Source organism: Anomaloglossus baeobatrachus, chromosome 6 (genome assembly GCF_048569485.1).
Source record: "Anomaloglossus baeobatrachus isolate aAnoBae1 chromosome 6, aAnoBae1.hap1, whole genome shotgun sequence".
NCBI classification, from domain to species: Eukaryota; Metazoa; Chordata; class Amphibia; order Anura; family Aromobatidae; genus Anomaloglossus; species Anomaloglossus baeobatrachus.
Genome location: NC_134358.1, coordinates 200565268 through 200637356, shown reverse-complemented (window position 1 = coordinate 200637356; position 72089 = coordinate 200565268). Strand labels below are relative to the sequence as shown.

General features: G+C 47.2%; 1 protein-coding gene across 1 annotated transcript; it reads right to left on the bottom strand.

The window, feature by feature from the left end:
• Positions 1 to 24808: 24808 nt before the first annotated feature.
• LOC142244215 (cytosolic non-specific dipeptidase-like) lies at positions 24809 to 65169 on the bottom strand. Its single transcript, XM_075316421.1, has 12 exons — positions 65140 to 65169; positions 61704 to 61814; positions 60141 to 60284; positions 59892 to 60054; positions 58457 to 58539; positions 56267 to 56464; positions 48142 to 48226; positions 45744 to 45904; positions 45373 to 45537; positions 41881 to 42022; positions 33637 to 33784; positions 24809 to 25418 (listed from the first exon to the last, which is right to left on the bottom strand). The coding sequence occupies exons 1-12, from the start codon at positions 65140 to 65142 to the stop codon at positions 25355 to 25357; spliced, it is 1467 nt and encodes a 488-aa protein (XP_075172536.1). The 5' UTR covers positions 65143 to 65169; the 3' UTR covers positions 24809 to 25354.
• Positions 65170 to 72089: the final 6920 nt, after the last annotated feature.

Sequence of the window (72089 nt, the reverse complement as noted above, 5' to 3'; positions counted from 1 at the left end):
CCAAAACCTGATCTTGTGGCAGGATGTCTCCTGGGAGTCATCTGCGGTTTCTGTGGCGTTTTTTGTGGCGTTTTTACAGCGGGTTTTTTTCTGTGATGTCAAGACCAGCAAGGGTTCAAGTGTACCCGAGTGCTGGGCTGGTCCGAGATTGACCTGGATCCAGCACTTGGGTAGTAGAAAAAAAAAAGTAAAGCAAGCGTGCTATACTTCTCAGTCTCCGGTAGATGCTAGACTGTATGGGCTTCTTCCAGGTATGACATCATTCAACTGGCCCCTATCACATGGGGGGGCAGGGGGGCGAAGCAGGATTGTAGTGGAAGGAGAAAACATTTCCAAGTTCACTAACCAAGCCATTCACGCCCACTAACCCAGTTGGTCACGCCCACTAACCTTGAAGGAGCCCATACATTCTAGGCTCAACTGTACCTGCTCCTGCGGCCCCTCCTAGTTCCGGCGCCGATCATTAGCCTCTTGCATATTCACTGCTTCCCCCCACTGGGGTCTGCGGGTCTATCGCACAGTAAAAAATAAAAAAAAATGACATAGGGTCCCCCCATATTATGATACTCAGCACAGATAAACCCTACAGCTACAGACTGCAGCCCCCAGCTGTGTGTTTATCTTGGTATCAAAATAGGAGGGACCACATGCTGTTTTTTTAATTATTTAAATAAATAATTTAAAAAATAAAACAGCATGCAGTCCCCCCAATTTTGATACCCAGCCAAGATAAAGCCCACAGCTGGGGGCTAGTATTCTCAGGCCAGAGAGACCCAGCCTAAAAATATCAGCCTGTAGCCACCTAGGATTGTCACATCCATTAGGTTTACCCGGCTCTTCCCGAATCGCCCTGGTGCAGTGGCGATCGAGGTAATATCAGAGGTTAATCACAGCTCACAGCTGTAACTAAGCCTTAGACTGGTAATGGGAGGCATCTATAAGACACCCCCCCCCATGATAAATCTGTAATAAGTGAAAAGAAACACAAACACCGAAGTAATCCTTTATTTGAAATAAAATACAAAAAACATCCTCTTTCACCACTTTATTAACCCCATAATCACACCCTTGCAGGTCCGATGTAATCCACATGTGGGCCCACGACGATTTGGCTCTGCTACATCTGAAGATTACAGCGAGCGCCATAGAACAGGACTGCATGCAAGGCTCCAGAGAATGAATGAGCCGCACGATCAGCGGTCACTTCACTCAGGTGATTTCCGGTCACAGCTGGCGATACCTGGGACTGTAAATAGCCTGAGTGAGGTCACCGCTGAATGAGCGGTTCATTCATTCTCTCTACCCTAGAACCGCAGACCAGGTCTGTGATTGGTTGCAGTCAGATGCTGAGGGCGTGTCTTACTGCAACCAATCACAGATAAAAGCAGTGAATATGTAATGACGTGGAGGAGCTGTTGGAGCGTACAGCCGCGTCGGTGATTCAGTAAATATAGCGCGCCTGCTCCAATCCCCCTATCCCCACCACCATTTAAGTGTCGGCCAGATACTCTGGATCAATTCCGGGCCTAACTGGGTTTTTTATTAACCTGGTTAGCTCTGCCAATCCAGGGTATCTGCGAGTCCACCTGTCACTAGGGTAAAAACTGTAGCAAAGGCGCTGAAAAGAATTGACATGGTTATTCTTTTCATAACGCAGCAAAACCAGAGGAGTTTCACAAAACCGTCACAAAAGAATCCTATCGTGTTTGTGTGTGTGTGTGCGCATAAGATGTCAGAAATCTCATAGACTTTACTTTGACTGTAAAAAGGTGCGTCTTATTAGCATGGATTTGCATAAAACCAAGGCAAATCCTTAGCTAAAAAATGCTGCAAAGATGCCCAGTGTGAACATAGCCTTAGAATGCTGTATATAAGAGCCCAATGCTGGTGGCCGCAGCTTATAGTCGCCAAATCTGGTGACAGGCTCCCTTTAACTTTTCCAAAGATTTTGTTACAATACCATGTAAGCCCTTTATATTTCCGCTAACAGATGACAGATTGGAGTGGGGAATTTGTCTTTTTTTTTTTTTTGTAGATTTGAATTAAAACTTTTATTGGGATCATTTTGCATAAAACCCCCAACTAATCCATTGACTATGAGGCAGCAGAGTTACTCTGGATTCTGTTAGTTCTTTGTTCAGCAGTGTCCTTCTTTTCAGAAGTGCACAAAAAATGTGGTCGACCACACTTTTATGCACCACTGATAAGTCGGACACCACCAGATCATAGGACAAGCTGAGTCCAAAGTGGCTCCCTCTGCTTCATTGTAGGGAATCTTCTTGGGTCCCGTCTGAATTGTGTATTTCAGAGATTTACACATAAATCCTGTTGTACGAGCTCAGCGAACAGCGCAGGATAAATGTGAGCTCAGCCTTACTGCGATCTTTGGGAGGAAGATTGAACAACACAACAGCAGGTCAAGAATTGCTTTTATTTATTTAACTTTTATTTATTTTCTATGCCGTTCCTTGTGCGGTATAAGTGATAAGACTTCTTTATTCTTCGGATCGCTACAATTACAGCAATACCAGATTCTTACGTGTTTTTTTTTTATGTTTGGCTACTATCACATCATATCGCCATATTTTGAGAGCTATAATTCTTCTATATTTCCACTGAAAGTTATGTGAGGGCTTATTTTTTGCGAGATGAGTTTACGTTTTTATTGGTACCATTTTTGGGCACATTACATTTTTTTTTTTTATCACTTTTCTATTTTAATTTTTGGGAGGCTGAATGAATAAAAGCCAGCAATTCAGGAATAGTGTTTTGGTGTGTTGGTTAGTTCTTTTTTATGTTTTTGCCACTTTTACTCAATAAAAACATTTTTAAACAAATAATTTTCTGCATCACTTTATTCTGAAAATTGTAGTTTCTCTAATCCTCTACACCACCAGGTTACCTCACCATGCTATTATGGACATAAAACACAGGTTATATATCCCCTCCCCACTGTCTGTCCTTAGTGTTTTTAATGTCCTAGGTGCATGAAGAGGTTGCCTGGGGTGCTATGACCAGCGGGCAGTCACTCCATCAGAATTTACCTCTCTTAAATAGCTGGGCAGCAGGTGGTCGATCGCTCTTTCTTTCTCCTCTGCTGCTTTCACTTCTTTGGGGAGCAGAACTGCACCATTCGCTTTCTCCTTGGGCAACGCTAAATAGTGGTGAGCTAGGGTCCTCCCTTAGCTCCCTGGCCTTGCATTCTCTTTCTTTGTCTCTGGTTTGTTACCCATGCACAGGAAGTGACATGAGCCGCCTGAGACCTGGGGTGCGACGGCACTTAAGGGTTACGTTCCATGGTGGAAGACATAGCATTCTAACCAGGGAATTTCTGTTCCTAAAGTTGGTATTTCTCCTATTAGAACAATACCTGTATGCAGGATTCTTGGGACGCAAGAGAGGAGGAGTCTCATCCAATTGGATGCGGTTCTACTGATTCACGGTCGCTAGATGTAAGTGACCCTGAAGTAGGACTGGTGTTTCTAGCTTGGAGGGGTGTGACTTTCCATAGATCTGCATCTGCAGAGCCCAACGTGATGCCAGGTCCTGGGTTGGCCCCATTTTTTAGCAGGACCCAAACTTATGGAGTCTTTCCTCTCTTTTAGTGTGACAAGGATCCTGTGCCAAAACTTAAAGACAAGACTACAAATCGTAAATGCGCCATTTGTAGTAAGAAGCTCCCATCTTCCCATAAGAAGCGATTATGTTAGGTGTGCTCAGAAAAGATTGTTAAAGAGGAGCAGCCCTTCCTTATAGAAGCAGTTAGGGGACTGGTCAGGAGATTCAATCCTCCCTAACTTCTTAATCTCTATCAATTGCTAAGACACCAGTGGGAGCAACAGAAAAATGAGAAAGTACGACCCAAAGGATAGTTTAGACTTCGAAGCAGATACAGTGGTGTGAAGAAACTATTTGCCCCCTGCAGGATTTCATATTCTTTTGCGTGTTTGTCACACTTAAATGTTTGAGATCACTAAACAAAGCTAAATATTAGACAAATAAAACACAAACTCTTTAATTTGCCGGTTTTGGTTGATGGTCTCGTGATTTGGGGGACCGCTGGCAATGGAGGGTCGGGTCCCGTGTTTTGTATTTATCCCTTCTCCCCCTTTTTCTATTGGTGCTCCTGAGTTGGTGGTTACGGCTGGGAATAAGTGTGGTTCAGGGGAAGTTTAAGTTTAATAAGGTTATTATTATTTAGTAATGAAAAACAGAAATGATGCCTATGACTAAGAACTTTGTTTAAAACGCGTCAGACGTTTAGGGGCTGAGTTCCCACATGATTTTTTTTATTCTTGACATGCAAATAAAATATTGAAGATTTTAATGAAGTGCTGGAATTTCCTCCTGTTTTTCATTGCTGCTTATGACTGGTATCCAGCCACTGGTTCCAGGCAATGTGTTCTGTTGGAATCCGGTGATGCACCACTTTTCCCCTTCCTTACTCCTGATCAGTTGGGTTATTATTATTATTTAATCATCAGATTTATGAGCTTCGAGGACCCCACCCAATTTGAGTTATTTTCTGATGTTTATATGTTAAATAAAAGGCTGCTGTGGCCATTTCATTCAAGCTTCTTGTTTGTGTGTTTATTTTATAGCCATTGGGGGAAAGGCCCCTTTCACACGTCAGTGATTCTGGGACGTTTGTGCTTTTTTTTAAATGTACCAGAATCACTGACATACGCAGACCCATTATAATGAATGGGTCTGCTCACACATCAGTGATTTTTCACTGCACGTGTCTCCGTGCGGCGTACCCGCGTGTCCGTGATTGCCGCACGGAGACATGTCCATTTTTTTCTGGCATCACTGATGTCCCACGGACCACGCAGTGGTGTGGTCCGTGAAACACGTGCCAGAAAAAAACGTGCTTTTAAAATAAAAATGATTTTTACTCACCCGGCTCCAGCGATGTCCTCTGCAGCCCGTGCAGCTTGCTGCTTCTGAGCTGGCTCATTACTGTCGCGCATATTCATGATGCACGACACAGCCGACCCGGAAGCAGCTGCTGCGGGGGTCCGCGCCGGCCGGATGCTGCACCGTGGGAGCGATCAGCACCATGGAGAGCGGGAGCGTGCACAGGTGAGTTAATCTCTAAGTGCAATCACGGGCCACGGAGAACGGAGCCCGGATTGCACTTAGACAACCCACGTGTGCCGTAATTCACGGCACATGGAGGGACATGTGCGTGTTTTACACGCCAGTGAAAAACGTCAGTGAAACGGGCCTAAGGGACACAAAAAAAAGGTGAAATGGTTGAGTCACCAGAACTCAACTATACTAAAGTCAAGTGTTTACGATAACTGACAATTACTCTTTTCAAATGCTCTTAAGGAATTTTGTCCCAGTCATCTCAGCAAAATTGTTGTACTTCAGCTATATTGGAAGGTTTCTGAGCATGAATCACCTTTTTATGGGCATGCTACAGCATCTCAATTGGATTAAGTTCAGGACTAGGCCACTCCAGAGGGTATGAAAAATAGGACAAGTCCAGGTATAGGGGCTCCCTCCACGTAGTGATCATATCACCATGCCGCTCTAGGTTTTCTCCTGGTGCTCTCACCTTTATCCTAGTGCTCTTAGCACCACTGATGTCATCCTGACAATTCATTTGTCATACTACATATGATTAATAATTGTAGTACAAATATGACAGTGTCCCATTGCATTCATCCTGTACCCTAATCCACCGTGTGAGCCCCTTCACATTGTATGCTAGCCCCTTATTGGCGCTTCCTTTGTTTGCTTCACATGTAGCAATAATCTCCTCTTGCCGGAATATCCCTTTAGCTGACTCTAATAAGTCCTGATGTACCTACATGATCTTTTACCATAACCATTTACCTCGGTACTCTTGGCCCCTGGTGAAGGCTCCTGCGTGAGCCGCAACGTTGGGCGGGCAGTACAGTATTTTGGTGAAAAATAAAGAAATCTTGTTCAAGCATATTATACCTGGACTTGTCCTATTTTTTCATACACTGTGTGCCGGGACTACCCCTCTTGATTGACTATTTTTTCTCCCGAGCACCAGGATTATAGCAGCTGAGCACAACCTATCCTCCCCTAGGCCACTCCAGAGGCTTAATTTTGTTTTTCTTAAGCCAGTCAGAGGTGGATTTGCTGGTGTGTTTTGAATATTTGTTTTGCTGCATAACCAAAACTGCACTTCAACTTGAGGTCACGAACAAAAGGCCTGACCTTCTTCAGTATTATTTGGTAGACAGCAGAATTCATGGTTTCATTTACAACAGCTAATATGCCAGGTTCTGAAACAGCAAAACAGCCCCAGACCATCACACTACCATCACTATATTTTACTGTTGGTATGATGTTCCTTTTCTGAAATGCTGTGTTACTTCTACGCCAGATGTAATAGAACATACAGCTTCCAAAAAGTTCAAATTTTGTCTCATCAGTCTATGGAGTATTCCCCTGAAAGTCTTGGGGATCATCAAGATGTTTTCTGGCAAAATTGAGACGAGCTTTTGTTCTTTTTGCTCAGCAGTGGTTTTAGTCTTGAAATTTTGCCATGGTGGCCATTTTTGTCCCGTCACTTTCTTGATGATGGAGTCATGAACACTGTCCTTAACTGAGGCAAATGAGGCCTGCAGTTCTTTGGATGTAGTTGTGAGATCTTTTGTGAGCTCTGTGAGGAGTCGTCACTGCACTCTTAGGGTAATTTTGGTCAGCCGACCACTCCTGGGAAGGTTCGCCACTGCTCCATGTTTTTGCCATTTGTGGATAATGGCTCTCGCTGTGGTTTGCTGGAGTCCCAAAGCTTTAGAAATTTGCTTTATGTTTCATCTTTTTTTTATTGAGAATTTTTGCCAACAAACAAAATTCAAAACAAAGTCAAGTGAATAAAGACATTGAGGGTGGATACAGTGAAATATGGCAATAACAGAAAAGTGATGCTCAGACAAGAACAAAACAACTCTTACCTTGAAAGGCTAGGCAAGGCATAACCAAACAAATCTTGCATAATGCACCCCAAGACCTTTAATCGGCCAACAGGCGAAATGCAGAGAATGGAGGGGGCATAATAGAACAAGAAAAGGGACAACAGAGAACAAGTAAGAAGAAAGAGACAAGGAAAGGGAGCGATGGTAATGAGGGAAAGAGAGGAGAAAGAGAGAAGAAAAAAAAAGGGAAGAGGGGGGCAGGGAGGGAAGTAAATATGGTGGAAAGAAACCCGAACATTTTGGCTAGTTTTCCCTGAACAGAAAGCAAGCTAGACTCAAAAAGAGGACAGGAGGTATAGTGTGAAACAGATTGCAGACGCCCAGATCAGGTAGAGGGGACAGGCACCTCATCCCCACTAAATAAGCTCCTAAAAGATGGAGAGTCCTAGGATAGAATCCAAAGACTCCAAATTTTCAGGAATTTCTCAGTGGAGTCATTTACCTCAGCGGAGAGCTAGAAATTTGCTCTATAATCTTCCAGACTAATAGATATCAATTACTTTGTTTCTCATTTGTTCCTGAATTTCTTTGGATCGTGGCATGATGTCTAGCTTTTCAGGATCCTTTGGTTAACTTCAGTTTTTGTCCGGCAGGTCCTATTGAATTGATACAAGGTATGGCAGTAATCAGGCCTGGATGTGGCTGGGGAAATTGAACTCAGCTTTCCAAACATGATAAACCACAGTTTATGTTTTAAGGGTGAGAGGCAATCAGTATTTCACACAGGGCCCTGTAGGTTTGTATTTTTTTCCCCCCTTTAATAAAGACCTTCATTTATAAGTTGCATTTTGTGTTTACTTGCGCTATATTTGTCTAATATTTCAATTTGGTAATCTGAAACATATAAGTGTGACAAACATGCAAAATAATCAGGAAGGTGGCAAACACTTTTCCTCACCACTGTATATCTTTCCCTGGGGAATGGCTTGAAGAAGGGGAGCTAATCCAGAGTCGCTCTTTAAGACAAGAAATTTTATTTTTCACCCAAAGACATGGAGGAGCTACAATGGAAGTAGGAGTAAAGACGACTTAAACAGTCTAGGATGACGTGTTCGGCCATTTGAGATAAAAAAAAGGAAGATTAATATTTTTTTATTGATGATAACTAGGGATGAGCGAATGTATTCGCCACTATTCGGTATCCGACGGATAATGGGGTATTCGAAGTATTCGCTATCCGGCGGCTAATATGGTATTCGCTTCAATACTTTCATTTTCATTTCTGACTTCCCGGCACCTTTTTCCAGCCAATGAACACATCTGATGTTGCTTGCCCTCACAGTAACTCTGCAGCCATCTTTGTTGTGGTGTTACTGTGATTGGCTTGGCCGCACAGCGTCATAGGGGCTATATAAGGCTGCTGCCATTTTGTGCACGCATTCATTCCTGAGCTGGCAGTGTAGATAGACTGTACTGTGTGCGGGAGAGCATTTCTACAGCCAACTAATAATAGTCCTTCTAAGGGCTGAAGATATTTTGCATTAGCTGTTAGCGGCTGTGTAAATCGTAGAACCAGGTATAGGGACAGTGCAGTGTGTTGTTTGATATAGTGTTCCTGATGCTCAATCCAAAATAGTCCTTGTAAGGGCTGAATATAGTGTGCATTAGGTGCTAGTAGGTGAAGAAATCACAGAAATAGCTATAGGGTCAGTGGTAGTGCATTGCTTTTTTCGGTGAGATCCGTTCCTGTTTTAAACCGCAAAAAAAAAAATCCTCTTATTAGTGCTGCATATGGTCTGTTACTGCAGTGTGTGTTATAGGGAGAGCTTTTTCACAGGTAGGGAGAGATTTAAAGCTGTCCTGACATCTGCTACTAATAATCAACAATCCCAGCACTCCTACATCCCTTGTGTGTGTTCTACTAGGATTGGTATTACAACTTCCTAAAAAAGGTCCCAAAATTGACAAAACAACGGGTTCAGGTGTAGTGTAGTGCCTGTCAGCCACCATCTCAATTCAAACCAGCACAGTTGCGTCCTTGTTGTGCTTCATAGCATAGATAAACTCCATAGTACCCTACTGCTAAAAAAAATAGTGTAAGTTTAAAAAAAACAAAAAAAAAAAACTGCTGTCACAGCCTGTAGTTCTGCCTGGAGCCAAATACCATAATATATAGCATTCTGGTGGTGGCTTCAAATCTTACAGAACTTAGATAGTGGCCTGCTGCAACTAACACACAGTGTCAGTGTTCCAAAATTTTAATTAATACTCGGTGTTAGTGGCTCTACTTCTGCCTGAAGGCCAATTCCTTACTAGCAGCAATCTAGCATACTGGTGGTGGCTTCATATCTTACAGAACCTACATAGTGTCCTGCTCTTACTAAATCACAGTGTCAGTGTTACCAAATTTTAATTACGGGACCCTTTGACCTTTCTTGCCTTTCACCGCGCAACACCACCAATGCAGGTGAGGCCATGGTGCGCAGTCGTGCACAGATCTTTGAGCACCCAAGGCCAGAAGAAAGCCATGTTTTTGGCCATAACATGCTGGGCAATCAGGTGGAAGTGTTGGAGGATGATGAGACACAGTTGCCCTCAGGTCAGCCTGAAACCTCCATTACCGAAGATATTGACCTTCAGGAATTTGAAGACGACCTGGTCGATGATGAGGTGACTGATCCAGTATGGACGGGTGGCATTGATTGCGAGAGCAGCAGTGAAGAAGAGCATGTGCCCATAGTCCGCAAAAATTCTGTAAGAAATAGGGTTTCGACCACTGCCAGAGGTCAATCAACTATGCACATAACACCACCACCTGTGGCATCTCAGAGTCCAAGGGTCCGTGCACCACCTGTACCATTTCAGAGTCCAAGGGTCCGTGCTGCGATTGAGTGGGAGTTTTTTCCAAGAGTCCTTTGGACCAAACAGTTGCCATTTGTCAAATCTGTCAGACCAAGCTTAGCAGAGGCAGAAATACTTCCAACTTGGGCACCTCCACCATGAAAAACCATATGTTAGCCAAGCACACCACTAGGTGGTTGAAAGCTGTAGGTGACAATCACGATTTCCAGACTCAAAACTCTGCCACTTCACCTGGGCTGCCTGCTTCCCAAACTGATGTACAAGATGGTGGCACTGATGCCTCCATCTCCCAACCTGATGTTGGCCAAACTCAATCATCAATGCCCACATCTGCTTCGGTGTCCCAGCGTTCCGTTCAGTTGTCCATAACACAGACCTTCGAAAAGAAGTGAAAATACCCCGTTACGCACCCAAGGGCAGAAACCATAACTGCACACATTGCACTATTGATAGCCCTTGAGATGTTGCCGTATGGGAACAGAGGCTTTCCGCGACCTTTTGGTGGTGTTAGAACATCGGTACTCTGTGCCTAGCTGCCACTATTTTTCACGTTGTGCCGTCCCCGCGCTCCACAATCACGTGTCCGTAAACATCAAACGGGCTCTCACCAACGCCATAAGAGGGAAGGTCCACTTAACCACAGACACGTGGACAGGGACGCTACATCTTACTGACGGCACACTGGGTGAACCTGGTAGAGGCTGGTACAGAGTCTGAGCCGGCAACATCTCATATAATTCCCACACCCGGAGTAGCGAGCCCCACTTCAATCACAGTTTCGGTAGCCTCCTACACAGCAACAACTCCCTCCTCCTCTTACTCTTCATCTGGCTCCTGTGCATCCTCCTCAACATCCGCCGATGTCCAACCGTCGACATCATTCCCCACCTGGGATCTCTGCAGCACTGCCTCGGCTAAGTGGCAACACGCTCTACTGAAGCTCATCTGTATCGGTAACAAATCGCAAACGGCACCTGAGCTTTTGAAAGCAATAACTGAGCAGACAGATGAATGGCTTGCGCCGTTGGGCCTCTGTCCAGGGATGGTAGTGTGCAATAATGGTCGTAATCTGGTGGCGGCTTGAAAGCTTGGAAAGCTTTTACACGTTCCTTGTATGGCCCATGTTGGAAATTTTGTAGTTCAGCACTTTCTCAAAAAATACCCTGAGATACCAGACCTACTTACCAAGGTACGACGTATTATTCCGCAAGTCATCTCCCTATTTTGCTAGCCTGGCAGTGCTGCAGCAGCGCTTACACTTGCCTTGTCTCAGACTAATATGTGACCTCCCTACGAGATTGAATTCAACCTATCATATGTTAGCCAGGATCCATGAGCAGCAGAGGGCAGTATCCCAATTCCAGCTGGAACATGCCCATCAGACGACAGCTGCCAGACATAAGTACTGCAGAGTGGATGTGGATGGCAGACATTTGTCAGGTCCTAGAGAATTTTGATTACTGTACCAACATTGTAAGCAGTGATCAGGTTCTTGTCAGCATTACCATTCCACTGATTTTTTTTATTGAAACGCTCTCTGGATGGTCTGACTGACCAAAGTGTTGATGCACCCGAGTTGTCTGTGGATCCAGACTTCACAATGGTTGCAAGTAATCCGCACAACCTCGGCCAACAGGCTCAGACCACCTTTGGTCAGCATCATCAGAATGAGGATGAGGAGGATGATGAAGAACAGGAATGATTTGAAGTTGGTAACCGAGGGATTAACAACCCAAGATTCAGGGCTGTCCAGCATGGATGGCCTGAGGAGGAGCAGGAGGAGGAGAGAGAGACTGAGGAGGAGAGGAGGTTTAGGGAGACAGAATGTATTCTTAGCAGTGACACACCAAGGTTTCCAGGTCGGAATCTGGGGCACATGGCACAGTTCATGTCAGACTGCCTTTCTCATGACTGTCGGCTAGTCCACATTTTGGCAGACAACAAATACTGGTTATGTACCTTCCTTGACCCACGCTACAAAGACAAATTTGTTTCGCTACTTGTCGATTTAAATAAGGATTGTACTACGGAAACATTATAGAGGGCTGTAGTGGAGCAGTTGATGAAACAAATACCCTCAGATCATGGTGGCGTCAGAGGTAGCGTGTCATCTTACGCAACAGGATTACACGAGAGGGCTATGCATAGTAGGAGCAACACAGGCGGGGGACTAATGTGCCAAAACTGGTCCATTTTCCACAAACCGTGAAATCAGAACTGGATACCAGTTGGGGGAACTATGACAAGGAGGGAACACTTAAGTAAGATGGTGGGGACTATGTAGTGACTGTATCAGCGTGCTTTCAGAGTCTACTTTTCCCTTTAACTATTGGGTTTCCAAGCTCAACAGTTGGCCAGACCTCGCCTTATACACTTTGGAAGTGCTAGCTTGCCCTGCTTCGAGTGTGTTGTCTGAGCGTGTTTTCAGCTCAGCGGGGTCAATAATAACAGATACTCGCACACGACTATCCACGGAAAGTGCAGACAGTTTGACGATGATCAAAATGAACAATAGATGGATTGCCCCAGAGTATCTCAGTACGCCTGTTAACAAGACCCAATAATAAGTGTAGCCCCAAAATTTGTATTTCTTAAGTTCAAATAAGTTCCATTGTTTCTCATTCAAGACTATTTTGTCTTTTATCATTTAATGAGACCGCATGACTAATCTAACTTGTTATGCTGCTGCGATGTAATTGTTTGGTCCAATCACCCAGGGCAATATTTTTCAAGCCTTTGTACATTATGCACTGGCACAACCATTGTCGAGGCTACACTGTCTATAACAATTGGTCAGAGAGTCTCTATTTGTGTTCTTTATCGATGCTGTGCTCCACGGTGTGTTACACATGGCCCCCTGCGGAATCAGAATCGACATCAGCTTCGATGTCCCAGCGTGGCATTCATTTGTCCATAAAACATACATTACTGAATCATTTGAATAGAATTTCAATAGAGGGCCACTTTAGCCGGTGGTGTTGGAGGAGGAGGAGGAGGGCAACGCAAACACCCAAATTGGCAATAGCACTGTAAAGTGTTATGGAGTATGTATTCCAACTTTCACACTAATGATATAGGGGACGCAGAAAACTACAAATGACTGCCATTCCTCCCCAATGTATGTTACAGGGCCCACCTGAGAACCCTAAGAAGTCTGAGATTTGATGACAGCCAGTGGCCCTTTCTACATTTGAATAGAGGGCCGCTGGAGCCGGTGGTGTTGATGGAGGAGCAGGAGGGCAAGGCCAACACCCAAATGGCCACATTGGCAATATCACTGTAAAGTGTATATGGAGTACATATTCCAACTTTCACACTAATGATATAGGGGACGCAGAAAACTACAAATGACTGCCATCCCTCCCCAATGTTTGTTACAGGGCCCACCTGAGAGCCCCAAGAAGTCTGAGATTTGAGGACAGCCAGTGGCCCTTCCTAGATTTGAGTAGAGTGCCACTGGAGCCAGTGGTGCTGATGGAGGAGGAGGAGGGCAAGGTCAACATCCCAATGAATACATTGTAGCTGACCTTTTAAAGTGCTGTCAAATATGTCCCAAAAAAGGAGGTGTGAGACAAACACCAATATAATGTATACGTTACAGCCCTTTCTAATTGAAAAAGAAGGAAAAATATAAAAAATGAAACGTGTGAACATATGCTAAAGTGCTTTTTTTTTAGGTCGGGGCTTGATTTGACATTTTATTACAGTGATTAGGCACTAGAAACTGTTTCTTATCAATTTCCCCTTTTTTACCTTGGTTTGAGAGCTGTTCTGGCTATTACGTAAACGCCTGAGCACGTTATTCCAAGACACCAGAAATGCAGTCAGGCACCTTCTACAGGCTGTGACCATACTGTTTCAGCCTTTTCCCATCGATTTCAGCCTCTTCCTCAGTCACCACAGGTCACCGTTTGGTGCAACGTAAAATTATTCTGGTTTCCCATAGACTTACAATGGGGGTCGAATATTCACGAATAGTCGAATAGCGGCGACGTATTCACCGGATATTCGGCGAAGCGAATATTAGGGTATTCGATCATCCCTACTGATAACATAAAGAGTTTGATTCTAGATGAGTGGGAGTTTCCAGAGAAATGTGTAAGCTTGCCAAGGGAATTGAAAGACAAATTTCCACTTGAAGACACAGCCAATGTTGGTCTGAGATTCCTAAAGTAGACATCCAGGTGGCTAAAGTGGCAAGGAAAACAACTTTACTGTTTGAAGACTTGTCTCAGCTCAAAGACCCAATGAATTGAAATATGGATAGTCTGTTGAGGAAGCCTTACGAGACATTGGTGGCTTCACTGACAACAAATATTGTTTCCACATGTAAAGCAAGGTGCATGTTACAGTGGTTACAGCAACTTGATGATCATCTCAATAGTAATACTCCTACAGAAGACCTGATGGCCTCATTACCTCTCCTTCAGAAGGAGACAGGTTTTCTAGCAGATTCCTTGGCAGAATAGCAGGATAGCAGCAAGATCTTCAGATTTATCAAATTCCACAAGAACAGCACTCTGGTTGAAGAAGTGGAGCAGAAATATTTCGTCTAAATCTTTAGTTTGATTTATTACTTTCAGAATAGAGTATAGGCCCCGTTACACGCAACGACATCGCTAACGAGATGTCGTTGGGGTCACGGAATTCATGACGCACATCCGGCCTCGTTATCGATGTTGTTGCGTGTGACATGTACGAGCGACCTCTAATGATCAAAAATACTCACCTTATCGTTGATTGTTGACATGTCGTTAATTTCCCAAATGTCGTTGCTGGTGCTGGACGCAGGTTGTTCGTCGTTCCTGAGGCAGCACACATCGCTACGTGTGACACCCCAGGAACAACGAACAACACCGTACCTGCATCCTCCGGCAACGAGGTGGGCATGACTTTCATGCGGCTGCTCTTCGCCCCTCCGCTTCTATTGGACGCCTGCCGTGTAACGTCGCTGTGACGCCGCATGAACCGCCCCCTTAGAAAAGAGGCTGTTTGCCGCCCACAGCTACATCGCTAGGAAGGTAAGTATGTGTGATGGGTACTAGCGATTTTGTCTACCACGGGCAGCGATTTGCCCGTGACGCACAAACGACAGGGGCGGGTGCTTTCACAAGCGACATCGCTAGTGATGTCGCAGCGTGTAAAGCCCCATTAAGTGTTTAGTCCAGACAATCTGTTAGAGATGGCTCTTTTCATAAGTTACTACCCGAAACAAAAATCTTCAGAGGATCCTTTCATTCATCATAGGCCTAGACCCAGTAATATAGAGGGAACAGTAAATCAGGATGCTGTGGTGACTCCCAAAAGGGGGAAGAGGAAGGACACTTATTGCAGCTAAGAGGGTTATTAGAAAATAGAATAGATTTGAATTAGCCCTGAAAAAGACTTTTTGGTTAACGTAGCAGCATTAAGGTCTGTAAGGCTAGATTCCCTGCATATATGCCTCTAATACACTATCCTTTCTCCAGCAGCTAGCACTACACTAATTGCCACTAAGAGCAATATTACTGGAAAATAGAATAGATTTTTTACGTAGTAGCAGCAGGAATGTCTGTAGTGCTAGAATTACTCTAATACACTAACCATTCTCCAGCAGAATCTTTCCCTACACTATTTCTAGGTACAGTGCACCAAGCATAGTGTCAGCAGATCTTATATAGACTTGAGGACGCTATCTGGAAAGCCAATCACAATAGTGCCAGTAGCCAACATGGCTACAGGATTACCAGAATTGGTAGGCAATCACCGCATGTTTATTGGCTGAAAATCAGTTGCGAAATGTAGAAATCTGCTGACTTTTGAGGTGCCAGTTAATCATAATTAACAAGAGCTACTTGAACTTTAAAAGGGGATTTATTACAAGTAGGGTATTTACAATGATATACATAAGGGAAACCTAACTAAGGGAAAGGGTACAATGAATTTAAAAAGGGTAATAGGAGAGAGTGGTGGAACATAGGAAGTGAAAAGACTGATCAACTAGGTTGGTATGCTACCTAATATATCAGCCACACAGTCAAACATGGCCCATACAGTGAACATCTCTGTAATACCTCCACATAATAGTACCATCAGATCACAGTATTTTGAGTCCTCCAGGAACATGCACATGGCTGCTGATGTCAATACTCTCCTGAAGGTGGCTCTCTTAGGTCCAGAATGGGTTAGAGGGTCAAGAATTTCTTCAGCGCTCTATTGGGAGACCCAGACGATTGGGGTATAGCTACTGCCCTCTGGAGGCCACACAAAGCACTACATTAAAAGTGCAAGGCCCCTCCCCCTCTGGCTATACCCCCCCCGTGGTATCACGGGTTCTCCAGTTTTAGCTTTGTGTGCGAAGGAGGTCAGACATTCCATGCATAGCTCCACAGATTTTAGTCAGCAGTAGCTGCTGACTGTTTCGGATGGAAGAAAAGAGGACACATATAGTGTCCCCAGCATGCTCCCTTCTCACCCCTGGATGGTGTTGTAAGGTTGAGGTACCTATTGCTGGTACAGGGCTGGAGCCTGACATGCTGTTTTCCTTCCACATCCCCTGGTAGGGCTCTGTGGAAGTGGGATCCTGCCGGCCTCTCAGCTCTGACGCCGGGCTCCATCCACAGACCCATTAGAACCTGATGGAGACGGAGCAGGAGTACGATCAGGGACAGGCCCTGCATCATACAGGTACTCTGTGTCCCCGGCAGGCACAGACACACTCCGGGCTGGCTGGGTGTTGTAGTGCGCCGGGGACCGCAACGTGGAGTTGGTGTCCCTACAGATTACTGGGGGACTTTTTTGTGTATGGGAACGCAGCGCCGACCCCCTCTGGACCGGGCGGCGCTGCTGTGACTTGTGGTGCGCCGGGGATCCGCCGTCCGCGCTTTTACGGCGGCGGCGGTTATAAATTTAGTCCCCGGCTTTTTGGGCCTAGGACGCCGGCAGCTCCGATTCGTTCCCGCCCCCACCCTGTCATTCAGGGTAGGGGAGAGACGCTGTTCGCTAGCAGCGACGAGGGCTGGAGCCTGATTTACATGCTCCAGCCCTCTCACTTGGCACAGAGGGAAGCAGGCTTCCCGCTCTTGGCCAGGAACGCCCAGGGCCCGCCCCCCTTCCTCTCTCGAGACGCCGGCAGCCATTACATGCATGCCTGGCTGGAGGAAGGACGCAAGGCTCTGGGAGACCTGGACTAGGGGCTATCTGGCGACCACACACCCGCTTTTTTAAGCGGGCGGTAAGCGATTTTTCTGTGCTGGTCCCTCTAGTGCCTCACGGTGTATCGGTGTACTGTGTACAGATATATAGATATTGTATTTCTTGCACTGTGAGGTCGCTTCTGGCTGCATATCCCAGATCGCTCTGTGGAAGCAGCAACATGTCATCCTCAAAACGCAAGGCGGCCAAGGCAAAAAGGGCTGTGTATACTGCGTGTGCTGCATGTGGGGCTAATCTACCAGCAGGCTCCGATGACCCCCATTGTGTGCAATGCTCCGACCCGGTGCTGCTTCACCAGCCGGAGTCAGGAGAGGTAGCGACCCAGGCTGAGACGCTTGTAAGTTCTGCCCCGGTGACAGGGACGGACTTTGCAGTTTTTGCAGATAATATGTCTGTGTCTATGGCAAAAATCCTTGAAACCTTGCAATCTATGCATGGGGCTCAGTCTCTGGGCACGGCGAGGCCTCTGTCCTCAGGTCCCCCTTACTTGGAATGTATCCAGCCCACAGGGGGGTCCCCGGCTTCACAGGCCGAGGATTATGACTCAGATGATGGCCCCAGCCACCCTAAGCGAGCTCGCTGGGAAAGACCCTCGACGTCTTCACACTGCTCAGGGTCTCAGCGCAATCAGTCTCCCTGTGATGTGTCTGATGAGAGTGATCAGGAATCCACTCCTGGAACCCCTCTCAACCTGGATACCCCGGATGGGGATGCCATGGTAAACGACCTTATCTCAGCCATCAATAGGCTGTTGGATATTTCTCCCCCAGCCCCTTCAGCAGAAGAGGCGGCTGCGGAGCAGGAGAAGTTTCGTTTCCTTTATCCCAAGCGTAAATTGAGTGCTTTGTTAGATCACTCTGACTTCAGAGAATCAATCCAGAAGCACGACGCTCACCCAGAAAGGCGTTTCTCTAAACGATCTAAAGATACGCGTTTCCCTTTCCCCCCTGAGGTGGTCAAGCGCTGGACACAGTGTCCAAAGGTAGACCCCCCGATTTCCAAACTTGCAGCTAGATCCATAGTTGCAGTGGAGGATGGCGCTTCACTTAAAGATGCCAATGACAGACAGATGGACCTTTGGTTAAAATCTGTCTATGAAGCTATCGGCGCGTCGTTTGCTCCGGCATTCGCAGCCGTATGGGCACTCCAGGCTATTTCAGCTGGCTTAGCAAAAGTGGATGCTATCATGCATCCAGCAGTGCCGCAAGTGGCGCACCTTACCACGCAGATGTCGGCGTTTGCGTCTTACGCTATCAATGCGGTCCTAGAATCTACCAGTCGCACCTCAATGGCGTCCGCCAATTCGGTAGTTTTGCGCAGAGCCTTGTGGTTAAAGGACTGGAAAGCAGATGCTGGTTCCAAAAAATGTTTAACCAGTTTGCCTTTGTCTAGAGATAGACTGTTTGGCGAGCCATTGGCTGACATCATTAAGCAGTCCAAGGGTAAAGACTCCTCTTTACCACAACCCAGAACATCCAAACCTCAGCAGAAAAAGTGGCAGCAGAGGTTTCAGTCCTTTCGAGGTTCGGGCAAGACACCATTTACCTCGTCCAAAGGGACTCAGAGGACGCAAAGAAACTCAGATTCGTGGCGGACTCACACACGCCCCAAGAAAGCAAATGGAGGTACCGCTTCCAAAGCGGCTACCTCATGACTTCCAGCCCCCCCCCTCCGCATCGCCGGTCGGGGGCAGGCTCTCCCGCTTTTCCGGCATTTGGATGTCACAGGTCAAAGACCGGTGGGTGACGGACATTTTGTCTCGCGGGTACAGAATCGAGTTCAATTCTCGTCCTCCAGCTCGGTTCTTCAGAACCTCCCCACATCCAGACCGAGCAGATGCTCTGCTGCAGGCGGTGGATTCCCTAAAAGCGGAAGGAGTGGTGATCCCAGTCCCTCCTCAGGAACAAGGGCAAGGGTTTTACTCCAATCTCTTTGTGGTTCCAAAAAAGGACGGCTCGTTCCGTCCTGTTCTGGACCTAAAACGGCTCAACAAACATGTGCACGCCAGGAGGTTCCGGATGGAAACCCTCCGCTCTGTCATTGCCTCAATGTCCAGAGGAGACTTCCTTGCCTCAATAGACATCAAAGATGCTTATCTCCACGTGCCAATTGCTACAGAACATCAACGTTTTCTACGTTTTGTGATAGGAGACGACCATTTTCAGTTCGTAGCTCTTCCATTTGGTCTGGCGACAGCCCCACGGGTCTTCACCAAGGTCATGGCGGCGGTGGTAGCAGTCTTGCACTCTCAGGGACACTCGGTGATCCCTTACCTAGACGACTTATTGGTCAAAGCTCCCTCTCAGGAGGCATGTCAGCACAGCCTGAATGCTACGCTGGAGACTCTACAGTCTTTCGGATGGATCATCAACTTTCCAAAGTCGATCCTATCACCGACTCAGTCACTAACGTATCTTGGCATGGAGTTTCATACTCTAGCAGCGATAGTGAAGCTGCCGCTGAACAAGCAGCGGTCACTACAGACAGGGGTGCAATCTCTCCTGCAGGGCCAGTTGCATCCCTTGCGGCGTCTCATGCATTTCCTAGGGAAGATGGTGGCAGCCATGGAAGCAGTTCCCTTTGCGCAGTTTCATCTGCGCCCACTTCAATGGGACATTCTCCGCCAATGGGACGGGAAGTCAACGTCCCTGGACAGGAAAGTCTCGCTTTCCCAGACGGCCAAGGACTCTCTACAATGGTGGCTCCTTCCCACCTCATTATCTCAGGGAAGATCCTTCCTGCCCCCATCCTGGGCAGTAGTTACGACAGATGCGAGTCTGTCGGGGTGGGGAGCAGTGTTTCTCCACCACAGGGCTCAGGGGACGTGGACTCCGCAGGAGTCCACCCTTCAGATCAATGTTCTGGAAATCAGAGCAGTGTATCTTGCCCTACTAGCCTTCCAGCAGTGGCTGGAAGGAAAGCAGATCCGAATCCAATCGGACAACTCCACAGCGGTGGCATACATCAACCACCAAGGAGGGACGCGCAGTCGGCAAGCCTTCCAAGAAGTCCGGCGCATTCTAATGTGGGTGGAGGACAGAGCATCCACCATATCCGCGGTTCACATCCCAGGCGTAGAAAACTGGGAAGCAGACTTCCTCAGTCGCCAGGGCATGGACGCAGGGGAATGGTCCCTTCACCCGGACGTGTTTCAGGAAATCTGTCGCCGCTGGGGAGTGCCGGACGTCGACCTAATGGCATCCCGGCACAACAACAAGGTCCCGGCATTCATGGCGAGGTCGCGCGATCAAAGAGCTCTGGCGGCAGACGCCTTGGTTCAAGATTGGTCGCAGTTTCAGCTCCCTTACGTGTTTCCGCCTCTGGCGCTCTTGCCCAGAGTGCTGCGCAAGATCAGATCCGAGTGCAGCCGCATCATACTCGTCGCTCCAAACTGGCCGAGGAGGTCGTGGTATCCGGATCTGTGGCATCTCACGATCGGTCGACCGTGGTCACTGCCAGACCGACCAGACTTACTGTCCCAAGGGCCGTTTTTCCATCAGAATTCTGCGGCCCTGAACCTGACTGTGTGGCCATTGAGTCCTGGATCCTAGCATCTGCAGGATTATCTCAAGGAGTGGTTGCCACAATGAGACAAGCTAGAAAGTCGAATTCTGCTAAGATCTACCACAGAACGTGGAAGATTTTCTTATCCTGGTGCTCGGCCCAGGGAGTGTCTCCCTGGCCATTTGCATTACCCAAGTTTCTTTCCTTCCTGCAATCGGGGTTAGAAAAGGGCTTGTCGCTCAGCTCCCTTAAAGGGCAAGTTTCGGCACTATCCGTATTTTTTCAGAAGCGTCTAGCACGTCTTCCTAAGGTGCGCACGTTCCTGCAGGGGGTCTGTCATATTGTGCCCCCGTACAAGCGACCGTTAGATCCATGGGATCTGAACAGGGTACTAGTTGCTCTCCAGAAGCCGCCCTTCGAGCCTCTGAAGGAAGTTTCCTTTTCTCGGCTGTCGCAGAAAGTGGCGTTTCTTGTTGCGATCACATCGCTTCGGCGAGTGTCTGAGCTGGCAGCTCTGTCATCCAAGGCTCCCTTCCTGGTGTTCCACCAGGACAAGGTTGTGCTGCGCCCCATTCCGGAGTTTCTTCCTAAGGTCGTATCCTCTTTTCATCTTAATCAGGATATTTCCTTGCCTTCTTTTTGCCCTCATCCGGTTCACCGGTATGAAAAGGACTTACGTTTGCTAGATCTGGTGAGAGCACTCAGAATCTACATTTCCCGCACGGCGCCCATACGCCGTGCCGATGCACTTTTCGTCCTTGTCGCTGGTCCGCGCAAGGGGTTGCAGGCTTCTAAAGCCACCCTGGCTCGATGGATCAAAGAACCAATTCTAGAGGCCTACCGTTCTGCGGGGCTTCCGGTTCCTTCAGGGCTAAAAGCCCACTCAACCAGAGCCGTGGGTGCGTCCTGGGCATTACGTCACCAGGCTTCGGCTCAACAGGTGTGCCAGGCAGCTACCTGGTCCAGTCTGCACACTTTCACCAAGCATTATCAGGTGCATACCTATGCTTCGGCGGATGCCAGCTTAGGTAGAAGAGTCCTGCAGGCGGCAGTGACACCCCCGTAGGGGAGGGCTGTTTTGCAGCTCTAACATGAGGTATTTATTTACCCACCCAGGGACAGCTTTTGGACGTCCCAATCGTCTGGGTCTCCCAATAGAGCGCTGAAGAAGAAGGGAATTTTGTTACTTACCGTAAATTCCTTTTCTTCTAGCTCTTATTGGGAGACCCAGCACCCGCCCTGTTGTCCTTCGGGATGTTTTTTTGTTGTTTGCGGGTACACATGTTGTTCATGTTGAACGGTTTTTCAGTTCTCCGATGTTATTCGGAGTTAATTTGTTTAAACCAGTTATTGGCTTCCTCCTTCTTGCTTTGGCACTAAAACTGGAGAACCCGTGATACCACGGGGGGGGTATAGCCAGAGGGGGAGGGGCCTTGCACTTTTAATGTAGTGCTTTGTGTGGCCTCCAGAGGGCAGTAGCTATACCCCAATCGTCTGGGTCTCCCAATAAGAGCTAGAAGAAAAGGAATTTACGGTAAGTAACAAAATTCCCTTCTTTGACACGTAGTTGCAGTGGTTTTCATCTTTTGGGCTGTGGAAACTTGATGTCCATCTCAAGAACAATGGCCTATATTTCCCTTTTTTTTCAAAATCAAACAAATAGAGTTGAGCGACTACCGTAATATTCGTAATTGCTACACTTGTAAGGAGTACTTTGTAATACTCGAGTATTCGTTTTGAATAGCGAGTACAATGCAAGTCAATGGGAAATGCAAGTAATTTTCTGCTGAACCAAACAAAGAGGTCTGGGGGCCTGAGGAAAAGGCTGAAATAGATGGGAAAGTGATGAAACTGAATGGGGAGAGTCTGGAGAATATGCCTGCATGCATTTCTGACTCACATATGGTTTCTGGGAATAAGTATGTCACAGTATTATGCCACTTTTACAGATGCACAAGAACATCTTCCAAACCTAACCTAAATTGCATTTTCCAGGTAAAAAAGGTTAAGAAACAGTTTTTCCTGTATAATCACTTGTATATAAGTCTAAATAAACCAAAGAAAAAAAAAATATCCCTTTTAGCGTTTGTTCACATGTAGTGTTTTGGCTTTTTTTTTTACTTTTACGATTGAGAGGGCCCTAACATACATTTTGTAGGTCCCTCTTTGATACATAATTTCTAGCTAGCTATTCCCCAGCACTTTACAAGGCCAGCTAGAACATGTTCACTGTTATGTTGATCTTTGACCTAAGGGGCCTCAAGTGGTCCTGTAACATACGTTTTGGAGGGACTGCTGTTACTTATACATTTGAAAGGTCCCTCCCTCATTGAAACGCAGATAGTGGAATACATATTCCATAGCAGTTGAAAATGCGCCCATTGTAGCATTGGGCTTTACCCTCCTCCTCCTCCATGTCATTTTGCGGCCCTAAATTCAAGTTTTCAGAGGGCCTGCATGTGTCAGGAAACCTGAGTTTGGTAAGCACCCAGAGGTGGCCCAGTAACATACGTTTGGGAGGGACTGCTCTTACTTATACATTTGGGCAGTCCTCCCCTCATTGAGACTTAGACAGGGGAATACATAGTCCATAGCAGTTTACAATGCGCCCATTGTAGTGTTGGGCTTTACCCTCCTCCTCCATGCCATTCTGCAGCACTCAATTCAAGTTTTCAGAGGGCCATTAGTTGTTCATCAACAATCATTGTAAATTGCTATCGAATATGTATCCCCTATCTTATTCACAATGTGGGACAATCCAAGGATGTTTTTTGCCAGCTATGGTAACTGACAGTAGATTTCTATTGAATATCTATCCCCTATCTCAGTCATAATGTGGGACAACCTGTGACAAGGGTCTCCAATGACAAATAGATTGGAATAGGAGTACTGTCCTGGTTTGTCCACCACTGCAAAATGTGCATAGTGTTTACAAAACTTAGCCCTATGACCTGAGTCATGGTTGACGCAGGAATGAAACAACTTTATATTGGAAGGGGTGGACATTAACAGCAGTAGTCAAAATCAACTTTTTGGGGGAATTTAGTTTGGCTTGTTCTCATCTGGAGGGATTACAAACTGTGGAGAAATCCAGTCCTTGTTGATATTAATCAGAGTAAGTCTGTGTGCATTTTTGTTGGAGAGGTGTGTGCGCCTATCAGTGATGATTGCCCCAGCAGAACTGAAAACATGCTCTGACATCACACTAGCAGCCAGACAGGCCTACACCTCCAAGGCGTATAAGCAGAGGTCGGGCCAAGTGTTTAGCTTGGACCTCCAATAATTAAAGGGAAGTGAAGCATCAGAAAGGACGTCAAACTGGTTACTAAGTGGCTTAAGGATAACAAAGTCAATGCTTTGTAGTGGCCATCACAAAGCCCTGATCTCAATCCTATTGAAAATTTATGGGCAAAGCTGAAGAGGCAGGTGCAAGCAAGGTGACCTACAAACATGGCTCAGTTATACCAATTGTCTCAGGAGGAATGGGCCCAAATTCCTACCAACTATTGTCACAAGCTTGTGGAAGGATATCCAAAACGCATGACCCAACACATACAGTTAAAGGCCAATGGTACGAACTACTAATGAAATGTATGTAAACATGCAGATGTGTCTTTTTAGATAGTGTATGTAAACTTCTGGTTTAGAATTTTTCAAAGCACAGTGGGCTTGAGCTTTCATGAAATCATATACCGTATTTTTCAGACTATAAGATGCAATTTTCCTCCCAAAAATTTGGGAAGAAAATGAGGGGTGCGTCTTATAAGCTGACTGTAGCTTATTTGGGAGATGGAGTAGAGAATGGTCACAGGAGGCAGAAGCAATGCTGCGGGCGCTGTGTTGGTGCTTGCTGCGAGAAGTGAGGCAGGGGCCATCCTGAAAATGTCGGCGGTGCAGGCTTCAAATAGGGGCGCCCGGAGTCGGCGCATGCACCGATGTAACCCTCAGCTCAAGACCTCATCTGCACACTCACCGCTGCTGGGCTCATTAATCTCCCAGCAGCGGACTTAAGGATAATGGCTCCTAGTGGTGACCCGCTGCTCTGCCCACAATATCGCCTTACTCCAGCACTACTCCTGCCTCCTGTGAACCCGCTCCACCACCGCTGCCCCCTATCCCCTGTAAGACCGTACCAGATTATAAAACAGACCCCATAAATTTGGGTGCAATTTATAATCCGGTGCGTCTTATAAAACGAAAATTACGCCATTTGTTTCTTTAACTATTAAACAGCAGATTTTATGCATAAGAGGAATGGAGCGATTATCCTCTGCGCTTACATGGCCCAGATGTTGTGGTGCCTTTCTCCTAGTCATATTACAAATAATAATTGCATGACACAGTTTAATATGCTAAAAGCAAAAAATAAGTTTATTGTTTTGTAACAAAAGGATTCACATATTAGTTCATTAAATTGAATCTAAGTCCATGTACAACCTACACCAAACATAAGAGGTTATAGAGCTGTGTCATTATCATCAGTATTAATGGTGAAAGTCCAATAAATTATTCATGATAAGGAATGCAAATAAACAATGGTGTATTCACTGATCTTTTTCGTTGGGTTTTCGTACAATATTTCCCATTAATCCATTGCCAGATTTTTACCTTGATTTGCTGAAACTTAAGTCTGTAAATATTAATGGAATTGAAGCCGGAATCTTGTATGAAACGTCTTTCTGATAATGCAGATGCTGGGGTACAATGGTATCTTAATTAGAGGCTTTTACTTGGTCTCTTGATGTGATGTTGAACACTGAGAATAACTATGTTGAATTTCTCTTTTCTTTATTAGAAATCTGTATTGTATACAATTGCTAATATAGCACATACGGACGATGTAGCAAGGCATAAGCAATATATATTGAATTTGTAATAGCTCAGTTGAATCAGAAGGATGCAAGTTCTTGAAGAAAAGATCCATACAATTTTGTTCCTTCAATGTAATTGTACCTGTAAAGAAAAATATTAGTTATACAATTTGTATAAAGAAAACCTGTCACCATGAAAATGCAGTCCTCTCTGCAGGCATCACATTATAAAGCAGGAGGAGCTGAGTAGATTGATATATAGTTTTGTGAGAGACCATTCGGTATAATTGTGATTTAATCAATATAATCAGTGTTTTATCAGCAGGAGATTATTACTTGAGGACTAGGCATCACATGCCAGGCAGGCCAGCTAATCTGGGTACTCCTGTCCTCACCCCTGATTGGCTGCTTGATGAAATTGTACTGTGTACACAGGAAGCAGCCAATCAGGGGTGTGGGTGAGGTTACACACAGCTGAGCATTGTGACCACTTCCATATCTACAACAAGGAAAACAGGGATTCTAACCAAACTACACCAAGCAATCCAGTAAGTGGTACATTGCAGGAATCATGTTCATTGCACCTACATCTTACAGCTAAAAGATTTCATAGCAAAAATCTCCTGAGTGATTTCCTTTAAATCTCAGCCCTTTCTGCGCCTTTCAGTCCAGAGGTCGGTCCTATTAGTGACTATCAGCTCTATTTGTATAAGAATGCATACAGAGATAGCTGTCACAGATAGGACCACCTGTTGGACCAAAAACAAAGACAGCAGAGATTTTAAATGCCCATGGTTATACTGAGTCCTTTCTCACAAAAGAATATATCAAACTGCTCAGGTCCTCCTGCTGTATAACTTGATGGCTGCAGACTGGACCGCATTTTCCTGGTGACAGGTTCCCTTTAAACTATGGTGTAACACAACAATCAAACCGTATGTAGCAAACTGTAATTTTCACATTCTCTTTATTCCAATGTGTTAGGGATTTGTAAGGATTTAGACTTATTTTTTTTATGCATCTTTATGAAATCAAGGCGTAGAAGAACTTTATTTTATAGGGGAGACAATATATAGTTTTAAATAACACTTCAATTTATTATATTTTATTCTAAAACTCAGGGGAAAAAATCCAAGTGGGGTGAAATTAATATTATTCTGGGGTACATACTGTACAATCTGTTGATTTCTTTTAAATTCATTTTCTTGGGTTTGTTATTATTTTCTTTAACTGCTAAATAATTTTATATTTTTAAAGATTAGTCTTACAGATGCTGCAATACTAAATATGTATATTTGTTAAATTTATTTTTTTACTTTAAGATTGAAAAAGGCATCAGTAAAATCCCACTCCACACTCCTATACCAAATGAAGTTGCTTTAAAATGTAAGGCGGGTTTTACACGTTGCAACATTGCTAGCATCGGCTAGCGATGTTGAGCGCGATAGCACCTGCCCCCATCGCACATGTGATATGTGGTGCTCGCTGCCGTAGCGAACATTATAGCATCGGCAGCTTCACACGCACTTACCTGGTCGGCGACGTCGCTGTGACTGCCGAACAATCCCTCCCTCAAGGGGGAGGAGCGTTCGGCGTCACCGCGACGTCACTAAGCGGCCGGCCAATATTAACGGAGGGGCGGAGATGAGCGGGACATAACATCCTGCCCACCTCCTTCCTTCCGCATTGCTGGTGGACGCAGGTAAGGAGATGTTTGTCATTCCTGTGGCTTCACACACAGCGATGTGTGGTGCTTCAGGACCGACAAACAACATTGTACCAACATTATGGAATGGAGCGACGTGTCACCGATCGTCACTCCTAGGGTTTACACTCTGCGATGTCGGTAACGGCGCCGGATGTGCGTAACTAACGACGTGACCCTGACAAATAGATCGTTACCGATGTCGCAACGTGTAAAGCCCGCCTAAGTCTATAGAGTGCCAAAACGATGCTCTATAGACTAAAGGCCCTGTCACACACACAGATAAATCTTTGGCAGATCTGTGGTTGCAGTGAAATCATGGACATATTGTTCCATTTGTACACAGCCACAAACCTGGCACTGATTGTCCACAATTTCACTGCAACCACAGATCAACCACAGATCAACCACAGATCAACCACAGATCAACCACAGATCTACCACAGATCTACCACAGATCAACCACAGATCAACCACAGATCAACCACAGATCAACCACAGATCAACCACAGATCTACCACAGATTTATCTGTGTGTGTGACAGGGCCTTTACATTGTAAAAATTATTTCTGACTCACACATAAATCCCAGTGTGATCTGGTGAGTCAGAATTGCAGCCACATGAGTAGGAAGAGGACTGGAGCGGTGCTGGAAAGTGTAAGTCGCCAATCACTAAGTATATTAATACACTTATTATTAAATACACATTTACACTACTTTAGAGCATACAAAGTTTCATAGGAGTGCTATTCAAAAAATTCAGAAATGGAGGCAGTCATATTCAACTGTAATTCTGGAAAAACAGTGCTGTGGAAAAGGTTTAGGTAGGTGTGGAAAAGGTGCTACAAAGTAAGAAGGCTTTCAAAAGAAGAAGTGTTAATTCTTTTAGGTACACTTATCCCAAGTTTGTGAAGGCTCTCAGCTGGGGATCCCAGAGAAACATGTTAGAGCACTAACCACAGATCTTCTGTAGCTGTAAGCGTGCACAAATATTTCTGTCTCCGCATATACGGTAATCACAGCAGACTTGATATTGAGATGCCGAGGTGTGTCCATATAACCACTTCCAGGACTCCTATATGATAGTTCTTAATGACATTGGCTGTATGTTGTCCTGCTGCAAAATAAAGTTGGAGCCAAACAGACGCATCCATGATGGCGCAGCATAATGTATAACTATCTGCCAGTATTTCTCTCAACTCTGAGAACCATAAACACAGTGATCAGCCAAGGAAACCTATGGCAGCAGATGAGACTCACCAAGCTTACTTTTCTTCTAAATTGGAAGATGTCCAACAGAACTGGCATTAAAGGGAGCCTGTCACCAGGTTTTTCCCTTATGAGCTATGGCCATCACCAGTGAGCCCTTATATACAGCATTCCAGAATGCTGTTTATAAGAGCACAGTCCGATAGGTGTCACTGCTCTTGGTCAAGCACCTCATCCATCTTGTGCGATCGCTGTCCTCCTTCTGATGCACGTGTGCATGACACATTCTACATCAGCCACACAGGCCAGCATTGCGGTCAAAGTACCATAATGCGGCAGGTGCGAGGAAAGGTCAAAGACTGCCAGCACATGCGCACTACAATACTTTAATCTACCCCCAGCAGGGCTGATCAATGTACGCCTGCGCAGGATCACCTGTGTGGACAACGTAGAATGCGTCATGCACACAGGCTTTAGAAGAAGGAGGACAGCAATCACACAAGATGGAGGAGGCGCCAGAGCAAGAGCAGCGACGCCAATTGGACCAGACTGCCCCTTAGGTGAATATTATAAAGGTGTTTTTTTACGCTATACAGAGTTGCCTGGACATATATACTGTATTCTAGAATGCTGTATATAAGAGCTCACTGGTGGTGGCCGCAGCTTATAAGGGAAAAACCTGTTAACAGGTTCCTATTAACTAGTGCGACCCAGTATCACCAATGTACTTTTCAGAGAATTGGATAGAAGTGGTGTTAATGGAAGAATTGTGTCCAGAAATTCATACTTGCAACGTGAAAGAAGGCCTTGTGAATCAACTGTGCTCAAAAACATAGGTATTGGGATACTGAAAAAATTCAGCAGGTGCTTTGAACAGATGGGTGAAAATGAGAAATATTTGGCTGTAACAGAAGGTGAGCAGAGTGTTTGCAGGCAGCAGTAAAGCATAGTGGCATACCTCCCAACTTTTAAAGAAGGAAAAGAGGGACAAAGTTTCGCGCCGCGGCAAATTTTTAGGCCACGCCCCCTAACCACACCCATTTCACAGTCACGCCCATATCCACTCCCCATCCACACCCATTCAGCACGGACACGCAGGCAGCCGGCGGGCCTCCAGCACGGACACACAGGCAGCCGGCGGGCCTCCAGCACGGACACGCAGGCAGCCGGCGGGCCTCCAGCACGGACACGCAGGCAGCCGGCGGGCCTCCAGCATGGACACGCAGGCAGCCGGCGGGCCTCCAGCACGGACACACAGGCAGCCGGCGGGCCTCCAGCACGGACACGCAGGCAGCCACAGTGAGGCGGCCGGTCGCCTGCACAGTGAGGCGGCCGGTCGCCTTCACAGACAGGCGGCCGGCCACCCGCCTTCACAGACAGGCGGCGGGCCGCCCGCACAGAGAGGCGGCCGGCCGCCCGCACAGACAGGTGGCGGGCCGCCGCACAGAGAGGCGCGGGCCGACCGCACAAAGAGGCGGCCCGAACAGAGAGGCAGCCAGTCGCCTTCACAGACAGGCGGCCGGCCGCCCGCACACACAGGCGGCGGGGGGCGCCCGCACAGACAGGCGGCGGGGGACGCCCGCACAGACAGGCGGCGGGGGGCGCCCGTACAGACAGGCGGCGGGGGACGCCCGCACAGACAGGCGGCGGGGGGCGCCCGCACAGACAGGCGGCGGGGGACGCCCGCATAGACAGGCGGCGGGGGACGCCCGCACAGACAGGCGGCGGGGGGCTCCCGCACAGACAGGCGGCAGGGGGGCGCCCGCACAGACAGGCGGCAGGGGGGCGCCCGCACAGACAGGCAGCAGGGGGGCGCCCGCACAGACAGGCGGCAGGGGGGCGCCCGCACAGACAGGCGGCAGGGGGGCGCCCGCACAGACAGGCGGCAGGGGGGCGCCCGCACAGACAGGCGGCGGGGGGCGCCCGCACAGACAGGAGGCGGGGGGCGCCCGCACAGACAGGCGGCAGGGGGGCGCCCGCACAGACAGGCGGCAGGGGGCGCCCGCACAGACAGGCGGCAGGGGGGCGCCCGCACAGACAGGCGGCGGGGGGCGCCCGCACAGACAGGCGGCGGGGGGCGCCCGCACAGACAGGCGGCAGGGGGGCGCCCGCACAGACAGGTGGCGGGCCGACCGCACAGACAGGCAGCCGGCCGACCGCACAGACAGGCTCCGGCCGGGGGTGAGGGGGGAGGGAGGGAAATCAGCGCTGGGGAGATTAGTTTACTGTACCAGCAGCAGCACATGCAGCGCTCCTTCTCTATGCCACGTCTACTAGGATGGTAGGAGGGAAAAGCAGGGAGGCGGAGAGAGAGTGGGTGGGCGGAGCCCGGGAGCCGGCCGTCCCGCCCGTGGCAACGGGACAAACAACGTAAAGCGTGAAAGTCCCGCTGTATCCGGGACGGTTGGGAGGTATGCAGCATGTTAGAATGTGTATATAAGATCCCACTGGTGGTGGCCGCAGCTTATAGGCCCCAAATCTGGTGACAGGTTCCCTTTAAAGTGAACCTGTCAGGTGCAATATGCACTCAGAGCCAGGAGCAGTTCTGGGTACATATTGCTAATCCCTGCCTAACCGTCCCTGTATACACTAGCATAGATAAAGAGATCAAGAACAAATATTTTTAAAGATCTTATATCTTATGCTAATGAGCGCGGGGACTAGTCACAAGGGCGTTACTTCACTTGGCTAGTCGGCTCGCATAGCATGTTAGCATGTTATTACGCCCCTGTGTGAGTACTAACACGCTATGTGAGCCGACTAGCCAAGTGAAGTAACGCCCTTGGGACTAGTCCCCGCGCTAATTAGCATAAGATATAAGCTCTTTAAAAATACTTTTTCTATAGATGCCTTTATCTATGCTAGTGTATACAGGGACAGTTAGGGAGGGATTAGCAATATACACCCAGAACTGCTCCTGGCTCTGAGTGCAGATTGCACCTGATAGGTTCCCTTTAAAGGGAACCTGTCACCAGAAATTTAGCAAAAAAAATAAAAGATTCCCCTCTGTAGCTCCTGGGCTGCATTCTGGAAAGGTTCCTGTTGCTATTGTGCCCCCTTTGAGACCTAAAAAAATACTTTATGAAGTCTTACCTTTTTGTATGCAAATCTGTTTTTATGGTCACGGGGGCGGGCTGCCTGGCGTCCGTTATTCCCCCTCCTGCCGCTGTACGCCGTCCCCCATTGCTCATTTCCATACATGAGGACGCCTTCCTCATGTAACTGTCCTCCTGAAGTTTTGTGCATGCCCAGTGCCACTCTCGCGGGACTGAGCACTGTGCAAAGTGTGAACGCTTTTGAAGTGATTGCGCAGGCGCGAGATTATGGGCGGCGCTGTGATTGTCATCAGCAGCGTCATCCAAGTACCCGCCCATAATCTCGTGCCCACGCTTCTCACTCTGCCTCCACCGTTATGCACAAGCACTGTCCATATGAACCATGTTACCTATTACCGTGGGCGCGAGATTATGGGCGGCGCTGTGATTGTCATCAGCAAAGTCATCCAAGTACCCGCCCATAATCTCGTGCAAGCAGGAATAGGTAACATGGTTCATATGGCCAGCACTTGCGCATAACGGTGGAGTCAGAGGGAAAAGTGCGGGCACGAGATTATGGGCGGGTACTTGGTTAACGCTGCTGATGACAATCACAGCGCCGCCCATAATCTCGTGCCTGCGCAATCACCTGAAAAAGCGTTCACATGCGCAAAACTTCGGGAGGACAGTTACATGAGGAAGGCGTCCTTGTGTATGTAAATGAGCAATGGAGGACTGCGTAAAGCGGCAGGAGGGGGAATAACGGACGCCAGACAGCCCGCCCCCGTGACCATAAAAACACATTTGCATACAAAAAGGTAAGACTTCATAAAGTATTTTTGTAGGTCTCAAAGGGGGCACAATAACAACAGGGACCTTTCTAGAAGCAGCCCAGGAGCTGCAGAGGGGAATCTTTTATTTTTATTGTGAAATTTCTGCTGACAGTTTCCCTTTAACTGGTAGGGGAGTCAGGATAAAGCAGAGCTGAAGCTGTTGGGAAGCTAGGACCCAGCAGCTTCACAGGCAGGAGACCACTGATCGGTAAGCTAATAGAAGCCTGCAGATGTCACTCTGCATAGGTTATTACTGGCCAGTGCTATCTGCAGGAGAGAGAAGAGCTGATTGCACGGTCTCCTCAGCTTCCTGATTCCCCGTGTGTCTGCAGCAGTGAGAAGCCGCACACGGGGAATCAGAGAACAGCTGCAGAGAAACGCAGGCTCCGGGACTGGGGATGTCCGCTCTGGGGGAGGGGGGGGTCGGCTCTGGTGCAGGGGGGGCGGCTCTGCTGCAGGGGGGTCGCTCTGCTGCAGGGGGGGTCGCTCTGCTGCAGGGGGGGTCGCTCTGCTGCAGGGGGTGATTCATACCTCAGCAGCAGTGCGCGCTCGACTCTGTAATGAATAGAAGGGAGAAACAGCGAGGCGGGGCTACAGTGGGTGGGTGGAGCCCGGGACAAACAACCTCACGGGCGGGACTCGGGATCAAAGGCTCAAAAGAGGGACTGTCCCACTGTATCCGGGACGGTTGGGAGGTATGTAGTGGAGATCTCATGCAAGATTGAGGAATTTCAGCATGTGGGGTTTGTCAGGATTAATGGTGTCCTCAATGCTGACAAATATAGGCAGATACTTATATATCATGCAATAAAATGTATTGCAATGCACCAGCAATGCAATACATTATACCTGTCAGTATTACACTGACATTGCTTCTTAGATCATGCTCTTGGCTTTGTCTAAGAGGCTTGCCATTGCCAGGTAATCTGGAGGGCGTTATTTGACCTTGGGTTACCATGGCAATGAGCGGGACCCCATGATCACGATGCTGGGGTCCCAATCAGGTGGGAGAGGGAATACACTTCCTCTCCCAGCCCCCTAAATGCTGCAATCGCTATAGACCACAGCATTTAGGTAGTTAAACAGCCAGGAGCAGTGCTGGCAACAACCTTGGCTGTAACAGCCAGGTTTTGGCTGTCAAGTAAGCTGAGCACCCTGCTGTGATTATGCGGGCACAGGTCCTCTGCCCACACGATCACCAGGATGTACTGGTAAGTCTATTGGCAGCATCGCAGTGCAAAATAGGACGTCCCAGTCATACTGAAGTCGGGAAGGGGTTAAAAAACTGTGTACAAGTGTACCTGGAAAAACAATGTTGTTGTGAAGGCACAGGGTGGTGACCCCAAATATTGATGGGATTTAGATTTCTCTGTTCATTCACATTGCACTTTGTTAATTGATACAAATAAACTAGTAACACTTCTATCTTTTCAAGCATTTTTACTTTGCAGCATTTTGCCACATCTCCTTAAAACATTTGGACAGTACAGTATATGTGAAGAAATTGTTTATAGTAGATTCCTTATGTTTTATAGAAACGCAACTTCACTTTAAAATATATATCATTCAAACACTTACTGGCTTATTTTCTCATTCTGGCCGTGAGGAGCATCATCTGGTCCCCCAATACCAAGTAACATGACACTTTTTCCTAAAACATCCTCAAAATGTTTTGCTATTGGAATTGTGCCTCCTGCACGGATCATGTCCGCATCAACATTGAACACTAGCGGATAGAGATATACAGCAGATTAGAAAATGAACTAAAATTTAAGCATTCAGCAATGTGTATTGTGCTTACACTAGGGAGCTGCGGCTAAAGTTGTAAACTGCATTTAATGTCAACAGGTATTTGCTATGTAAGCGGAAGATGGCATGTTGTAAGAGTTAAAAAAAAAAAATCAATTGTGCTGTATGCTTCTCTTATGTATGTGAGCTATTATTTACATAATCTAAAGGGTTTATTACCCTGTGATTAACATTACAGGACTAGAACCTCATGTGCATGACAGTCCAACACGCCCCCTGCTGTGATTGAAAAAAACTGTGGATATAAAGCCTGCTTTACACGTTACGATTAAGCATACGATATCGTATGCGATCGTATCCGCCCCCATCGTATGTGCGGCACGTTCAATTTGTTGACCGTGTCACACAAACGATTTTTTCCCGTCATACGTACTTACCCGTCCATGCGACTTCGATGTGGGCGGCGAACATCCACTTCCTGGAGTGGGAGGGACGTTCGGCATCACATTGACGTCACGCGGCAGCCGGCCAATAGAAACGGAGGGGCAGAAATGAGCGGGACGTAAACATCCCGTCACCTCCTTCCTTCCGCATAGCCAGCGGGAGCCGCAGGACGCAGGTAAGATCTGTTCATCGTTCCCGGGGTGTCACATACTGCGATGTGTGCTACCCCGGGTACGATGAACAACCTCCTGACGTTCAATTTTTAGGATTCGTGCGTGCGATGAATGTTTTACCGTTCAATCGCAATCGCACGTAGCTTTTACACGCTACAATGTACCTTACGATGCCGGATGTGCGTCACTTATGACGTGACCCCGCCGACACATCGTAAGATATATTGTAAACTGTAAAGCGGGCTTAAGGAGCGCAATAGGGTCTTACCAGTGTAAAATATGGTGACTTTTTAATAGGAAAACCGCTCACCTGGAAAGGTTGTGAGACTCACATCCAATATAGAGACATATAACAGCTGCAGCCGATCCCACGTGCCAAAGGCAGAAGCAATACAAAAAACAGGATAATTGTGGTATACTCCGCGCTGCTGTACAAAGAATCACTCCAAATAATAAAAGCAATGGTGATGGTTTATTCTATCTATCACCATTGCTTTTATTATTTGGAGTGATTCTTTGTACAGCAGTGCGAAGTGTACCACAATTGTTACATCTTGTGGCTCTCCTGAGGCAAGGACTGAGGCAGTCTCCCATTCCTTGCCTGCCATGAGCGCTCCTGCTCAGCAGCGCCAAAGGTCTGCCAGACTGCAGGAGATACCTTCTCAGAGAGGCAGCAGAAGGGTGACACCTAGTGGTTCTCCTGTTACAAGGAGTGAGGCGGTCTCCCATTCCTGGCCTGCCGCAGGCCCTCCTGCTCAGCAGCCCCGAAGATCTGCAAGGTTGCACAATGTGCAGAGGTTTACTGCTCAGGGAAGCAGTGAGACTCCCGTTATCTCTGCACATTGTGAGACCGAGGATCCCACCTCTATTTCCCAGAGGCAGAAGGGTGAGCATGTGCAATGCGTGGTGGGTTCTGATTCGCCCACTGACGTCACACGGCTTGATGACAAGGCTGGTGACGTGGTGAATCCTGACTGGCCAGGCTGGGACGTCGTGGACCCTGATTAGGTCAAGTCCGTCATCTCCGCCTCGCGCCCGCCCTTGGGTGGAACGACACCTCCTTAAAAGCTCCTCCTGCCATCATGGCGGCGCGCGACCGTCCTTCTATGTTTGGATGTCTGGCAGCGTGCTGCCACGCCACTGCTCAGGCATTACTGTATTCTGTGGGCTTGGCCATTGCTGCTTAGGCAGCACCTGGTTTGCAGGCTGCGTTCCTGCCTTGCTGCTCCGGCAGTATCCCCTTCAACAGGCCGTGTTCCTGTCCCAGGTGAGCTCCTCAAGTCTCCACCGGACTCACCTGGTTATTGAAAGCACACGTGCGTGGGCACCTCTGTGCTACCCTCTTGCCAAATTCTCGTGACTTCCACTGGCACACGTGCGTGGGCACCTCTGTGCTTCCCCGTGCAACAGGTACACCGAACCGTGAGATCTGTGCCATACAACCCTCACGGGTTAGGGCAGATCGGTGTACATAGATCATCTGTGACATTCCAGACGATCGCTAGCAGCAACCCGCTCACTCTTCACCCACCATAGCGGCGGTCCCTTACACCGCACAGTGGACCTTGACTGGCGGAAGCTGTCCATTTCCCATCTTGGCACGCTTCCCCGGGTCCCCCTCGTAACATTGCGGTCGCGCCAAAGGTCTGGCTATGGCTGAAGAGCAGCAGCAGTTGCTGCATTATGTGCAGCAGTTGGAGTCACGATTGGCAGCAGTGGAGCAGTCTTCCTCCGATAAGACTACTCTGACGACAGTCGCCACCCAGGCGGCTACCCAGGATGTGCTATTGGGCGGAAGGTCTCCTCGCCTTGCGCTTCCAGAGCGCTTTAGCGGCAACAGCTCTGAGTGCCGTGGTTTTATAAACCAGGTTACCACCTACTTAGAGCTGTCCGCGACTCTTTACGCTACCGAGAAGGCGAAGGTAGCCTTCGTCCAGTCCCTGCTCACAGGGAGAGCGCTGAAGTGGTCCACGCCGTTGTGGGAGCGTGGAGATCGGGTGGTGAATAACTTAACAGCTTATCTTGGGGCCATGAGAATGGTGTTCCTCGGGCCTCAAGTCACCCACGACTCCGCGCTGCGCCTCTTACGACTTCGGCAAGGGTCCGCTTCAGTCGGGGACTTTGCTGTACACTTTAGGACACTTGCCGCAGAGCTGGACTGGCCGGATAAGGTCCTTGTCCCTGTGTTTTGGGAGGGCCTGGCAGGGTTTGTCAAAGACGCACTGGCCACGCGTCAGGTGCCTGCCACTTTAGAGTCCTTGATTCAGGTTGCCTCTCACATAGACATCCGCCAGGTGGAGCGAAGGCTCGAGGTCTCTTCAGCACCCACGTCTTCTCGGCCTAAAAAGCGTCTGGCTCCCGTCTTCCATCAGACAGGTCTCCCAGCCAGTCCTGTAGGCGACTCCGTGGAGTCAATGGAGGTGTCCAAGGTGGTCTCCTCTGCCCCAGGTTCTCGGTCTTGTGTCATCTGCTTTTCCTGTGGGCAGAGGGGACACATAGCTACCCGATGTCCCAAACCGTCGGGAAAAGACAGCGTCTAGTTTCTATCAGAGGGGGGACTCTAGACGCTACCTCTCCCTCTAGGTTGACTATCAGCGCCCAATTGCAGTTCGGCACTACTCTCTTCTCTGCCCTGGCTTGCTTGGACTCAGGCGCTGAAGGCAATTTCATCTCTACCTCCCTGGCAACCCGATACTCAGTTCCCCTGGTTCTGTTGCCCAAGCCACTCAGGGTCCGAGTAGTCAACGGGTCCATACTACTCGATCCTATCACCCAGATCACCATCCCTCTCAGGATGAATGTACCACCGGGACACCATGAGCAGGTGTCCTTCCTGGTGCTTCCAGGGGGGACGGATGAGATCCTACTGGGCCTTCCCTGGTTGAGACAGCATGCTCCTATACTCAACTGGGCAACAGGGGAGATCTCATCCTGGGCAGGATCCTGTAGAGAGCACCTCGTGACTACCGAACCACTCGCTACCATTAGGTCGGTTGGGTCCTCAGGGAATACAGGGGGGCCGGGTTTACCAACACCTTATGAGGCCTACAGGGATGTCTTTTCCAAAAGGGCCGCAGATACTCTTCCTCCCCACCGGCCATATGATTGCCGAATAGACCTGAAGCCAGGCTCCGAGCCCCCTAGGGGCAGAGTGTATCCACTCTCTGCTCCAGAGACGGAGGCTATGTCCAAATATATTCAGGACAGCCTGGCGAAGGGGTTCATTCGCAAGTTTATTTCACCGGCTGGTGCAGGGTTCTTTTTTGTGCAGAAGAAGGAAGGGGATCTGCGCCCCTGTATCGATTACAGGGGATTAAATGCAATCATGTTCAAGAACAAATACCCTTTGCCCCTCATTACTGAGCTATTTGATCGATTCCGCGGGGCAAAGGTCTTCACAAAGCTGGATCTACGCGGGGCGTATAATCTAGTGCGAGTCCGAAAGGGCGATGAGTGGAAGACCGCCTTTAACACCAGGGACGGTCACTACGAGTATCTAGTAATGCCCTTCGGACTCTGCAATGCCCCCGCCGTATTTCAAGACTTTGTGAATGACATTTTCCGGGATTTGTATCTTTCCGTGGTTGCATACCTAGATGACATTCTTATCTTCTCCCCCGATCTTACCACCCATCGGAGGGATGTCATCCGAGCACTTAAGAGGCTCCGCACCCATTCGCTATATGCTAAGCTGGAAAAGTGCGTTTTTGAACGGGAATCCTTGCAGTTCCTGGGGTACATCGTGTCCAGTCAGGGGTTAGCAAGGGATCCGGGGAAGTTGGAGACAGTGATGAACTGGCCTGAGCCCTGCTCGCTGAAGGCGATCCAGCGATTCTTGGGGTTTATCAATTATTATCGCCAGTTCATTCCCAACTTCTCGACGGTGGCAGCACCCATCATTGCCCTTACCCACAAGGGCGCTAATCCCAAAGCATGGACACGGGAAACGGTAGAGGCATTTCACACTCTCAAAACTCACTTCTCCAGAGCTCCCATCCTTCATCGTCCAGACATCTCCAAACCCTTCCTACTGGAGGTAGACGCCTCTTCGGTCGGTGCAGGTGCAGTCCTGTACCAGAAAAACGAACGAGGAAGGAAGCATCCGTGTTTCTTTTTCTCCAAGACCTTTTCTCCGGCCGAGAGGAACTACTCCATAGGGGATAGGGAGTTACTGGCGATGAAACTAGCATTCCAGGAATGGCGGCATCTCCTGGAGGGTGCGAAGCATCCATTTGAGGTATTTTCTGACCACAAAAACCTCACATACCTCCAGAAAGCACAACGCCTGAACCCAAGGCAGGCCCGTTGGTCTTTATTCTTCTCCCGGTTCCGCTTTATTATCCGCCACCTGGCCGGTGAGAAGAACGTACGGGCCGATGCCTTGTCACGTTGTATGGTTGTGTTGGAGGAGGATAAGGAGGAGCCTCGTCTTATACTACCCCCGGACAGCTTGAGGATGGTCACTCCCACTTCTTTGGACCAGGTGCCACCTGGCAAAACCCTCGTTCCCCCTGAACTACGGAACGAGGTGCTATCGTGGGCCCATGCCTCCAAGGTCGGGGGTCACTTCGGGGTCAAAAGGACCAGAGACCTGGTGACCAGGCATTATTGGTGGCCGAGACTACCCCAGGACATACAGGAATATGTGGGAGCCTGTATGTCGTGTGCTCGGAATAAGCCGTCCCGGCAGAGACCGGCAGGTATTCTTCACCCACTGCCAGTGCCGGATCGTCCCTGGGAAGTGGTAGGGATGGACTTCCTGGGAGATCTGCCCAAGTCAGCAGGGCACAGGGTCGTATGGGTCATCACGGACCACTTCTCTAAAATGGTCCACTTGGTGCCCCTCCCACGACTCCCGACGTCACGTGCTCTCGCCACCTTGTTCATTCGGCATGTATTTAGGTTGCATGGCATGCCTGACAAGGTGGTGAGCGACCGGGGTCCCCAGTTCGCGTCTCGCTTCTAGAGAGAGCTCTGTAAGCTCCTGCAGATAGAGCTGAACATCTCCTTCGCATACCATCCCGAGACCAATAGACTAGTGGAGAGGACTAATCAGACCTTGGTAACTTACCTCCGCCATTTTATCTCCGCGCATCACGACAACTGGGCTAACCTCCTTCCTTGGGCCGAATTCGCCATTAACAATTCGGTCCGTGAATCCTCTGGCCAGACTCCGTTCCTACTCAATAACGGACAACATCCCAGAATCCCGGTTCCGATGCCCATTACGTCACCCGATACTAGAGTGGAGGATTGGGCGACCAAGGCCCGGGAGATCTGGGATGACACCCAAGAGGCTCTTAAGAGGGCTAAAGACCAGATGGTGACAACGGCTGATGTTCGCAGCCGCCCTGCACCATCCTTCGCCCCTGGTGACCTAGTATGGCTGTCCTCTAAGAATGTTAACCTACAGGTACAGGCAGCCAAATTCGCCCCTAGGTATCTGGGTCCGTTTAAAGTACTACAGCAGGTAAACCCAGTGGCATATTGACTCCAGCTCCCTCCACGCTGGGCTATAGCCAACACCTTTCACGTGTCCCTCCTGAAACGCGTACGACCTAATAAATTCTCGGGGTCCCTGCCGGCTCAAACAGACTCCCCGTCCGACGACCCTGAGGTGGCAAAACTTGTGGAGACAAAAGTCATACAGGGCAAGAGGTACTACCTCGTGGAGTGGGCCGGCCGTGGTCCGGAGCATAGATCCTGGGAGTTGGAGGATCATATCCGCGCCCCGGGTTTGATAGCGGCCTTCGAGCACGGACAGGGGGGGGGGCCTAGACGGGGGGGTAATGTTACATCTCGTGCCTCTCCTGAGGCAAGGACTGAGGCAGGCTCCCATTCCTTGCCTGCCACGAGCGCTCCTGCTCAGCAGCGCCAAAGGTCTGCCAGACTGCACAGTGTGCAGGAGATACCTTCTCAGAGAGGCAGCAGAAGGGTGACACCTAGTGGTTCTCCTGTTACAAGGAGTGAGGCGGTCTCCCATTCCTGGCCTGCCGCAGGCCCTCCTGCTCAGCAGCCCCGAAGGTCTGCAAGGTTGCACAATGTGCAGAGGTTTACTGCTCAGGGAAGCAGTGAGACTCCCGTTATCTCTGCACATTGTGAGACCGAGGATCCCGCCTCTATTTCCCAGAGGCAGGAGGGTGAGCATGTGCAATGCGTGGTGGGTTCTGATTCGCCCACTGACGTCACACGGCTTGATGACAAGGCTGGTGACGTGGTGAATCCTGACTGGCCAGGCTGGGACGTCGTGGACCCTGATTGGGTCAAGTCCGTCATCTCCGCCTCGCGCCCGCCCTTGGGTGGAACGACACCTCCTTAAAAGCTCCTCCTGCCATCATGGCGGCGCGCAACCGTCCTTCTATGTTTGGATGTCTGGCAGCGTGCTGCCACGCCACTGCTCAGGCATTACTGTATTCTGTGGGCTTGGCCCTTGCTGCTTAGGCAGCACCTGGTTTGCAGGCCGTGTTCCTACCTTGCTGCTCCGGCAGTATCCCCTTCAACAGGCCGTGTTCCTGTCCCAGGTGAGCTCCTCAAGTCTCCACCGGACTCACCTGGTTATTGAAAGCACACGTGCGTGGGCACCTCTGTGCTACCCTCGTGCCATATTCTCATGACTTCCACTGGCACACGTGCGTGGGCACCTCTGTGCTTCCCCGTGCAACAGGTACACCGAGCCGTGAGATCCGTGCCATACAACCCTCACGGGTTAGGGCAGATCGGTGTACATAGATCATCTGTGACATTCCAGACGATCGCTAGCAGCAACCCGCTCACTCTTCACCCACCATAGCAGCGGTCCCTTACACCGCACAGTGGACCTTGACCGGTGGAAGCTGTCCATTTCCCATCTTGGCACGCTTCCCCGGGTCCCCCTCGTAACACACAATTATCCTGGTTTTTGTATCACTGCTGTGATTGACACTTCACAGTAAATGCACACTCTCTATTAAGAGCCTGGTGTGAGCGGGACAGCGCCCTGGGCTCAGCTACATGCTAAAAACTCAATTATTAGATTGTGTCAGAACGGCTGCAGCCAGTAATCTATGTGATACATTGTTGGATTCAGAATCTACATTATGCTGCTGTTAGATGAGGTGGCAAAAACCTGCTGACAAATTCCATTTAAAGGGGTTGTCCCATCAATTGCTTTAATATCATCGTGTCACTTTGACTTGGTATAAATGTAAGGGAAAATGATGGTATAATGCTAGCATATGTCATCACTTTCTAACCCCTGCATGCCTGTGAATAGAGGCGGCAGCACAGGTTTAGTTTACATTATTGTCTCCAGAACAGCACATCAGATTAAACATGGAATCTGTATACTATTAGAGCATAAATCCTTCCACTGTTTCTACAGCATCTTTATCTTCTATATCAATATACTACTTAATATGACATGCTGCTTTACATTCTATAAATTCTATTACTGATGAATGGACATTTACTATATTACCTCTTTTAACCGCATTCCGAGCAGCCATATATTGCGCTTCATTCATATTTGCTAACCAGGGCTGTGCACCTATGACCATGGTTACCTTCATTTTGTTAGGGCTCTTCCGTTCTGCAAACTTGGCTTCCAAGTACTCAGATACCTAGTAAATGTGTAAGAACATTACATTGGAAATGGTAGTTTGTCAGAGATCACTTCCATTTTGTAATGGATCCTACTTGTAGGGATCTAAAGTATTGGATAATTTTTACTCAACGTTTTCTAGTTCAGAATTCTTACATTACCCATATATGTATAATTATATTTTCTAAGGAAAATAGATATAGTGGTAATCTGAAAGTAAATTTGTCTGGCAGGCTTGTTTTTTTATTTATTTTACTTGCTTATACAGTTCTATTAATTTCCACATTGCTTTACAGATATTATCATCAATGTTACCATTTGGGCTCACTGTTTAAATTCCCTATGAGTATGTATTTGGCCTTCCAGTGCAGCATCTTCAGGTAGAAAATTAAGTTATCTTTTCCCTGCAGCCGCTGGCTTCCATACCTCTGAGCAGTGCCAACAATTAAAAGTCACTGCTCACTACACAGTGAGTGCCCCGTAATCATTTCGCTGCACATTGATTGACAACCTGCTCTGCACACATTGCATGGGAGAAATTACAGTTTGTTCACTGTGTGATTAGAAGCAAGTGGCTGCAGGGAAAATATAACTTCATTTTCTCCCTGTTGTCGCTGCTCCTTTGAGCATTATTTAAATCCTATTTACTTGCAGATTACCACTATATATGCAGGTGAGTAATGTTATTTTGAGGTGACAAGTAAAGATGAACAGACCCGTTAAAGTTTGGTTCTGCGGCTGCAGCCGGACTTTAGATAAAGTTCTGTTCTGGACTCAACCTTGACCCAACCCTCATTGGAAGTCACTGATTGGGCAGTTTGGTTCTATGCCCACTTACAGCCAGCCATAAACAAAGCACTTCCGGGGTAGGAAGAGCGGAGCTTTTTCTTTTTTTTGTACACACTACTACATCTGACAATGCTGATTTTACCTCTAGTGCCAGCCATTCAGAAACTGCAAGCGGCTCACATTGGGAAGAACACTGAATGTACCCGAGCACAGTGATGCTCACTGGACTGGTGTTCATACGTAAAGCACCCGATCTCCAAACTCGAACACTGATTTTTTTTGTAAACCCTGTGTTCAGTATGAACAATAAACTTTAAAGTTCAAGTCTCTAATGACAAGTTTTTTTTTAAAAGCTATGGACAACTTTGCCATGCAAAAAAAAATTACTGCAAATAATGTTAAGGCCCCATTACACGCAACGACGTATCTAACGATATATCTCCGGGGTCACGGATTCCATGACGCACATCCGGCATCGTTAGCGACGTTGTTGCGTGTGACACCAACGAACGGCCGTTAACAATCAAAAATACTCACCTTATCGTTGATCGTTGACACGCCGTTCATTTTCAAAAAATTGTTGATTGTTGCAGGACGGAGGTTGTTCGTCGTTCCCGAGGCAGCACATATCACTACATGTGACACCTCGGGAACGACGAACTGCAGCTTACCTGCGACCACCGGAAATGAGGAAGGAAGGAGGTGGGCAGGATCTTACGCCCGCTCATCTCCGCTCCTCTGCTTCTATTGGGCGGCCGCTTAGTGATGGCGCTGTGACGCTGCACGAACCGCCCCCTTAGAAAGGAGGCGGTTCGCCGGCAACAGCGACGTCACTAGGCAGGTAAGTCCGTGTGACGGCTCCAAATGATATTGTGCGCCATGAGCAGCGATTTGCCCGTGACGCACAAACGACGGGGCGGGTACGCTCGCTAGTGATATCGCTAACGATATTGCTGCGTGTGACAGGGCCTTTAGTGAATGCTTTTGAGTAAGCAAATTGCCTAGTTTCAGTGTGCAATCTTGATGTCTTCATCATTTTCTGAGCCACTGATATGAAGCTTGTAGTGTGATCCAAGTTTATTTTTTCTAATTTTTGGGAGTATCTCCTTCAGGAATATAAGTTGGATGTCAGCTATGTATGTAGCCAGGGTGCTGCTGTCTTTACTTACTGTAATGTATCAGCTCTTATCTGTTTTATAAGTGTTTTTCTTTTTGTCTATAGCCTGTTTTCTCTTCTCTACCTGATATAGTTTCTCCCCTCTCTACTGCAGATCTGTGTATAACCGCTTCCTTTTCTCCTTCTAGTTAACAAAAGGGAGGGGGAGCAGAGAAAGCCATCAGAACCAGGAAAATTAATGATCATTTTTTCTAAATTATAGTGCTAAACTTGCATACACTTCGCAGCATCAATAAATATTTGGGATACAATTAAACAAAGTTGTAACTAGTTATTAAAGTGGTTCTCTGAAAATTTGATAAAAATTAGCTCTATGACATTCTGTATTCCAAGCTGTAAACCAATCTTAGTTATGTGATGCAGCAGAGAAGGTCCTGCACCACCGCCAGTTACCTGCGGTATCGCCTGCTTCCAGGTGGAGAGCTGGAAAAACCACGTGTCCAGAAGCGGGGTGCTGGTCAGACTAAGAAGTCCATAGGTAGTAAGGTGAGAGCAATGTAAGACCGCACTCCGTCCGCTGTGCTGGATATCTTTATTCACATACGTGCAGGGTAAAAGGCTGAAGGCGCACTGTGAGCTGGCTCCTCAAAGAGGGACGCCGAACGTTTCGCCTACTGATTAGGCTCCCACGGATCCACCCGGGTGTGGACCCGTGGAAGCCTAATCAGTAGGCAAAACGGCGGCCGTCCCTCTTTGAGGAGCCAGCTCACAGTGCGGCTTCAGCCTTTTACCCTGCACGTATTTGAATAAAGATATCCAGCACAGCGGACGGAGTGGGGTCTTACATTGCTCTCACCTTACAATCTTAGTTATGTGTTACAACAAGTTGCAGCTTAAAGAAACCCAGTTGTAGACTTGTCTCAACTGTCAGAGGAGGAGCTCTGTGATCCTGACGGTTCACTCTGTCGCAGGGCAGGGCTTTAGCAAGAGAAAAAATAACTTGTCCCGCAGAGGGCTGTTTTTCTCCATGATGAAATCTCTGTGCTTATTTGTAAAGCCATTCTTTTCTGTTAGCCTGATGGGTTTACAACAGGACGAAGAGCCTGTATAAGCACAGAGAACTGAAGTTTGAGAATAATGGGCCATTCTGCTTACTTTCCCAAGGACAAGTTTGTGTTTTTGTTTTTTCCTTATTTGCTACAGCTCTGCTTCATGACTGAGCGAGCAATTCAGATCACGATGCTGCTCCTCTGGCAGTTGAGACACTTGTCGTGTGCTGTGTTTCTTCAGGCAGTAACTCGTCCTGGAATGTGACTAGGACAGATTGCAGTTTGGACATGACACAGCAGCCATTTTTATCACATTCTCAGAGAACCTTTTTAAGTATCTATTGCATGATAACATGTATATAAATATGGTAAATAATTAAATCTAACCTGATAAATATTATATTATAAACATACCTGTTTCTCAACAAGAGATGGATTCATTTTAGGAACTTGACGAATTGAGAACTTCCCAATAACCTTTGCAGGTATAACAGTTTTAGTTCCAGATCCAGAAAAAGCTCCTTCAATGCCGTGGATTGACAGGGAAGGAAACCGCCATCTGTACATCAGTAAATCTTCCTGAAATAGAAGAGTGGGAAGTAAACTACTAAATGGCTGAAGGTTTAGTTTTGTATCCATCGGTGACTTCACAGACCCTTTCATGTAAATTTACAACATAAAAATGTAATTTTTATGCCACATTCTAACTTACATTTTACAGCTTGTTGCTTATTTGCATGTTAATATTTTTTATCTCTACAAAATAGAGAAATGTTACTAATTACCTTTGTGCTGTGTAAAAATGTATTTATTCCTGTATCTCTTTTCAGATCTTTCAAGTCAAATTCAAGATCTCTGTATAATTCTTTTTCTTTGTCAGTAACAGGCAAAACATCATCATAAATACCTGGTATCAAGATTTTGCCATTCACATCTGCAAGCACACCTAGAAAAGGACAAGAGCAAACTTGATCATGCCATACTTATGTACATTTTAAAAATAATTAGCTTTTTACAATATTTTTTTTTTAGATTTTGTTTTCTTATTTTCCTTTCCTTCCTCCAAGACCAATATGAGAGCTTATTTTATTGCTAAATTGTAGTTTCAAATGACATCATTCAAAAAATGTAACTGTAATAAAATTTTCTAAATAAACATAAAATTCCTTCATTTTTTAGGTTTTTTTTCCATTGTTTGGTAAAATTGACCTGACAATGTGATTTTTCAGGTCAATGATTTGAAATAAAAATTCAAGAAAAGTTCTGATCTATATTAAAGGTGTTGTCCACTACTAGGATGACCCTTTCTCATTTTCCATTTTTGGCCCCATTAAAAACACAAAAAGTTTATACTCACTTGCCGTGCCAGCACAATTCCAGGGTTGTTGGCGCTCCATTGCTGACACCACTTACCCGGGCTCAAGTGAGGTTGTGACGTCACGCGACCCGTACGAACAATCACCGCTGGGTTCTCTCTCTACCTTAGGCCTCCGACACACTCACGTGAAAATCACGCACGTGCCGCGAGACACGTATTTTCCCTGCGTGTTGCGTGTAGGTAAGTACGTGTCTCTGGTACGTGCGGGCCACGTGTGTTCTCCGTGTCCTATCCGTGATAACATATGGAGAACAGGTAATTTAAATACGTGGTCCATTCTGCTGTCTGTGGTGCTGATCTTCGGTCTCCAGTCCTGCCGACTCCCCGCTGCTGCTGTTTCCGGCCGCAGTGAAGTGAATATTAAATGAGAATAATGAGCGGCGGTCGGCAGAAAGTGACAGCAGCGGCAGAGACAGAAGGGCAGGAGAAGGTGAGTTATGCTTTTTTTTTTTCTCTGACACGTGAGTTTTCTCCGGCACGTGTCACACGGGACCGCATCCACACTACATCCGTGTGGTATGGGTGCGGGCCGTGTGACACCCGTGATGCCGGAGAAAAACTGACATGTCAGCGTGTAGAAAAACGCCCACACGTACAAACGGACACAGACACACGTTCCGTGTAGTTTTACGTGTGTGTGCCTCCTCCAATAGGGTAGCATTGCTGTACGTGTCTCCATGCCGCCGGTACGTGTAAAAAATGGCAAACACATACCGGCGGCACGGATGTGTGTGTCGCAGGCCTTAGGATGTACAGTATAAGTAATCAACAACAAGTGAGTGGACAGCCACAGCTTTCACTACCTGTGCAGTACTCATACATCTGAAGGCGGAGAGAGAAGCCAGCGGTGATTGGTCTCGGGACTCGCGTGATCCATGGAAACGCAAGCACCAGCATCGGAGGAACGGCTCCGACACAGCATCTAAGTATAAGCTTCTTTATTTTAATGAGGCCAAAATGGGAATGAGAAAGGATTGTCCATATAATGGACAACCCCTTTTAGTAAATAAAAATACCTTAATTGTGCATTTCTATCTTTGTAGGAGTCCCCAAAAATTCAGACCAGGCATATTTTATTGGGTCCTTGGCTTCGTAAAAGTTATATCACTAATTTTTCTTATGCTAAATCTGTATGAAGCTTTGCTTTTTTCAAATTGTAATTTAGGTGCCATTTTCTAGTACTGTATTACCTTTATTGGTTTTTTTTTATCATGGGGCCACCAAATATTTTGCATATTTTTTTTACTGTTAGGGGCTGTTTATTTAAAGGGTATTAAAAGACTTCTGTAATGTCAGCAACTGAAATACCAAAAGTTGTGACAGCCAAATTAGAAGGTTGTTCTCATCTTTGCAACAGTTGCCCCCCTTGACGCCCATATTTTAGCCAAAATATTAACTAATACCTCATATTTTTGTCATCTTGGCAGGATGTAGCTAGGCCCTGTAGTGTTGTAAGGGGAAAATAGGATCTAATATCATAGACATCACTATAGACTATAGCCGGCATTTATCTGTGTGCATTAATAATACTACACACCCACCCCCTCCATGACTGGTAGTTGTGTGAGTGGTTTCGCCTTTTATCATGAAGGCTTGTCTGGATCCTGCAATATATTAACATGTGATCAGGTATCATTATGTCCTCTTTTTTGATGTCTTTGGATTTGATGTCCTTTTCATACAATCTCTCTAATCTCTTCATACACATATAATTGCCATTCTCTTTCTATGTGATTAAGGTTGCAGAAAGCTGGCCAAGGATGGAGTTGTATAACCTTTGTTGAAGCAAATCCTTTATATATTACCTAGTAAATAAACTAAATCACTCATAGCTTCGTGAACTGTTCCTCCAAAACCACCAGAGTGAAGGTCCCGTCTTGCACCTTCAACCTGCGTGACGATAAGACACAAAGATATTGCATTGTAATAATCGTACATGGTTACATATAATGTGATGTTATAGAACATTAAAGGGGTATTCCCATCTCTAAGATCCTATCCCAATATGTAGGGGGTGTAATAATAATAATAATATTAGCAAATACCTTCAATTAGAAATGTAGTATAGCTCTTCTGATTCACTATGTCGCTTACCTCATGTTCAGGGCATTGTAGGACCTTAGGTATCCATGATTACAACCACTAGCAACTAACAAGAAACTGTCACTTTATGTGTGGTCATAACCATCGATACCCAAGGTCCTGCAATGCCCTGAATATGAGGTAAGTGACATAATGAATCAGGAGAACTATACTACATTAAATAATTGGATGTATTTGCTAATATTATCATTATTACACTAGTACATATTGGGATAGGATCTTAGAGGTGAGAATAACCCTTATTTATGGGGGTTTTAAGTCACATTTCTTTTTGTCTTCTCCATTTTTTATTGCCTTTTCAAATTTTCTAATGTTGCACAAGCTTCATGAATGTTGTGCAAAATCAAAGACGCTCTTTTTTATCCTCTATGACTCATTTCCGGCTTAGGTCCATCAAGTTTAGCCTTTTTCGACCAGTTATACCTTAATATTGCTAGAATATTTATAACTCACCATGTAATGATTTGTGAGAAAATCATCCAGCCCTTTTTAAAAGCTGCTATAGTAATTACCATAACAACCTCTCATGGTTGAGCTTTCTACAGTCTGACTGCTCTAACTGTAAAGGACCTTTTTCTATTAGGATGCCAAAAATCAAGGGTCCGCCACCCATAATGAATGTCTCCTGGTTCTTAGTATTGTCTTTGGAAGGAATAAGTCATGTGCCAGTCCTTTATATTGACAAAACATGTATTTACAGCATATATATATATATATATCTATATATATAATTGCCTTATTCTGTCTGTCTGTCTGTCTGTCTATCTGTCTGTCTGTCTGTCTGTCTGTCATGCTCCGAAATTGTGTCCTTACGGTGACACAAAGCTGATTGGCCGCTGGGCTCGCCATGGCCCCGCCCCCCCACACGGATTGGCCTCTCGCCCCGGCTCTCTGCAGGCCCCGCCCCCCTCACGCAATGCACGCTCGCTGTGGCCCAACTGACACGGGGCTCCGATTCCCAGGTGAGTACACACACACATCAGATCACACTCACACTCACACTCACTCTCACACACACCTCACACACACCTCACACATCACAACATCCTGGGATATCGCTTGCTTCTACACCGGCTGCGTCAGGATCCCGGCAGCGCCAGACATAACCTTGCGATGCTGGGATCTTAACGGAGGCCGTGAAAGCTGGTAACCATTATACACATCGGGTAACTAAGGTCCCTTAGTTACCCGATGTGTATCATAGTTACCAGTGTACACCGGCTCACACTCACTCTCACACACACCTCACACACACATCACATCGCATCCACACATCAAGGTCCTGCAGCTGCGGAACATACATGACATAACAGCACACACATAACAGCACACACACACACAAATCAGATCACACTCACTCACACACACACATCACATCGCATCCAAATACTCACAACATCCTGGGATATCGCTTGCTTCTCGGCGGCGATATTGTGCTGTGAGCTTCCAGGACCTGACGGAGGATCACATGGCCAGAAGCATGTGATATCCCCGGATGTTGTGAGTATCAGCGCGTATGTGCAATATCGTCAGTGTCTGTGTGTGTGAGTGTATGCGATCGGGTGTGTGTGAGTGGATGCGATCGGTTGTGTGTGTGAGTGGATGCGATCGGTTGTGTGGGTGAGTGGATGCGATCGGTTGTGTGGGTGAGTGGATGCGATCGGTTGTGTGGGTGAGTGGATGCGATCGGGTGTGGGTGAGTGTCGGCAGAGGAGCACGGCGTGCTGGAGGAGGCTGGGAGCAGAGAGGCTGATCTTGGGGAAGGCTGGGAGGGGGAGGCTGATGCTGAGGGAGGCTGGAAGGAGAGAGGCTGAGCAAACGTGCTCCATCCGCCATACTGCGCACTCCCCATCGTGCTGCATCCCACATGCTGCGCACTACCAAACGTGGTCCATCCGCCATGCTGCGCACTCCCAAACGTGGTCCATCCGCCATGCTGCGCACTCCCAAACGTGGTCCATCCGCCATGCTGCGCACTCCCAAACGTGCTCCATCCGCCATACTGCGCACTCCCAAACGTGCTCCATCCGCCATACTGCGCACTCCCAAACGTGCTCCATCCGCCATACTGCGCACTCCCCATCGTGCACCATCCGGCATGCTGCGCACTCCCAAGCGGATGGAGCATGATGGGGGGTGCGCAGCATGGCGGATGGAGCACGTTTGGGAGTGCGCAGCATGGCGGATGGAGCACGTTTGGGAGTGCGCAGCATGACGGATGGAGCACGTTTGGGAGTGCGCAGCATGACGGATGGAGCACGTTTGGGAGTGCGCAGCATGCCGGATGGTGCACGATGGGGAGTGCGCAGTATGGCGGATGGAGCACGTTTGGGAGTGCGCAGTATGGCGGATGGAGCACGTTTGGGAGTGCGCAGCATGGCGGATGGAGCACGTTTGGGAGTGCGCAGCATGGCGGATGGACCACGTTTGGGAGTGCGCAGCATGGCGGATGGAGCACGTTTGGGAGTGCGCAGCATGGCGGATGGAGCACGTTTGGGAGTGCGCAGCATGGCGGATGGAGCACGTTTGGGAGTGCGCAGCATGGCGGATGGAGCACGTTTGGGAGTGCGCAGCATGCCGGATGGTGCACGATGGGGAGTGCGCAGTATGGCGGATGGAGCACGTTTGGGAGTGCGCAGCATGGCGGATGGAGCACGTTTGGGAGTGCGCAGCATGGCGGATGGACCACGTTTGGGAGTGCGCAGCATGGCGGATGGAGCACGTTTGGGAGTGCGCAGCATGGCGGATGGAGCACGTTTGGGAGTGCGCAGCATGGCGGGTGGAGCACGTTTGGGAGTGCGCAGCATGGCGGATGGAGCATGATAGGGGGTGCGCAGCATGGCGGATGGAGCACGTTTGGGAGTGCGCAGCATGGCGGATGGAGCACGATGGGAGGTGCACACCTCCCCCCAACACACACACACACGCGCACTGCACAACACACACACACTAGGAATCACAAACAACGCCCTACACAGACACCCACACACACAGACAACGCTGCACACACAAATATACGCACATACTGCACAACACACACATTGCTCAAAACATACCTCCCCCCAAAACACACCACACCCACACAAACCGCACAACACACACACACACACAACGCTACAGACACACAGCGCTCCACAAACAACGCAACACACATACAACACCGCTCTCACCCCCCGCGACACTCAGAACATGTACAGCGCCCTACACAAACACTTGGTAACTACACACAACAACATCTATAACAAAAATCATACATGAACTACACAATACATAAATTCTAGAAACCCGATGCGTAGAATCGGGCCACCTTCTAGTATATATATATATATATATATATATATATGAGATCTCCTCTGAGATGTCTTTTTTTCTACGCTAAACAAGACCAACTTTTCCAACCTCTCATCATCTTCAGCCTTCTCTTTTAACAATCTAGTTGCCCGCCTTTAAACTGAAGCTAAGTTTTGATTATCCTGTTTAAAATGTGGAGTCCAAAACTGAAGCGAATATTCTAGATGTTTCCTTACAAGTGATTTATACAGGGATAACAATACATTGAAATCATGGGATTTTATGTCTTTTTATACACTAAGGTTATGTGCGCACATTGCCTTTTTTCATGCATTTCAGCAGTGTTTTGAACTGCAGTGTTTTAATGCCAAAATGCCTGCGTTTTTTTCCCCAAGCAAAGTCTATGGGAAATAGGCATATTTTGGGCGCACTAAGTGTCCAAAAAAGCTACGTTTTTTGTGTCAACATTTTGTAAAAATCTCTGCGTTTGAAAAAGCAACATGTCAATTCTTTTGAGAGTTTTGGCAGCGTTTTGCTAACATTGAAGTCAATGAGAATGATCAGAACGCATCTTAAATTCAAATCAAATTGCGTTTTACTTGAATTTTTAATGCGATCTGCATGTATATTTGTCAACAAAAACGCATTAAAAAACTATGATACTATTTAGATTTTATGACAGGGTGTTGATCCAGGGAACTAGTCTGATTGCCGTATGTGGAGTCAGGAAGGAATTTTTTTACCCATTGGAGCTTGTTTGCCACATTGTTTTTTTTTGTTTTTGTTTTTTTTTGCCTTGCTCTGGATCAACATGTTAGGCTACGGGTTGAACTAGATGGACGAAGGCGGGCTTTGCACGTTGCGACATCGCAAGCTGATGCTGCGATGTCGCTCGCGATAGTCCTCGCCCCCGTCGCAGCAGCGATATCTTGTGATTCCTGGCATAGCGAACATTATCGCTACTCCAGCTTCACCTGTCCGGCCCGGCGACGTCGCTCTGGCCGGCATCCCGCCTCCTTCCTAAGGGGGCGGGTCGTACAACGTCAGAGCGACGTCACACGGCCAATCAAAGCGGAGGGGCGGAGATGAGCAGGATGTAAACATCCCGCCCACCTTCTTCCTTCCGTATAGCCGCCGGCGGCAGGTAAGGAGATGTTCCTCGCTCCTGCGGCTTCATACACAGCGATGTGTGCTGCCGCAGGAACGAGGAACAACATCTCCGTAATTTTGAAAAAGTCGGAGCCTGCACCGATGATACGATAACGACACTTTTGCGCTCGTTAATCGTATCATCTAGGATTTACACACTACGATGTCGAAAGTGACGCAGGATGTGCCTCACTTTCGATTTGACCCCACCGACTTCGCACGTGCGATGTTGCAACGTGCAAAGCCGCCCTTAGAGTCTCCCTTCAACCTTAAAAAACTATGATAAACTATGATGATCCGTTTTTAGCTGGTAGTGAGCTCAAGGGCTTCCCTGATTACATCACATCCTCAACTAACGTGGAGTTCCATTTTGCAAAGACATTTTCTAAGAGATTCTACCTATTCAACAGAATGTAATGAATGTTTGGTAGCATGAAATGACATCAGTAGATGTCTATTTTTTTTTTTTTTTTAATTTCTGGAAGCTTTATTCTATCATGACAATGTATTGGAAACGCAACTACCAAAAAGCAAGTAAAACGCATGTGAAAAGCAATCAAAACGCACCTAAAATGCAATGAAAACTTACTCAAAATGCATGCAATTTTCAAGCGTTTTTGTGGTCAAAACCAAATTTGACATTATCAAATTCTGCCAGAGGATGCGTTTATTTCTGCAAGGTACAGAACACGCAACGTGCGTACATGCTCTAAAAGTTTGTTTGCTTTTGCAGCTGTTGCTTGACATTGAGTACCGCTACTTAGCTTATAACTGGAATGCCGAAGTCTGTCTCCTGTTCTGTAGTCCCGAGTTTACATTTATTGTATATGCACCAATAGGATTACTCCGTCCTAGGTGCATTACTCTAAATCAATATTTCCCAAGCTCCAGACCTCAAGGCAACCAACAGGTCGTGTCTTCAGGATTTGTTTAATATTGCACAGGTGATGCCTTGATAATGATTCCATCACCTGTTCAATACTAAGGAAATCCTGAAAACGTGACCTGTTGGAAGCTGTCAAGACTGCAGTTTTGGAAACACTGTTCTACATCCATCAACCTTAAAGGGAACCTTTCCAAAGGTTTTCAGATCCTAAACTGGCATGATCTATGTAAAACATTTCAAATGTTGATTCCTAATAACTGCAATTGCTTCTTATAACCATCAGCAAGATTCTTACACCTCTCAACTGGAATTTTGACCCCTCTTCTTTTGAAACCTTCTCCAGGCCTTTCATATTTGAAGGGTGCTTTCACCCAAGAGCAATTTTAAGATTTGTCCACAGGTGCTCAATGGGATTTAGATCCGGACTCATTGCTGGTCACTTCAGAACTCTCCAGTGCTTTGTTTCCATCCATTTCTGGGTGTTTCATGAAGTACGTTTGGGGTCATTGTCCTGCTGGAAGTCCCATGGCTTAGAATGCATAGCCAGCTTTCTGACACTGGGCACTATATTGTGATCCAAAATCCTTTGGTAATCTTCAGATTTCATGATGCCTTCCACACAGTCAAGACAACCAGTTCCAGAGGCAGTAAAACAATGGCAAATCATATTTGAAGCTCTACCATATTTGACTGTAGGTACTGTGTTCTTTTCTTTGTAGGCCTCATTCTATTTTCAGTAAACAGTAAACTTATGTACTTCACCAAAGAGCTCTATCTTGGTCTCATTTGTCCACGACAAGACTCTTTCCCTGGAGGATTTGACTTATTCATGTACATTTTGGCAAACTACAGTCTAGCTTTTTGATGTCTCTGTGTCAGCAGTGGAGTCCCCCAGACCATAGACATAGTGTTTCATTTTATTTAAATGTTGACAGATAGTTTGTGCTGACACTGATGCACCCTGAGCCTGCAGGACAGCTTCAATTTCTTTGGAAATTGATTAAGGCTCCTTATTTACTATCCGGACTATCCTGCATTGCAAATTTTAGTCAATTTTTCTCTGCCATTCACAAACAGGGAGATTAATTAGGCTATGTGCGCACGTTGCGTTTTTTTGACACTGCGTTTTTGTGAGTTTTTGGCCACTAAAAAAGCACAAAAATGCATAAAAACGCGCAAAAAAAAGCATCGATAAAAACGCATGCGTTTTTACCGCATTTTAGTGCATTTTTGGTTGCGTTTTGGTGCGTTTTTGATCTCTGCGTTGCGCAGAAAAGAATTAACATATCCATTTTTTTTAAGCTCAAAAACGCAGCTTAAAAAAAAGTTGTGTGCGGACAGCAAAAATTTAAAACTCATAGGCTTTGCTTGGGATGCAAAGTCATGCAGTTTTGAGCCCAAAAACACGCGAAACAACGCGAAAAACGCACTGTGCGCACATAGCCTTACAGTGCCATGAGTTGTAAACGTCTTGATTATGCTGCGCACTGTGAACAAAGAAACATCAAGATCTCTGTAGATGGACTTCTAACCTTGAGATTGTTGATATTTTTCCACAATTTTGATTCTCAAGTACTAAAACAGTTTTCTTATCCTCCTTCTGGTCTTCATTCTTAGTGTGGCACATGCAGACACACAATGCAAAGATTAAGTAACCATCTTCCTTTTTTATCTGGTCTCAGGTGTGACTGCTATAGGTGAGTTTGAATGACTATCACATGCTTGAAACAAAGTTGTTTACCCACAATTTTTGAAAAATCGCAACAATTTCTTATAGCCCATTTTTGCGGCTTGTGTGAAATTATGTCCAACTTGCCTTTTTTGTCAGTTTTTTTGTGTTTTTCCAATACACACAAAGGAAATAAACATGTATTTAACAGGGCAGATAAAAATATTGTAGTGCGCATGTGCCGGCAGTCTTTAACCTTTTCTTGTGCCTGCACATTACAGTACTTTGATCTGCCCTCAGCAGGGCAGATCAAAGTGCATCTACGCAGGACCGCAATGCCATCCTGTGTGAATGACATGGGACACGTCATCCATACTGGGCTAGGTAGAAGGAGGATAGTAATCGCCGCAGAGAGGAAGCACCAAATTAGAGAGCAGCATCACCCATCGGAGCGCCCCTTAAGTGAGTATTATAAAAGTGTTTTTTATGTTATACAGCATTCTGGAATACTGTATATAAGTACCCACTGGTGGTGGCCGTGGCTTATAGTTGACAAATCTAGTGACAGGTTCCCTTTAAAGTGGCATTCTGTTCCAGCAGAATAAAGCACAGGATAAATTGGATTCTATAATTTAAAGTGATGAGATTGGCCTATATTACCACTGTTTGTCCTAATCATGTCATGCTGTAAATTCAACATATTTCTAGGATTTAATCTCAGCTCTTCATCTTACACACATGGCTATATTGCTTTAGAAGATAGTGGGTGGACATTTCATGTCATCACTTCCTAGCGTTATTTATCACAGACAGGACATATGGACTAACATACCTCTATAAAAAAGTAGCAGTTTCCCCTGGCTCCATAGGTGATGCCTGGTTTTGTGCTAAGCCAAGGGGTATCCGTTACTACAATATAGTCAACATTGGAGAAAAAAGTGTCTTTTTTGTCTTCAACAAGCTTTTCAAGACCATTTGACCCCACTTCCTCCATTCCTTCAATGAATAACTTCACATTTACTGGAAGACCCTGAAAAATTACGTATAAATCAGTTTACATAACCAAAAAAACAAAAATCAACAGAAAAATCAACAAATCAACAAAAACCAAAAAAATGAACCATTAATTTTTCAAACAAACATACTAAAAAGGTTCCTATTTATCAAGTACTAATAAGTGGCTGGACCTATTGTAAAAAAAAAAAGTCATTGATCTTTTTACTGTAATGCATCACTATTTTAAGGGGCACTTTGCACACTACGACATCGCAAGCTGATGCTGCGATGCCGTGCGTGATAGTCCCCGCCCCCGTCGTAGCTGCGATATCATGGTGATAGCTGGCGTAGCGAACATTATCGCTACACCAGCTTCACATGCACTCACCTGCCCTGCGACGTTGCTCTGGCCGGCGACCCACCCCCTTATTAAGGGGGCGGGTCATGCGGCGTCATAGCGACGTCACATGGCAGGCGGCCAATAGAAGCGGAGGGGCGGAGATGAGCGGGACGTAAACATTCCGCCCACCTCCTTCCTTCCGCATAGCTGGCGTGAGCCGCAGGACGCAGGTAGGAGATGTTCCTCGTTCCTGCGGCTTCACACACAGCGATGTATGCTGCCGCTCGAACGAGGAACAACATCGTAACATCGGTCATTTCCAAATTATGGAAATGACCAACGCTACACCGATGATACGATTACGACGATTTTGCGCTCATTAATGGTATCAAGAAGGCTTTACACACTACGATATTGACTGCGACGCCGGATGTGCGTCACTTTCAATTTGACCCCACCGACATCGCACCTGCGATGTCGTAGTGTGCAAAGTGCCCCTAAGGATACTTTACACATCTGCCAAGAACTAATTTACTTGCACTAGTAGAAAAAAAAAGACCCACATACGCATAAAAGATGTCTAAAGATTTCAGGGGTATCGGCCGACTAAGGTGTACGGGGCCTCCTGAATGCCCCGACATTTTTATGGGGGGGGGGGTGACATAAGAATTGGGCTGTCTGATAGGGGACAAAGGAGCTAAGCATTCTTACATATGGGGGAGTCAGGAGAGATTTCTACTGTGTGCCGCTAGCTTTATTCTTAGCTATAACAGGTCATGGCTCGGCAGTTTCCCAGGGTGCCATTGACGAAAGGGGTGTAAGTAATGGATTTTGAGAAAAAAATAAGCTGTGATATTTGTTTAAAGAGGTGGTTCACCCATATTTTTTATTGTCTAGATCGATATTATATTGAGAAACAATGTTTCTCTCAAATACCTATGTTGGCAATCGTGCCTGTGAGAGGCGTTATTGCAGACCGCTGTTCCCCGCTCCGTGACCCCCGGCTCCATGACCTCGGGGATCCGGTGACCTCACGTCAAGTTCCTGACACCGCGGCCAGCCGCATTATTCGTGAGTGATGGGCTGTGGGCGGCGTTTCACCGCTCATCACAGCCCATCAGCTCCCTCCTCCCTCACAGCAGAACGCTGCAATCAGGAGACATACTGAGCTGTGACAAGCGGTGAAACAACGCCGCAGGGATGTGACGTGTCTGGAACTTGACATGACGTCACCGTATCCCCGAGGTCACGGAGCCCGGGGGTCACGGAGCGGGGAACAGCAGTCTGCAATAGCACTACTCACAGGCACTATTGCCAACATAAGGTATTTGAGAGAAACATTGTTTCTCAATATATCGATCTAGACAATAAAAAATATGGGTGAACCACCCTTTTAAGTACAGCTGTGCTAAAACTGATTTTTAGAGGAGACCATGCATGTTACTTGGAGACTCAGAGATGAAGTTCTGTCTGTATTCTCCAAATCTTGCCTTGGGCCCCAAGAGAGCGTGTTCCATTCTTGAGCCTCAGTAATACAGAGCGACAGAAGATCTGCCATTGGGAATCAGGATAGATTGTGTGGTCTATAACCATTACTGCCACAAAACTCATTATCGTACTATTTTTCTACAGTTTATTCTAATATATCAAGCTGCAAATGCTTTTTAAAGGAAGAAAATAACCTACAAATTTCTTAACAGATTCCACTGCATGAAGCAAAGCCAGAACTTGTCCTTTGTCATCAGAAGTTCCTCTGCCGAAAAGATTACCTTTAAAATAAGAAGGAAAAAATGCTTGTAATATCATGAATTGAAGAAGAATAGGTCACCGACAATATACATTCTATAAATTTAGCCTCCAGCATTAAAGGGGGTGCCCACTACTGTGATAATGTTGACTTTCCATTAGGATAGGTCTTCAATATGTAATCGAAGTGGGTGTGTCACCTGGCACAACCACTGATCAGATGTTCCCAGTGCCAACAGCGGCTGCATTAAACAAGTGTTATGTAGTGGAACACTATAGGATACACTGTTTAGTGGCCACTGCCAGGTGCTGAGGCTCAGCTCCTATTTAAAGAATAGATCATCAACATCTTACTAGAGGACAAGTCCTTTCAAGAGTCTGTTTCATCTTCATTAATGGGTAAAATTGTAAAGTGCTTGTAAAGTCAAGCAACTTTGTAGTTCACCTCTTAAGGGGGTGTTACACGCAGCGATATCGCTGAAAGCACCCGCCCGTCGTTTGTGCGTCACGGGCAAATCACTGCCCGTGGCGCACAAAATCGTTAGGAGCCATCACACGTACTTACCTGCCTAGCGATGTCTCTGTTGCCGGCGAACCACCTTCTTTCTAAGGGGCGGTTTGTGCGGCGTCACTAAGCGGCCGCCCAATAGAAGCGGAGGAGCAGAGATGAGCGGATGTAACCTCCCGCCCACCTCCTTCCTTCCTCATTGCCGGCGGCCGCAGGTAAGCTGTAGTTTGTCGTTCCCGAAGTGTCACACAGCGATGTGTGTTGCCTCCAGAACGACGAACAACCTGCGTCCTCTACAATCAACGATTTTATGAAAATTAATGACGTGTCAACGATGGACGATTTGTTAAGTATTTTCCGTTGTTCGTGCGTGTCACACGCAACGACGTCGCTAACAATGCCGGATGTGCGTCACAGAATCCGTGACCCCGGCGATATATCATTAGATACGTCATTGCGTATAACGGGGCCTTTACTAACAGTCTTCTCTATTCTCAAGATTGGAGGATTTGTAATTCTATTATGAACAGCCCATTGACTAGTTTAATGGTCACACAAAGCATTGCTCTAAAGCTGGCCAGATCACTCAAGCTGCCTCTGCTCTCCTCTTATGTTTTAGAGGCCGAGTTGCCTCTAGTAGCCTCATGGGAGAGCACTCAATTTGGAGTAGTGGATTGACTATGCTGCTTGTCTGAATTTACAATCTTTGAGTGCACCCCCTTGGAAAACATGAAGCTGGAGGCAGAGGAGCAGTGTGCTCCTGAAGAAAATGAAGCAATATCTGCTGTGATGTCTTTGAATAAAATAGACTAGAAACAGTATATTGTAATGGAGGCCATAGGAAATCCTAAACTTAGCATGACTTGCCATCTTTCTCAATAAGGACGTATGGGTCTGTTTTCCATCCATCATCTTTCTTTGCAGGTTGTACATCCATATGGCCATAGAAACAGACGGTTGGCTTGTTTGTATCATTTCCAAATTCTGCAAGAATCACTGGTGGCAGAGGGAGCTTTATGCCAGGTGAATACTGAAATAAATGCAATTAATAATTAGAGGAACCACTATTAGCATTGTGCACTGACGGCAGATTAGCAGGTGACGCTGCATACTGACCTCTTGCTCGCCAAGTTCTGCCATCTCTACTTTTCCACCTATCTGCGAGATGTAATCCTTGGTCACTTGCATCATGTGCTCAAGCTGGTCTCTTTTGGATGGGTCACTGGAATCACTCTCTATTGCCACCCAATCCTTCAATCTCTGGAAGATATTTAGATTGATATAATGTTGGTCTTATTCTTTATTGTAATGTTCTGGCTTTGTTAGCAGGATACAGAGTATACAGCATATATCATCAACCACACTAAATACTAGTAGGATGCATATTATTCCGTTTCAGGTGGAACTTCAGACAAAAACTAAAATTCAGCTTTAGACCAAAACACTTCCAGAAATACCTACACATTTATGTTGAGATCTTCAGCTGGCCTATTCTAAGCCACAGGTTCTAAGGCACATGCTCACCAGGGTCGGACACAGAGAGTAGAGGCCTCTGTGCAAGTACAATATATGGGCCCTTTGCAGTAGTTCATTATAAGGCACAATTCCACCCGCTTTGGAGAATTAAGTGGACCCCCTCACCTCCTGGGCCCCTGCGAGGTTGCACAGATGGCGCCAATGGTATATCCAACCCTGAGTCTACTGACATTGTGCCAACTGTGCTGTATTGTAATTATTTACATGAAAGTAGTTGGAATATTTCTTAAATCCAATAATCTAGCCATTCTCTTAACTACTTTTAACTTTTGATGTCTTCTTCCAATCCCTTCCATGACTTCCTTATATTCTTAATTATTTAACAAGTTTTATGTGCTCCCTAGTGATTTTCCTATGTGAATATTGCAAGAAAGTGCCCCAATACACAAATTGTATGTCCAGTACTACATGCAATGAATAAAGCCTTTGTCGTCTCATCCTGCAGCAGTTTTCAAGTAGTCTACATGTGGTTTGAACTTTCAAAATCTCATTCCCAGGAAGTAGAAAAGAAAAAAGTTGTCACCACGGATGTCACTTCTATGTTTATGGTAGATTCTGGAGAAAAATTATCTTCATGTAAAACAAGGATTTTATTGTGACCCCAAAATGTTCACATAGCAAAGTTTCTTGCTAACCCCATCCCATCTGAGCATGTCCTGACTGATAGTTTTGTACTTAAATTGCATTTTATTTGTGGATAGACATTCCTGTGTCATATGTGACCAGAATAGTCTATTGAAAATAAAGAATTAACAAACCAAAACTGGGACCATGACAGTCAATTAAGGGGACTGACTGACTGCAATCTATAATAGCTAAGCCAGCCCCCTTTGAAGTTATGTATATGGGCTGTGATAGAGAAAGGGGCTGGCTTTGCCCATTGTAATAAACAGCCTCCTTCACCACTTTGATCACATGCTGGCAAAGTAAATACTGACAAGATCTAAAGCAAGGCGGCCAGAATGCAGAGATTGCAAACGATAGGCTCATGTGGGATATCAGGACTACGTGAGGACATTATGTACCGGTAACTTATTTCGTAAAGACTATTTTACTACATTTTTATGTTCTCAAAAAAGCCTGAAAATCTATTAATATATAATAGCATTGTCTCAATAATGATTCATGAGCCAAACTGCTTACCTTTATATATTCATTCTTATGATCGTCAATGTGCTTAAATAAGGCATCATTTGGCACAGGAGATAAGAAGGCGCGGCCAGATAGTAAGCATACCATGTAGAGTAGAAAAAGCTGTAACACAAGAGAAGAGAAAACCCAGAAAGTGTGAGAACTATCACCTTTAATTATTCTCAAGATGTACAGTAAGGGGTACTTCCCACACAGCGAGATCGCTACTGAGATCGCTGCTGAGTCACGTTTTTTGTGACCTCATTAGCGATCTCGCTGTGTGTGACACTGAGCAGCGATCTGGCCCCTGCTGTGAGATCGCTGCTCGTTACACACAGTGCTGGTTCGTTTTTTTATTGTTGCTCTCCTGCTGATAAGCACACATCTGTCACGCTCCCCGGGTCCCCTGCGCTGCCCTTCGGCTCACCTGTCACGCTCCCCGGCTCCCCTGCCTCGCTTCCCGGTTCCTCGGTCCGGTCACCGCCGCTCCCCGCTCTCCAGCATCCATTGCCGGCGCGTCCCCGGCGTCCTGGTCCCCGCTCCCGGCGCCCGTCGGCTTCTCAGCCCCAGCCCGGCCCTGCTGCTTCCTCCTCGCAGCTTCCTGCTCTGGCTTCTGGCACTCGGGCCGCGCGCATGCGCATTAGGGCGCGCGCGCGGTCATTGACCCCTTCTTAAAGGGCCAGCGTCCATTAACAGGAAATGATGCAAACAGGTACAGGGTATAAAGGGGTTTAATGTCCAAGGGGGCGGGGCCTGATCTTCGTGTTTCTTAAGCTAGGAGTCAGGTCTCCTGGTGTCTCTGTGATATACTCACCTATCTCTCTTGTAGAGCCGTGCCTGCCTCGCCATCCGGTCCTGCCGAATCCCGAACCCCGAACGCTGTCCATCTGCCATCCTGACAGTCCGTACCATCTCGGATCCCTGCGGTGACCCGTCATCTCGCTCCAAAGGTTCCGGACCCCGCCTGACATCTTCTCGGCTTCCGAACCTGAGCTGCGTCACCCGGACTACCATCAGTGACTCCGTGGTCCCAGGGACTTCTCCGTTATACTCGTGTGCACGGACTGTTCTGCTGCCTATAGTGCTCCAGCTACCGGACCCCTTACCACCATCTAGGAGTTCGGCCCAGTGGATCCACCTCCTGGGTCTGCCCGTCCACCTGGCCCTGACAACATCGCTGTGTGTGACAGCGAGAGAGCAACAATCCTGAATGTGCAGGGAGCAGGAGCCGGCGTCTGACAGCCTATGGTAAGCTGTAACCAAGCTAAACATCGGGTAACCAAGGTGGTTACCCGATATTTACCTTCGTTACCAGCCTCCGCAGCTCTCACGCTGCCAGTGCCGGCTCCTGCTCCCTGCACACGCTAAGCTAAGCGGTGTGAGCTGGTAACTAAGGTAAACATCGGGTAACCATACCCGATGTTTACCTTAGTTACCAGTGTCCGCAGATTCCAGACGCCGGCTCCGTGCAAGCGCAGCGTCGCTTGCACGTCGCTGCTGGCTGGGGGCTGGTCACTGGTCGCTGGTGAGATCTGCCTGTTTGACAGCTCACCAGCGACCATGTAACGATGCAGCAGCGATCCTGACCAGGTCAGATCGCTGGTCGGATCGCTGCTGCATTGCTAAAGTGTGAAGGTACCCTACGTCATCTACTATTCATAGGATAGGGAATAAGTTACTAATTGCTAGTGGTCCAACTGCTGGGACCCCAACAATCCTAAGAATAGGTGTCTGCAGATCCCCATATTGAATGGATGGAGGTGCGCATGTTCTAACTCCACCACATTTATTGTCTATAGGACTGTGGAAAATAGTTGAGCATTATCAGGTTGCCAAGCAATTAGTAAGAAATTCCATATACTATGGATATGGGATAACTTACTATCTTGGGTAAAGCCCTTAACAAATTGCTTGGATTCAGTGCTGCCATTATATTTTAGCTATTATTGCACTAGAAGATGATTGTATATTTTTAAGTAGCCAATATCCATTTCACCTACCATCTCCTCCATTAGTTAGTTATTATTATTAAAGGCGTTATCCCCTACTTAGACAACCCCTTCTCATTCCAAATATCCATCGCCATAAAAATAACAAAGCCTATCCTCACCTCCGGTGCTGGCGTGGTTTCAGTGTTATCAGATCTTGTGTTCCCGGGGCCCTTTGTGACATTGTTTTGACAGATGAGCCCCTCGACCAACTGGTTCCCTTTTCCCACCTTTGGAAGTTTAAGAAATTAACAGAAACTGAGCGCTGCAGCTTCCACTCACTTCCTGTTAATGACTTAACCATACAAAGGTGGGGAGAAGGAAGTCAGCGCTGATTGGTTGCAGGGCTCATGTGTCATAATGTCACGTGGACCCTGGGAACGCAAGTTCCGATATCACTGGAACCGCGCCGGCATCGGAGCAGAGTATCTGCTTTGTTATTCTTATGGGGGCGCACATGGAGAATGAGAAGGGATTGCCGAAATAGTGCATAATCCCTTTAAACATCATTAGTCGGACTAATACCATTACTCTGTTTATCTCCATGTTTACCCCCGTACATAGAAGCACACTTCAAACATTAATGGACCCACACATGTGCGTTTGTTAAAGTTAATTTTAAAATTTATTTTCATCATTAGATCTTGGAATAATAATTTTTCACAATTGGATATGTTTAATAAAGAAAAAATCTTGTACTGAGATAATCTACCTGTGCCCCTGCTGTGTACTGTGTAATGGCCGTGTCTGACCGTACAGGGACATGGTCTTATTATACCAAATCCTCTACCCAACGAAGGACACAAAAGAGTATAAAGACATTACAGCACGGGATCATAGACAATTTTTATTGTGAGGTAAAACATTTCCCTGCCTGCTTTTAAAAACTGTTTTACCTCAAAGAAAGAATTCTTTGAATCTCATGCTATAATGTTATATAAGATTATCTCAGCATAGGAACATTTTTTTTAAACACATCCAATTGTGGAACTTATTACTATTATTAATCCACGATCTATTGAATAAAACTTTGTTTGTGGGAAAAGACCTTTAATTCCTATGAAGTAGGACAACTAAATTAACGGAACATGCTTCTCTATGTTGTCCAGAACTCTGACGCAGATGTGAACCAACCCATCAAAAATCAGGATATTTGAGATGGTCATATATACCTTAATATTGTAGAAATCATTTTGTAAGACCTTATGAAGTAATAAACAACCAAACAAAAAAAAAACCTGGTAGTCCCCAATATGTAATTTCCAATCAGTCATTGCTACATAACAAAAAAAAAAATCAGAAGATCATTTTTTTTGACTATTTGACGTAAATGAGTATCGGCCACATAAAGGAGAGTGATCCTAGCTAAAGCATTGACAAGAATAAAATCTCCACTTGGTTTTGAGCAGAAAGTAAATACATGAGAGAAGATAGAAACAAGGAAATAATTGATCTCTTACCATGGCTGGAGTGTTCAGTCTTGTCCAGAGATCACCACTGAATGTTCCTGAGAGGTTTGGGACTTCTTATATGTTGTGGTGACAAGCCACTCCCTTGTACCAGTCCTCTCACTGAATCAGATGTAGCAGCAGCGAGATAGAGTTAGTAATACTAAATATTTGGTTAATAATCTCTGAAAAGTAAATATTCATCTGGCGACACTCACGTATTACCAATATTGTACTACAATTGTTTAATAAGGTGTTGAGAAGAGATTAGTTTTGCAAATATACATAATTTTAAACACATTTTTTAAGATATAAACTCTTGAACATAATGATTAAAGGGATATTCCCATTTTGTACATTTCAGGTATATTCCCAGGATATACCACAAATTTATAGTAGGTGCAGATCCCACTAATAGTGGGAGAGCTGGTCAGAACTGCCATTCATTTCTATGAGAATTCTAACTATGTTGTAGGGTCACCGAGGAGTGGGAAGCATCCAGGAGTGGACCCACTGGGCTGTACCCCGGACTCCCCTGGAGGGGCTAACTTTGATTACCCCCTATACAGGGATTGTCAGTTGCTGCCCCAGGGAGCCTAAATACATGACTGCCAGGACCAGTGGTATCGGCTCTAACAGACAGGAGAGTCTCCGAAGTCCAGTAAGGGTATGCACAGATGTGACAGTATGGACGAAGAATCACAGACGTGGCAACAGGACATGGTATCCTGGACATGGCAGCACAGAGGTGGTGGCACAGACGAGGCAGCACGGAGGTGGTGACTCAGACGTGACAGCATGGAAGTGGTGGTAACTTAGACATGGCAGCATGGAAGTTGTGGTAGCAGCAGGCTTTAAGAAGAAACAAAGATTAGCGGGCACAGGTAACTGATACTAGGATACGTAACGCAGGACTAGACTCAGTGATGGGTATGGGGCCTGAGAACTAGCAAAACACTATGGATAAGCAACATTGCTCAGGCACTTCGCCTAAGGGGAGGGTGCCTAAGGGAGGCGTTACACGCAATGATTTATCGTGCGATCGCATGAGCGATCGCACCCGCCCAGTCGTTTGTGCGTCACGGGCAATTCATTGCCCGTGTCGCACAAAGTCATTAAACCCCCATCACACGGACTTACCTGTCTAGCGATGTTGCTGTGGGCGGCGAACATCCGCTTCCTGAAGGGGGAGGGACGTTCGGCGTCACAGCGACGTCACACAGCAGCTGCCCAATAGAAGCGGAGGGGCGGAGATGAGCGGGACATAACATCCCGCCCACCTCCTTCCTTTCTCATTGCCGGCGGGATGCAGGTAAGTTGTTATTTGTCGTTCACGGGGTGTCACACGTAACGATGTGTGCTGCCACGGGAACGACGAACAACCAGAAGGAGAAACGACATTATGGAAATGAATGACGTGTCAACGAGCAATGATAAGGTGAGTATTTTTGTTCATTAACAGTCGTTCGGAGGTGTCACATGGTACGACATCTCTAACGATGCTGGATGTGCGGCATAAATTCCGTGACCCCGATGACATATCGCACGATATATCGTACCGTGTAACGCCACCCTTAAATACCTCCAGGTTGATTGCTGACCTCAAGGGTCACTTTGGGTAATAGGACGCCAGCCTTTTAAGAAATGGGGCATGGCTGTGCATACCCTTCGGGCACTCCCAGACGACCTGCGTGTGGCGTGGAAGCAGGAGGAGGCTCCTGGGACAGGAACGTGGTGCGTGGGCATGCCGGACAGGTGAGGAAAACAGTGCCAATGCCGAGGCATTAGAGTGGGAGCATGCAGGGGCGCCGTTTCTGGACCGAGCATGTCTCAACTGAAAGCAGCGCACAATGGGCTTGGCGGGGTCTGCGTACTATAGCCCTCAGATTGAGATCTAGGCCCTCAAATAAACAGAGTCTGAACCACTTCCACTGGAAACCCTATCCTCTTCAGACAAGAGGGAGGTAAGGGGGTCGCCATAGCTCCAGCGAATAGCTTTTTACTCGCAGTCACTGTCGAAGGTTCCGCGTTTAAAAGTGGATCGCTGCCGCTCACAAATTGTTGCTTACCTCTGTTAAGAAGGGTCACGGGGCTTGCCTCCAGTTACGTACACCAGCTCAGTGTCTAACATTGGGGCAATTCAGTCGTACTTTCCTAGCCCTTAGTTCTCACACCTGAAGTTGCAGTTTTCAACTGCTCCGGAGTTACGATCTCACCCACTAACTGCAGCCTTTGGTATTCAACAACTTGCACGCCTGAACTAAACACCAATCAAATCCTATCTTAATCTAAAATGGAGTCAGTTCTGTTCTGTTAAGGCTCCTCCCCCATGGGCTAATCCCACAACTTAACTACTCCTTGCACTGCTGTTACCTAACGACTGAGAAGTTCCTACCATACAAACAACCTACGTAACATTCCTACCCTAATTATGTATCACTCTATACATTTTATGTACATTGATATGCTTGGGTCTTCAGGGGCAGGAATCGAATCCGACCACCTCCTCACAAATATATGACATGGGAATACCTCTTTACCTATCAACCTCTGTTTAGCTTTGCTTGCTAGTATAGATTTCATTGGAGAAAGGAACCTGGAAAGGGGTCTGGGTGGGTGACTGCTTTCATTTCAATAACTAACCAGCCCCCTTGTCTGTATCTGCATCTGAAATCAAGCTCAAGAGAAAAGGTCACTGGAGCTGAAACATCTTATGGGTTACTAAAAGGTTAGTTTCACTGAATGTGTTGCATCACTCTCCATTATTGTTTAAATATTCATAATAATTTATGAACCAAGACTATACTTTATGTTTAAAGGGGTCATCCAGTTTGTAAAAACCCAAGTTTATCGGCTGCAGTTTTGTTTTAAACAAAAAAAAAAAACAAAAAACCCAAAATGGGCTTTAATGACCATGCCCAGGTCCACCGCTAATTCTCTGCAGTTGTTCGTCAGGGTCTGTTATTATTTGCAGAGCTGACGTCAACAGGACTGCAATCAGTGAACTCAGCAGCTCTCAGCACTCGTGCAGTGTAATCAGGCCATTGAGCTCAGTTATTGGCTACAGGGCTGTTAACGTGAGATAAAGACTGTAGTCAATAGCAGACACTGGAACAAAAGCTGAGACTCCGCACTGAAGCCATGGAATGAAGCAATATAAAAAATTTAAAAAACAAACTGCAGCTGGGCGATAGAGGTTGTAGGAACGAAACTGGAAAACACTTTTAACTGGTTTAAGAAGATATAACATGAAATATACTTGTGTGTGTATATCTATTCGGCATGCAGTGGCGTATTCCAAGCCCATGCCCTAAATACCAGGTGGGCAGCACTGTTAAGGTACCGCTCCGGGGCTCGGCCGGCTGCCGAGCTGCTCGGATCCGTGCTCGTCGGTGGGTGGCTCGAGCTCTCCACGGACCCGGGGGTCACGTCGCTCTAAACGGGGGTTGGCGCTACATGTAGGGACTTCGGTGGGGAGGTCCACGGCCGGAGCCACGGTGGTTTGCAGGGGATTTAAGTTCGTGACGCCACCCACGGGTTGTGGTGAATGGATGGACACCACCGCTGCCGTTGACTAGGCTCCCGGGGACGGTGTTGCGCAGCTTGGTGTTGACCCCCTCCGTTGGTAGGGGGATGGTGGTCCCAGGGGCCAGAGGGAGGTGCTTAGGCGAGGGGATGGATGCGTGCTGGGGTGTCGGTGCGGTGCGGCGCAGTGCACGGTCCGAAGGCACTGGTGTACTCACTATGATAAACACGCTGGAGTCTCTGGTAAACCAAACAAGATGGTGAACGGTGCCCGCAGCTGGCTGCAGTTTTCCCTTAACAGGTTGGTGGTTTCCGCCTTTCTCCTGCACCTATCTTTTGTAAAAGTTGCGACTCTTATGCCTAAGCAACGGTAGTCTGCTCCCCGGCTTGCTATGTGTCGGGAGAGCCCTGTTTGCCCACAGACGCTGGTCCCTTGGGTCTCTATGCCTTGGCGGTGGCTTTACCCTAATGGTTGGGCTGTTGTCTTCAGTCGGGTCTTGTGTGGGAAAGGTCCTAAAGTCCAGTCCTCAATCAGTTGATTTGACTTAGCCTAGTTGTTTCTAGGTCTCGTACTGGGTCTGAGTACCCCTCCTGGTGCTCCGGTTTCCAATCGGTTCCCCGGTTCGGTAACGGCGGGCTACCGCCCGTCCCCGGTCCCTACGGTTCCACCGGCTGTAATCCCAGCTCCTGCAAGCGGCCACCACCGTCTGCCTCTTTGCCAGAGATGACTGGGCTCCAACCCAGACACCTGGTGTAGACTTTGGCAGGCCTGAGCACAGGTCTGCCCTTGAACTTGACTCCACTTCACTCCACTGTCAAAGCTCAACTCTCTCTAACTGTTTTCCCGCCTCCGGGCCTGTGAACTCCTCGGTGGGTGGAGCCAACTGCCTGGCTCCGCCCCCTGGTGTGAACATCAAACCCGGAGGGTAGTGACAAAGGTTTTGAAGTTTGGCTGCTGTCAGCTTACTAAGGGGAGCGGGTGTGTGTGCATGGGACTACCTGGGACGACCTGACTAGTCCAGGGCGTCACATTAACAGTGTCGGCATCCTCAGGACACCAGTACCGTTAATAGCTATGGAGGAGCACAGAGGCACCGGTTCCATCGTCTATCACTTACTCCAGCAGGGTGCTGGCTACTTCCGACCTGCTATAGGCAAATGCATGCAACTCAATTACGTCCTGTGACATGCCTTGCCGGCCCAATGCAAGACAAAGAGAAGATCACCTTTGTTGTGGCCTGAGAGTCTGAATTAGGTAAGTGTAAGGTTTTTTTTATTTGTGTTATATTATTGGGCCTGGGAGTTAGATGGTTGGAACATTTACCTGTATATATGGGGATGTGGGACATTATACTGTATATAGGGGGTTGTGGGGCTATAATATTCTATATAGGTGGCTGTGAGGGACATCATTATGTATATAGGAGGCTCTAATGGGACATCATACTGTATATAGGAAGCTGTCAGAGACAATCTATACGTTGGGGGTTAAGAGAGATGCCATACTGTTTATAGGGAACTGTGTGGGCCATCATACTGTGTACAGATAGCGGTGGGGGATATCATTCTGTACATAGGGAGCTTTGGGGGCATTAATCTCTTTATAGGGAGCTGTTGGCATCATCATACTATATACTGAAATCTATATGGGGGGGGGATATCATACGTTATGGGGGCTGTGGTAACTATCATACTGTGTTGTTGCTGTGTTGGATATTATACTGTGTAGGGGGTCTGTGGTAGACATCATATTATGTGTGGGTGTGGTGGACAACATACTGTGTGAGGTCTATGCTGGACATCATACTGTGTGGGGGTCTGTGGTAAATATAATACTGTATGGGGGCTGTGGTGCCCATCATGCTGTATGGGTAACCTTGGAGGTCATCATACTACGTGGCAGTCTATGGGGCCATCAGTTTGTGGAGGCTGTGAGTCTACCATACTGTGTGGATGGTTATTGTGACTATCTTACAGTGTCAGGTGCTATGAAGTGTCATATTTTTTGTGAAGTCTTAGGGCCATCATTCTTTGTTTGGTCATCATACTATGTGGAGGGGGCTTTTTTAGGGCATCAAATTATTTACAGGCCATGGAAGGATTATCATAGTGGTTAAGAAAACTAAAGGGCTTCAGTAAGGGCTAAATAACTCTGAAAGTGCCAGCATGCCCTTCTGTGACTGTGCCTATGTGCTATGATAGGAATTTTGCTATTGGCTTGGTAATTTTTATGTATACCCCTACTCAGGAGCTTTATTACAATAAACAGGCACTGAAGGTCATTATTATAAGGAGGGACAACAGGAGAGGGGGCTGAACTATTATAAGGAGGCACACTGGAGGGTCCTTATCACTATAGGTAAAGCACAGAAGACATCATTAGTCGGGGGTTTGTTTAAGTTATGTTTATAAGGAAGCAAAGGAGAATTATTTCTATAAGGAGGCACAGGGGAATTTTTTTTCTGTAGGGTGCTGTATAACTGTAAGGCCATGTGCACATGTGGCGCCCTGGACAAGCCAGGGGCCACAGAGAACAACACCTACACACCCCACACTCCCGGTCAGGCACACCTAAGTCAGACACAAACCCTTGTTGCCTTCCTCCAGGGGCTGATGTTCACACCAGGGAGGTGGGCCAGGCGGTTGGCCCCGCCCACCGAGGAGTTCACAGTCCTGGAGGCGGGGAAACCAGGCAGATCAGTTTGAGAGTGGAAAGTTGAAGAAAGGAAAGTGGTAGTAGAGCAGACTGAAGTTGGTCCGGGTGTGTGGCCCGGACGGATCAGCAAGGTTGGCAGACGGTGGTGACCGTCTGCAGGAGTGGCCTATTGGAGCTAACCGTAAAGACCGTGGACGGGCGGTGGCCCGGCGGTACCGGACCGGTACGCAAAGAGAAGCCAGCACCATCCGGCAGGGGCTTACGGACTCTGGCAAGGCTAGGAGTCGCCGTGAATTTGCCAAATTCGTTAGCGAAGGGAACCTCCTGGGTTTCCCAGCAGCCAAGTCCCGACAGAAGGCAACAGTCCAACCGTGAGAGGGAAACACAGACACCGCCAAGGCTACCGTTCCCAGGGCCAGAGCCTGCGGGCAAAAGGGGCTCCTCCGGCCCACATCCAAGCCGGGGAGCGGGTTACCGGTGGGAACCCATTGGAACCGTTACACTACATAGGTGCAGGGAAAGGCAGTCACCATCAACCTGCCGGGAGAAACCACACCGCAGCCGTCTGTGGGACCCATCCATCCAGCCATGTGTTTTACCGAGAACTGTGTCCTCATCATTGGCTGAGTGAGTACCACCGTGCCGTGCGGCACAGCGCTGCCCCCGCGACCCTGCACCTCACCAGGCCCCGTAACCCGCCTGCCATCCATCCCTACCCCATCACCGGGCCCCGGGACAACCAACCCCCTACCCATGGAGGGGAGAACTAATATCATAGCTG

What these genes read in the sequence shown, in the direction of transcription:
- LOC142244215 (XM_075316421.1), bottom strand. An exon ending in ATAAGAATGAATATATAAAG is followed by an intron (nt 60,285 to 61,703) that starts GTAAGCAGTTTG and finishes AATATCTTCCAG; the next exon opens with AGATTGAAGGATTGGGTGGC. An exon ending in CAGAACTTGGCGAGCAAGAG is followed by an intron (nt 60,055 to 60,140) that starts GTCAGTATGCAG and finishes CATTTATTTCAG; the next exon opens with TATTCACCTGGCATAAAGCT.